The 71,428-nt window shown below is 33.3% G+C and overlaps 7 protein-coding genes across 8 annotated transcripts; 5 read left to right on the top strand and 2 right to left on the bottom strand.

The window, feature by feature from the left end:
- The first annotated feature begins 11,044 nt into the window (after positions 1-11,044).
- Positions 11,045-12,571, top strand: LOC117917067 (glucan endo-1,3-beta-glucosidase-like). Its single transcript, XM_034833293.1, has 3 exons — positions 11,045-12,097; positions 12,187-12,439; positions 12,543-12,571. Exons 1-3 carry the CDS (start codon positions 11,045-11,047, stop codon positions 12,569-12,571), a joined length of 1,335 nt encoding a protein of 444 aa, XP_034689184.1.
- Positions 12,572-23,763: 11,192 nt separating this feature from the next.
- On the top strand, positions 23,764-25,290 carry LOC117917068 (glucan endo-1,3-beta-glucosidase-like). The gene is made up of 3 exons (XM_034833294.1): positions 23,764-24,816; positions 24,906-25,158; positions 25,262-25,290. The coding sequence occupies exons 1-3, from the start codon at positions 23,764-23,766 to the stop codon at positions 25,288-25,290; spliced, it is 1,335 nt and encodes a 444-aa protein (XP_034689185.1).
- A 4,066-nt stretch (positions 25,291-29,356) lies between these two features.
- On the top strand, positions 29,357-33,371 carry LOC117915816 (target of rapamycin complex subunit LST8-like). 2 transcript variants are annotated; one of them, XM_034831512.1, is made up of 11 exons: positions 29,357-29,480; positions 29,622-29,744; positions 30,223-30,324; positions 30,416-30,528; positions 30,701-30,770; positions 31,613-31,690; positions 32,156-32,272; positions 32,413-32,507; positions 32,648-32,727; positions 32,910-32,969; positions 33,072-33,371. In XM_034831512.1, exons 2-11 carry the CDS (start codon positions 29,637-29,639, stop codon positions 33,197-33,199), a joined length of 951 nt encoding a protein of 316 aa, XP_034687403.1. In that variant the 5' UTR covers positions 29,357-29,480; positions 29,622-29,636; the 3' UTR covers positions 33,200-33,371. The 2 variants fall into 2 exon arrangements, with proteins under 2 accessions (XP_034687403.1, XP_034687402.1); XM_034831511.1 differs by lacking the exon at positions 29,357-29,480 and having other exon boundaries at positions 29,487-29,744.
- A 6,293-nt stretch (positions 33,372-39,664) lies between these two features.
- On the top strand, positions 39,665-42,935 carry LOC117916245 (CAX-interacting protein 4-like). Its single transcript, XM_034832193.1, has 3 exons — positions 39,665-39,775; positions 40,536-41,548; positions 42,608-42,935. Exon 2 carries the CDS (start codon positions 40,544-40,546, stop codon positions 41,528-41,530), a length of 987 nt encoding a protein of 328 aa, XP_034688084.1. The 5' UTR covers positions 39,665-39,775; positions 40,536-40,543; the 3' UTR covers positions 41,531-41,548; positions 42,608-42,935.
- Positions 42,936-43,371: 436 nt separating this feature from the next.
- On the bottom strand, positions 43,372-46,586 carry LOC117916246 (mitochondrial import inner membrane translocase subunit Tim9). Its single transcript, XM_034832194.1, has 2 exons — positions 46,441-46,586; positions 43,372-43,809 (listed from the first exon to the last, which is right to left on the bottom strand). The coding sequence occupies exons 1-2, from the start codon at positions 46,533-46,535 to the stop codon at positions 43,623-43,625; spliced, it is 282 nt and encodes a 93-aa protein (XP_034688085.1). The 5' UTR covers positions 46,536-46,586; the 3' UTR covers positions 43,372-43,622.
- A 2,132-nt stretch (positions 46,587-48,718) lies between these two features.
- LOC117917159 (outer envelope pore protein 16, chloroplastic-like) lies at positions 48,719-52,874 on the top strand. Its single transcript, XM_034833413.1, has 6 exons — positions 48,719-48,858; positions 48,964-49,015; positions 50,135-50,166; positions 51,907-51,940; positions 52,086-52,153; positions 52,573-52,874. Exons 1-6 carry the CDS (start codon positions 48,745-48,747, stop codon positions 52,711-52,713), a joined length of 441 nt encoding a protein of 146 aa, XP_034689304.1. The 5' UTR covers positions 48,719-48,744; the 3' UTR covers positions 52,714-52,874.
- Positions 52,875-54,008: 1,134 nt separating this feature from the next.
- Positions 54,009-56,786, bottom strand: LOC117917069 (pentatricopeptide repeat-containing protein At1g07590, mitochondrial-like). The gene is made up of 3 exons (XM_034833296.1): positions 56,686-56,786; positions 56,389-56,575; positions 54,009-55,721 (listed from the first exon to the last, which is right to left on the bottom strand). The coding sequence occupies exons 1-3, from the start codon at positions 56,784-56,786 to the stop codon at positions 54,471-54,473; spliced, it is 1,539 nt and encodes a 512-aa protein (XP_034689187.1). The 3' UTR covers positions 54,009-54,470.
- Positions 56,787-71,428: the final 14,642 nt, after the last annotated feature.

A 71,428-nucleotide genomic window follows, 5' to 3' on the forward strand; every position in this document is an offset into this window, starting at 1 on the left:
ATTTTCACTTTGTTCAACGAGAACTAGAAATCATGCCCTTCATAGCAGAATTTTGGGCTGTTGAAACTCGACTTTTGTCCCATCTACGAGTCGAGTTGTTTACAAGGAGGCCAGCAAGAACAGGAATTTGAGATAGCCCAGGTGATTTTCAGTTGTAAAAATATGTTCGCCTTGTGTGTCATTACTTAAGAAATGAATGGTAGTGTCATGAGGATTCAATTTCCTATACAGCCTCTTGAACGATAGAAAACGTGGTGCATTCCTAAAAGAGAAGCCCCCGAAGCCTCGCTGCAGTTGAATTTAGACTTTGCATGCGCCACCGGAGTGGATTGCTCAAGTATATAAGAAGATGGGGCATGCTTCGAGCCTAACACCGTGAGTTCACATGTGGCCTTCACCATGAACGCTTACTATCAAAGCCATGGTCGCACCAAAGAGAGCTGCGATTTCAAGAACACCATAATAGTCACCCATAAGGACGCGAGTGAGTATTTCTATCTTATTTCTAACCTCAAAATTGAAAAACCATTGTGTGTTTTATATCCATGATGACCTGAAATTGTGACGTGTAGTGTGAATTCATGCAGGTTATGGACTTTGTTCTTACATTAGTGGAGAAGAAGAAGGTGGTGGGTCAACGGGTGGCGATTATGAATAATTATTATTGATTTCATGTCTCTCGTACATAGAATATTAATAAGTAGGTTGTTTATAACCTATGGGAGTCAAATTTCATTTAAATTTTCGAAGAACTGTGTACATTGTTAGATGTTGGCATCCAGTTATTTGAATGTCCTTCAAGGTGTGTTTCGTGCGCTGGAATGAGAAATGGGAATGGAAACTTTTATTTCCATTCTCATTCCTCATTTAGGAAACAACTTGGTAATTTTAATTCTTACGTATGTATTTAGGAATGTAAGGTTGTAATTATTTGTTTTTATTTTAATGTTAAAATATTTATTTTCATTTTTAAAAAACTCTCACAATATGTATAGTTTTCAAAAAATCTATTTTAGTGTGTGATTTAAAAATATATTCATCTTAAAATTTATACCATTGTTTATTATTGTTCTTGAGAAACAATTTTTAAAAATAATTTGAAACCCAAAAATATATATAATGACTATAAAAATTAATAAACATAAATAATGTTTTGAATTCTTTAATAAATGTTCTTATTTTTTAAGAATAATTTGAAATTCAAAAACTGATTAATTAGTTATAAATTAAATAAAAAATTTCAAAGATTAAATAAAAAGTTTTAGAATATCATGTCCTTAGTTGAGTACCTTTTCATTCGTTTGTACCTTAAAAAATTAAAATTTGTTTGTTTTGAAGTTCAATTCCAACTACGAAAGGAGTACTAACTCATCATAAAGACTCACAAGCATATATGTCTCTCATTCTCTAAAGATACTTGAGTATATGCTTGACATCCACCAAAAGCTCTAATGAGGAAATGGACTAATATCCACTCATTATTCCTATAACAAAACAAATATTTAGTCCAATATGTAGCATCACATACTTAAAACTATCCATTGTAGAGGCATAGGATATCACCTTAATGCAATCTCTCTCCACATATGTCTAAAGACATTGCTCTTGAGAAAGACAACCTTAAACCTAAATGGTAACAAACTCTTATTGGAGTTTTATATTATATACTTGACCAAATATTTATCAAAGTAGGTGATATGAGACAATTTTCATATTCTTACGGTCCTAAAGGACCTTAACCCCAAGAATATAATGCACCTTCCTCTAAATTTTCATCTAGAACTGAGTAAATTACCAAATTTTGACTAATGACAATATCCTTACATCATATCTAATGAGTAGATTGTCATCTACCGACTATTATTTTAATGGATATTTAGATGAATATGATTTATATTTTAGAATTCTAATAAGATAAATTTTATTTGAATGAATATATTAATTTTGTTTCGGTTACTTTATAATGTAAGTATCTAAATATCAGAAAAAGATAATAATTAATTCATTTTTTATTCAAATTTTATTTTTAAGTGTTATTTTTTCTTTATATATATATATATATATATATTTATAGAGAATAATTTATATGAAAATAGAATTAGTATGAAACAAAAATAGTAATTATGTGTGTTGGGTATCTATTTCAATCTTGAAAATTTATAAATTTATTTCAAAACTTATTTCTTATCCAAACTGATTCTTATGCTGATTTGTTTTCTGCATAAACATTCTTTAAAAATTTTACATCTATTATTCAAAAAGGAAAAAGGTAATATATATATATATAGAATTTAACCAACTATTATTTAAATGGATATTTAGATGAATATGATTTATATTTTAGAATTCTAATAAGATAAATTTTATTTGAATGAATATATTAATTTTGTTTCGGTTACTTTATAATGTAAGGATCTAAATTTCAGAAAAAGATAATAATTAATTCATTTTTATTCAAATTATATTTTTTAGTTCTTTATATATATATATATATATATATATATATATATATATATATAGTAAAAGTTTTGCAACGTATAAAATTAAAATTTTGAAATCTTGAATGTCTAAAAATTAAGTTTTTGCAATCGGATATCTCAAAAATTCAGGTAGTAAAATTCAAAAATTTTAAAACATCACTTCGTGTCAAGGTAATACCCCCCTTCCAACCAGACATAGTCTCCCTAAAACGCCAATTTTCTGGCAAAAACGGGTTTGAGGTCAAGGATTAAGACTAAAGACTCTAGTTTTAAAACATGATTTTACACCTCCAATTTTCTAAATAACCCGATTTTATTTATTTATTTATTATTATTATTTTTTTTTTATTTTTTTTTATTTTATTTATTTATTTATTTTTTTTTATGTTGATGAGAACATTATATAAAAAGGATCCATGTATATTACATATATTAACTAGTAAAGAAAACTTTAAAAATAATTCAAATAATTTTCATTTCCCTACTTTACCTTTTTACCCCTTTTTACCCCCTAAGGGTAAGAAAATACATAATAAATTTAAATGAAGGCAAAAATTTAACAGAAAATTCTTACCTTCTTATTGATTGCTGATGAATGTACAAGGCTGAAGATGAAGCTTCTTTCTTTTTACAGGCAACTTTTTCACACTATTGCACACACACTTTTTCCACACCCCCTCGGGCACACTTCTATCACTAATTTATAGGCAAAGTATTTACAAGTGACAGGTGAGAATCCAGGTGAGAATTAATTTCAAGTGGTTGGATGGTAGGAAAAATATTTACGGTGTTCAGAATTTTGGTATAAATACAAAGACTTTTAAGACATTTACTTTTGACTTTTGTTTATTCATCTTCATCCGTTCTTCTCTTCCTTCTTGTCTCTTTCTTCTCTTTTTATTACATGCATAATACGTGGCTTGTGGATGTTTTTACTGCTTCTGAACTTGTACTGCCACATTTAATTTTTGTAGTTGAAGACGCATTTACTGCTTCAAATGTCGTTATTGCTGACATCATCCTTCCATTGCATTTTGTAGATTATGATAACTTTCATCGTCCAGGTTGTCCCAAAATAATGCGTCATCACTGAGGTAGGAAGATGGTTCTGGTATATCTACACTGAGTTCGGTTATAAAATCCTGTTCTTCAGAAGTAATAAAAGGTTTTGGAACAATAATGTGTTCTAAAGGTTCTACTCTCCATATAGACATGGTTTTTGTTTCGCCAATGAGATGAAATAATTTATTCCGGGTTGGTCTAAGATCATAGATTTGAAATGCTCTAAAGCGAGTAAAAAATTCTGGAAATTCATCTGAACGGGTCATTTCCCATTCTGGTTCTTGTTGAGGGATAAGTGGTTCTTTATTATGTTTTATATATACATGGTGATAGGCTGGTACTACTGATCCATTGGGTTGAAATAAAGGTGGAATGGTTTCAAAAGAAATATCTATATATTTTTCGGTTTTAAAAAGATAGGTTAAAATATCTTTCAATTTTTCTGGGAAATATTCAGGGATTTGAGATATATGGTTCATAAAAACATTCTTTAAAATTCCCTGACCCATAAGTTGCGGTACTAAATCAAAATTTTCTTTATTTACAATAGACATATTTACATAACCTAAATATATAACAAAGAAAAATTCAGGGTCGTGATATGCCATATACCCTGTTTTTATCCCGACATTTTTGGTTCTAAAATGTTTATACAAAAGTTCTTGATTTTTAAATACTTTGTTATATTGATTTTGTAGGAAAAAGGTTTTGACAAAAGAGTAGTTATCAACTCCAATTATGTTTTTAACAACAAGCCTTTCATATTGTTCAGTCAGAAGAGCTGATTTCTTAATTAAACTAATTACTTCAGGTTGACTGTTTGAACAGCTAGTTTGATTGGTTGACACTCTACTGGTTTTTAAATCTTCTATCAGTTTTTCTTGATTTTCTTGGATTTTGAGGTTTTGGAATTTTTGGGTTTCTAAAGCAATCAGTTGGTTTTGGAGGTTTTGTAAATGTTGGGCTAAAGCTGACACTGTTTTTCCATAAGCGTATTCTAAATTTTGGTTCGAAAAACTCTATGGTTTTAGAGACCAAAAATTATCTATAATAACCTTATGTTCTTCAAAAAGGTTTTGAGAAAATAAAGAGTTAAACCTTAGATTTGGATTCAACACTTCGTTCAGACATATGGTTCCGTATTGAAAGGTTCTAGCTTTTGTGGGTTTTCTTTGAGCCATGTTCCTGTAATCATGAAATCAATCATTAGTATTATTAACATTATTAATTATTTGTCTACTTAACCAGTCTGCTAATATATTATCTTTTCCTTTAATATGTTCAAATTTAGGTTTAAAACCAATTAAAGAGTTTTGAAACTTTATCCATCTTTTGGTGGACAGTTTTGAAGAATTTTTGTTTTCAAAGAATTTTTTAATATTCTCACAATCGGTTCTTAAAGTAAATTGTTCTTGGTTAAAAAATAATTGAAATTTTTCTAAGACTAATATTATTGCTTCAATTTCTAAATCTGTAGAACTAAGGTTCTTTTGATAATCATTAAAAGTTCCACTACAATATCTACAAAGCTTTTCTTCTCCTATATTAGTTACTGCTAAAAGTATACCTCCCCATCCTGTTTGACTAGCATCAGCTTGGACTATTTTATATTCATTTTCTAAGGGTAAATGTAAGGTTGGGAGATGTTTCACAAGTTCTTTTATTTTCTGTATAAGTTTAATATCTTCTTGGTTAAAATATCTCTGCCCTGTGTTTTTTGTTTTACTATAAAGGGGTCCAGCTAATCTGCTAAGGTATTTGATATATGGCCTAGCATAATTTAATAATCCTAAAAAACTTTGAAGGGTTTTTAAATCTTCGAGTTTGTCTAGAAAATTATTTATTTTTTGCACTATATGTTCTTGTAATTTTATTTGTCCATCCTCTAATTCTAATCCTAAAAATTCTATTGAGTCTTAAATAATTTCAATTTCTTTTTACTTACTATTAATCCATGACTAATTAATTTTTCAAAAATCAATTCTAAATGGTTTATGTGTTCTTGAAGAGTATATGAAAAGACAAGAATATCATCAATATATACAAGAACAAAAGAATATTTTCCAAAAATATTATCCATCATTCGTTGAAATATTTGAGGAGCATTTTTTAGTCCAAATGGCATTACATTCCATTCATATAATCCACAAGGACATGAAAACGCTGTCCATGGTTTACTATCCTCTTCTAATCTAATTTGTCAAAATCCACTTTTACAGTCTAACTGAGAAAAATATTTACATCCTTGAATAGAATTAATTAAAGAATCTTTGTTTGGAATTTTATAGGCATCATCATATGTATTATCATTCAATCTTTTATAATTAATAACCATCCTAGCTTTTCCTCGTTTTTCTTCATTATGGTTCCTAACTAAAAAAGCTGAGGATCTATGGGGACTAAAACTTGGTTTTATGAGGTTATTTTGTAACAGTTCTTCTATTTGAATTTTGAATTCCTTTGTATCTATAAGATTGCATGCTATATCTGCCGTTTTTATTGTTAAATCTGGGTTTTTAATTGGTATTTTATAGGTTGTCTTATTTTTATTCCAATGTTTCTGTGGGTCTTCTCCTATAATTCCTATTTTTTCTGCTTCTAATATAAGGTTTTTAAATCTATTTGCATTTCTTAATTGTTCTGAGTAGTCATTAATTATGCTATCCTTTTGTGCCTCCACTTTGCTAATTTGATGAGATGTTATATTATGATTTTTATTTAATACATTTTCCATGTTTGTATAAACAATTGTTGTGGTTTTAGGATGAAAACTAACTTGGTTGTTTTGTATTGTTATCTCTCCTTGTAAAGAATGTACAAAATTTAAACCTAAAATAAAAGGATATAAACTTATAGTAGGTACAAGATAAGTTTGGGGCGATACTAAAGTTATGTTATTAATTATAATTGGTACGTTTGAAATATACTTGGTTAGTATTAGTTTTTGTTGATTGTATTGGATTAACTCTACTGGTTGAACTAATGTTTGCTGATCTTCTTGAGGTACTAAGGTTTCAAATAAAAGGTTTTTACTGGCTCCAGTATCTAACATTGCGTCTACCTTTAATTCTATAGTTTTTAATTTAATTGTTGTTGGAAAAATAATAGATTTAACTTTATTTGCCATATTTACTTGTTCTATTGTTTGTATGGTTATTTTTTCAGGATTCATTGGTTCTTTTACAGGACTTTTTGGTTCTTCTGTGTCCTTAGGTTTTGAACAACTATCTTCTTCTTCTTTTGAAAATTTTCCTTTGATTATTTTTTGTAAATCTTTCCATATATTATAAGGTTTTATTTTACTTTCTAAAGGTTGTACAAGGTTTCTAAATTTAAAAGGGTTTTCTTTGCTTGATTTTCCTCTTTTTCAATAATCATACAAATTTCTTCTTTTTCATTTTCACTATCTTCTATACTATATACACTCGAATTTTCACTTTCAAAGTCTAATTCACTAATAAGTTCTTTTTCTTCACTATCTAGCTGATACTCATTTATTAGGTTTATTTTTACTTGTGTTTTTCTATTTCGTTCATTTAATGGTTTTTTAAGTTCAGGACATTCAGGTCTTATATGGCCTTCCTGACCACACAAATAACATTTACACTGTCTTTTTCTCTGTGAGGTTCTTTTTCTTTTTATCCAATACTTTCCAGGTTTTTTATACCTTGTCTGATATGGTCGTTTTTTATAAAAGGTTCTTGACTTTCTTCTTAAAAATTTATTATATCTCTTAGGTTTTCTAAACTTATATTCTCTGCATCCTATATCTAGATTTTCTCCTATATGTAATTTTCTACAAAGTTGTTGATTTATATCTTGTTTCTTTATCTGACATCTTTCTCCTATGCTTACACATTCTCTTTCTAACCAATTTTTTACAAATTCTATTCTAGCACCTATATAAGGAGAGTTTTTATACTCGGAGGTTGTAAATTCATTCCATAGTCTAAGTCCTACGGGTCCTTGTATTTTTAATATATATTTATTTAAATATTCAGGGGTTCTGTCTACTCTAGCAAGGATTGCATATTTCCTAAATTTTTGTTCATATTCTCTTATATATGAAAGGTTACATAATTTCAATTGTTCTAACTTATGAAGGTATATTGCAGGTTCCTTTACATTTTCTTGTGTTGTTCCTAAAAAATAAAGTTTTATTAGATTTATAAATACAGATATGCTAAAATTATTTCTGACTTCTTGAAAATAACTGATGTTTTCTTGTTCCATGTTTCTAAAAAATTGTAGTACAGTTCCTCTAAGGGTACTTTTACAAAATTCATAAATTTCCTGTTGGTTTTCAAAGGATACTACCACTCCTGCTGAATTTAAAGATTGCTCCTAATTTTCTATGGTTTTTCTAAGATCTTGCGCACTATCTATATCTTATATTGTTCCATATTCGTATACTGGTTGTAAAGAACTAGAAGGTTCTGTTTTAGTTTTCCATTAAGGTCCTTTTGGCTTGCTATACGGCTTATTATATTTTACTATTTCACTTTTTACATTTACAGATTCTTTTTCTTCATTTATTGTATTTATTGATTCGTTTGAGATTATTTCTATGTTTTCATTAACTTTTGGTTGAATAGTAAATTGATTTATCATTTCTATATCTATAAGTTTTTTTATTAAATTGGTTTTATAGAGTTGTTCTATTATTTGGTCATCTGTATAGTTGTTACACATTATATTAACAAAGTTTTCCTGATCTACTTGATCGTCTAGTAATGTTGGATTACTAAATTCCTCTAACATTATATTTACTAACTCTGAGTTTTTGTATAGGTTTTCTACTGTCTCAATGTTTATTAAAATATCTTCTTGTATAACATTTACAGTTTCTATCTCACTATCTGACTCTACCTCTACATTTACAGTTTTATAATTTCCAAAGGTTATACTTCCACTTCCATCTTGGTTTTCATATAGGCTACTGGATGTTGAATATTTTATTATTGGTTTATTTATTTGAGGTAATTCCCACTCTCGTCCTAGTAAATAGTCTATATTTACAGGTTTTACTTCTATCATATTTACTGTCTTACTTCCAAAGGTTTTTACTATATCATCGAATTCCATCATACATTTTAAACTTAAAGCATTAGTAGTTTTTCCTATAAATCCTATAGCTATGCTAAGGTTTTTACTTCCTAATTCCATATCATAACCTTTAGTATTTACAGTTATTTTTATTTTTTCTGTGAATTCCTTAAGATCTATACAAAATTGAGGTATACAACCAATAACTGCGTAATTTTGGTTCATATTAACTTCTGCACTAGCTAAAAGAGCTCGTCCTACTGTATTGTTTCTAGTATCTAATAGGTTAATATTTATAAGTGCTCCAATTTCTTTACGATGAAGTCTTATTATTCCTATCAGAATTATTCCTAAGTGCATATATTTATCAGTTTTATTTTTTAATAATTTGTGTTTTGTTTCTGGAGATACTAAATCTAAATATACAATATTTCCTATTGAACTTATAGTGTGTTAATTTAAAAATCTAGTTATTTTATTATTTTGAACTAATTGTTTTTTGTAAGGTGTTACTTCTTTTACTGCCTTTTTTAATTTTTCTTCAATAAATTCTTTTACACTATCTCGAGGGTTTATTGCTTCTACTATTTCCATGGTTTTATTGCTAGATTTTTTGGTTCAAAAGGATTTATTTTTCTTTCTATTTTAATTATTGGTTTTTCTCCTAAATTAAGGTTTTCAAATTGTTTTAAAAGATTATTTAATTTTTGTTCCTATGATATTACTATATTTCTTTGTTCTAAAAGTTTATCTATTTTTTGGTTAATTTTTTCTAAAGTTTCTTTTAAATTTTGTTGTTCTAATTTTATTTGTTCTATTTCCTTTCTAACAAATTTTTCTTCTCTAGCTAATTGTTCTTTAATATAATCTAAGTTATTTCTTAACAAGTTATGGTTCTTAAAGTCTTCCAGCTTCTTTTCTAATTCCTAAGACTGTGTTTAGTTTTTCTACAGATTTTATTTGTCTTTTCTGGATTTCTTTTAAAATATCTATATTATTTTGGTTTTCTTTCTGAATTTGTTCTTGTAGTACTTCGTTTGTTATTTTTAATTGTGTCTCTACTAAAAATTTTAACTGCTTTACCTCTTGGGTTTGTAGATGAGGGTTCATTATCTTTAATATGTTTTAATTAGATGAGCTAGCATATAAATTATCAATATAATATTTTACAATTTCTCTTCTAATTATGGTTTCTGTAGTAAAAAGTTCGTCAAAAGTTTCTTGTATAGCTACTTCGTATTCATTCAAATATTTAAGAGAAGTTAAGTTTTTAATATCTATGGTTAAATCTTTTACAATAGTTCTTAAATTATGTAATTTATCACAACAGTTATTTTAATGGATATTTAGATGAATATGATTTATATTTTAGAATTCTAATAATATAAATTTTATTTGAACGAATATATTAATTTTGTTTAAGTTGCTTTATAATGTAAGTATCTAAATTTCAGAAAAAGATAATAATTAATTCATTTTTTTATTCAAATTATATTTTTTAGTTCTATATATATATAGAGAGAGAGAGAGAGAATAATTTATTTGAAAATAGAATTAGTATGAAACAAAAATAGTAAGTATGTGTGTTGGGTATTTATTTCAAAAAGGAAAATGGTAAATTATATATATAGAATTTAGCCGACTAATTCAATTTTTCTTGATGATATTTTTATTAATATATGAGAAATTCGTTTCTCTGTTAAATTGTTAAAGGACAAGTAGATTTATTTTGAATTCAAGAATTAGTAGAAAATTTTAAAAGTCAATTTAATTTATTTTGAAATAAAAAGATAAAAGTCAAACAAATATAATAATAATCTTATTTAACAAGAGGCACATAATAAATTAAAAATAAAAAATTCTAAAATATCTTAAATCTTAAAACAACTTGATATGCATTTAATTAGTAAAAAAGAAAAAAATACAAAGAAAGCAGTTCTAATGATTTTCTAATGATTTTCTCTCCAACTTTTCCTTCTCGTGAAATTATATTACATGATCATATTTAAGTGACAAAAATTGGTTTTCATATTTCTCCTTTAAATTCCTTTTTAATACTCCCTTATCTCCAAATATATGCACCATAATATTAATTAAGTTATTACAAAAATTCCAAATTTTTATAAAACATTTTTAGAAAATTCTATAATAGGAAGGTGAAATCCGAGTCTCTTTTTGGACTGTTGTTCATCAAATTTATAAAATCAAATTATAAATTAAGTTTGTTACCAAGAGGACAAAAGCAAAAAAGGAAATTATTATCGTCCGAATTTAATGGTGGAAACCCTTATATAGAAATTCATGGAAACCAGGAATTGGACCGCAACAAAGAGATGGAGGATCTGCTTCTCTTACCAAAAAAGAATTACAAGTAAGTTATTGCATGCATGTGTGTATATATAGAGCCACGACATAGCCCTAACGTGTGTAGCTCTGAGAACCCTCCTCTTGCAACCATGGCGGCAAAACTACCGTCTCTTCTCCTCCTCCTCGTTCTCTTCCACAACTTGTCTGCCGTGTATTCAATTGGAGTCAACTACGGCACTGTCGCAGACAACCTGGCATCACCATCTGAAGTGGCGGCCTTTATCAAAGATAAAACCATCTTTGACAGAGTGAAGATCTTCGACACCAACCCCGATATCATCAACGCGTTCGCCAACACTGGCATTGGCTTGACTGTCACCGTCGTCAATTTGGATATCCCCAAACTCGTTCACCCCAACGAGGCTACTAACTGGGTCGCCACCAACATCGTCCCATTCTACCAAAAAACCAAAATCAACTACATCTGTGTTGGTAACGAGATCACCATGTCCGGCATTAGTGACCTCATCGTAAACCTCGTTCCGGCGATGAAGGCGATCCACGCGGCTCTACAAGCCGCTGGCATCAATGACATTAAGGTCACAACTCCTCACCCTTTCAGTATAATGGCCAGCTCCAGCCCACCCAGCTCTGGTAAATTTGCGATGGAATTCGAACAGAGCTTATTGATCCCGATGCTCCAATTTCACCGGGAAACCAACTCTCCGTTCACGGTGAACCCCTACCCCTACTTTGCATACTCTGGGGATCTCAGGAACTTCTTGTTGTTCGGTGAAAACGAGGGCGCACACGACCAGGCAACTGGGCTTACCTACACTAACATGTTCGATGCTATGGTCGACTCTGTTTACTCCGCCATGAAGAGCGCGGGTTTCGGCGACGTCAGCCTTGTTGTGGGCGAAACCGGGTGGTCGTCGGTGGGTGACCCCGGCAGAGGTATTGGGATGGAGGAAGCCAAACTTTATAACGCAAACCTCATCAAGCACATTACCTCCGGCAAAGGGACGCCACTGATGCCTGGAAAACCCTTGGAAACCTACATTTTCGCTTTGTTCAACGAGAACCAGAAACCGGGCCCTTCAGAGCAGAATTTTGGGCTGTTGAAACCCGACTTCAGTCCCGTCTACGAGTCGGGTTGTTTACGAGGAGGCCAGCAAGAGCAGGAATTTGAGACAGCCCAGGTGATTTTCAGTTGTAAAAATCCGTTCGCCTTGTGTATCATTACTTAATAAATGAATGGATTTTCATGAGGATTCAATTTGCTATGCAGCCTCTTGAAGGGGAGAAAACATGGTGCGTTCCTAAACGCGGCGCCCCCATTGCCTCGCTGCAGTTGAATTTAGACTTTGCATGCGCCACCGGTGTGGATTGCACAGCGATACAAAAGGGAGGGGATTGCTCCATCCCCTACAGCGTGTGGTCACATGCAAGCTACGCCATGAACAGTTACTATCAAAGCCATGGTCGCACCATGGAGAGCTGCGATTTCAAGAACACCGGAAGAGTCACCACTATCAACCCCAGTGAGTATTTCTCTCTTCTTTCCAACCTCAAAATTGAAAACTTTAGTGTGTTTTGTGCCCACAATGACCTGAAATTGTGGTTTTCAACTTGGATTAATTGCAGGTTATGCACAGTGTATCTACCTTTCTTGAGAGGAAGAATTGGCGGCACTTAGGGTGGTGGCTACAAATAATTATCATGGTTGTCGGTTTCATGTCTCCCGTGTCGTGTAGAGTATTAATAAGTGGGTTGTGTATAGCCAATACTATTCAATAATTACCTAAATGCGGGGAGAATTGTGGATGATTTTAGATGTCCATCAATTGCAGTGCATGAAGTTATTTGAATGTCCTTCGATTCATCTATGATAAGGAATATACCTTACTTATTTCACTTGCGATTTATTTTCTTTTCCAATTTCTTCATTTCTTGAATATCTCATGGTAACGGTGCATAGTATCTCTACTTCCTAATTAGTATAAATTTTTTCTAATAAAAAATATTATATAAAATAGTTTTTAAGTTATACATTATTACAATATTAGATTTTCTTAAAAAATAAGAAAAGATAGACATAATGTTTTATAAAATAAAAGTTTTTTTAAAAACCTAAAATGTTTTTAATTTATTTTTAAATATATTTTAAAAATATTTTTCATGTCTAATGTTTTATTTTAAATATTTTACATGTTTGTATAATTATTTTTTAAAATAACCCTTAAAAAACAAATAAAAATAATAGAAAACAAGTAAAATATGTTTTCTAAAAACATCATATCTTATGTTCTTAAAAATTGAAAATACCATTTTTTTTGTTTTTGAGAACATAAAACAGTTTTTGGTTGTCAAAGTTGTTTTTTTTTTTTTTTTTCTAGAGAACAAAAAAATTATTCTCGAAAACAATTGCCAAGTATATGTTTCAAGAACACAATAGTTATATCAAGTTTTTATCGTTTATAATATTTTTTTATTATATAATAGAAGAATTTTCTCTCATCTAGGTATATTGGTTTAGTACCGTCAAAAACTAATTATGGGTTGTTTTATCTTTATCTTCTTAAACTGATATTATTTACACTAAAGTTTGTAATAGTTGCATTGACACAACACCTCATATGATCTTGATAGTAGACCAGTGACCAATTTACCGGCCAAGTTCAGGATGCCTGACATTGAGAGGTACACGTGCGTTAGTTGTCCTCACATTCATCTTCGACTCAACAATACCGTGATGAGGGCCCATGGGTTAGATTGTCAAAATACTTAAAAAAAACTCCATGGAAACCAAGAACTATGATTCGTTTTTTTTATATATTTTTACTGCATCCATCTATATACAGATATACATCCTATACACGGAGTCTAACCGATTCCTAAATTGTATACGGTAACATCAACAAATACATGGTAAGCCAATCTATTAATCTTTTCCTATATGTACAGCCAATATGATTCCTAAATTGTACATGGTAAGATTAACATTCCTATGTGTACAACCAATATGATTCCTAAATTGTATATGGTAACATTAACATCCCCCCTCAAATTGATGTTGGTAAGTCAACCAACAACAATTTGCCAACAAGAAATTGATGCCGCTGTCGAGTCAAAGCTTTGGTGAAGATATCAGCTACTTGGAGATCAGAAGAGATGTGAGGAAGAGATATCACCCGACTTTCCAAGGTGTCTCGAATAGAATGACAATCAACCTCAATGTGTTTGGTACGTTCATGAAAAATGGGATTGGTGACAATCTGAATAACACTAGTGTTATCAATATGAAGAGGTGTAGAAGTAGTCTGAGGAAACCCAAGCTCCTCAAGAAGACCGCGTAGCCATACAATTTTAGAACAAGCAGTAGACATGGCACGATACTCGGCCTCAATAGAGGATTTAGAAACACGATCTTGTTTCTTACATCTCCAAGAAATTAAGGCATCACCTAAAAACATACACCAACTCGCAGTAGATCGACGTGTATCTGGACACCTAGCCCTATCATCATCATTATAGGCAACAAGTCGAAGAGAGGAGCCGGTAGGAAAGAATAACCCACGAGTAGGTGAACGTCGAAGATAGCAGATAATGCATCGAACTGCAGTAAGATGGAGATGTTGAGGAGAAGTCATAAACTGATTGACCTGATGAACAACATAGGAGATATCAGGTCGAGTAGTGGTCAAGTAGATAAGACTCCCAACCAGACGCCGATAGAGAGTAGAATCATCCAAAAAGTCCTCTTCATATTTCCTATATTTGACATTTACCTCCATAGGAGTATCAACAAAAGAAGTGTCCAACAAACCAACCAAAGTGATAAGATCTTGAATATACTTATGCTGGTTCACGAAAATACCATTAGCCCGATGATGAACTTCCAATCCTAAGAAGTATGTGAGTTGTCCAAGATCTTTCATATGGAAAGTTGTATGTAACATCTGCTGAAGCTTAGTAATCAAACCACAGTTAGTGCCAATAATGATAGTATCATCCATGTAAACCAAGAAAAGGATTATACCCAACCCAAACGTGTAGAAGAAGAGGGAAGAATCATACTGACTTTGGGTAAAACTGAAAGAAAGAATTGTATTACGAAACTTCTCAAACCAAGCCCGGGGTGCTTGCTTGAGCTCATACAAAGAACGTTTTAGCTTACAAACATCATGAGGAGAAGAAGTAGTCATACCAAAAGGAAGCTTCATGTAAATCTCTTCTTGGAGATCACCATGAAGAAAAACATTCTTTACATCCATCTGATGTAGTTTCCATGATTGTGAAGCAACAATAGTTAAGATGGTTCGAACCGTGGTCATTTTGGCAACATGAGCAAATGTCTCCTCATAATCAACCCCATATTCCTGCTTGTTACCCAGAGCTACGAGGCGAGCTTTGTACCTGTCCAAAGAGCCATCAAAACGAAGTTTTACAGAGAAAACCCATTTACTCCCAATAGGTTTGACTGTAGAGGACAAGGAACAATACCCAAGTATGATTCTCCTCAAGTGCTTGAAGTTCTGTTTACATTGCATTTTGCCAACACTCATGTTCCATGGCCTGTTTGTAGCAAGAGGGAATAGAAATAGTGGATAAAGTAGCAACAAGAGAGACAGAAAAGAAGAATCCATACCAATCCGAAGGTCGAAAAAGATGAGTAGATCGACGAAGAGTGGTGGAAGCAGGAGCAACATCAGGCGTCGGGTCAAGATCGGAAGGAGGCATAAAGAAGGTGGAACCGACTCATGTCGACTATGTCTTTCATACAACAACTCAGGTTTGAACATTTCCACAATTGTTGGGGATTCAAAAAAACTAGGCAGAAGAGATACAGATGTAGATGGCAGCTCAACATGAGATGGAAAGAAACATTGATTTTCAAAGAAAATCACATTCCGAGAAACTCATATACGATGAGCATAGGGATCATAACAAACATAACCCTTGTGAGGGATAGCATAACCAAGAAAAACACATTTAACAGCTTGAACAGTAAGTTTATGTCATTCATGAGTAGGTAGATGCACAAAACAAACACAACCAAATGTACGAAGATCAAAACATAAAGGAGAATGACCAAACAACTTAGAGAAAAGAGAAACATGATTTAACATAGGAAAGGGTAAGCGATTGATTAAATGAACTGCAGTAGAAAGTGCTTCACACCAAAAACGAGGAGGAACCGATGAGTCAAGTAAAAGAGTTCTTACCACATCAAGAAGTTGGTGATTTTTTTCTCTCAGCTTGTTGTGGTGTCGAGTGACAAGAACGCTGAGAAATGATCCATTTTCTTTGAAGAATGTCTTGAAACTCATTAGACATGTATTCTCCGCCATAATCAGAGCGTGAGACCTTGATGCTGGCAAAGAATTGAGTCTCAATAAGTGCAAGAAAAAGCTTAAAGATTGAAAAAACTTCAGCCTTAACCTGGATGTAGTAAACCCAAGTAAAGCGATTAAAGTCATCAATGAAAGTAACAAAGTACTTGTAATGTGCAATCCCCCAAACATCATTATGTATAATATCAAAACATTGTGAGACACGAGATGCGGAATGAGAAAATGTAGAACTTTATTGTTGCCAAGTTTGCATGACGTACAATCGAAAGAAATATCAAGAGAAGAACATGTTTTATTTCCCAATAATCCAGAATTAAACAAAGTATGAAGTACATCAGAGTTTGGGTGGCCAAGACGTCTATGCCACATCTTATGTCCAGAACCAACAACATTACATGCAAAGGAAAGTAAAAGAAAACTAGGAATAATAGTGGATGGAGAAACATGAAGAGAAAAGAGTTGTCCCACTTTAGGCCCATTTGCAATCATCTTCCTAGACACTTGATCTTGCACAACCCAACCATAACGAAAGAAATTGACATTACAATTATTATCAACCAATTGACCAACATAAATAAGATTTGTGGAGAGGTTGGGAGACACAAAAACATCAGTTAAGAAAGAGGAAAGATCACCAATAGTACTGATAGACAGAGAACTGCCATCAGCAATGTTAATTTTCAGATTTCCATCATAATTTCTGACATTGGAAAGAGAAAAAATAGTATTCATCATATGGTTAAAAGCTCTAGAGTCAAAATACCATGGCTTGGAAGAAACCGTATGATTACCTGAGAACCCAAAAAAAAAAAAAATGATCATTTGTTGTACCATTTCAGGAGTGAGTGTGTTTGGGTTTGCTAAGACTGTAAGAGCAGGAATAGGAACAACCGACGAGGCAACAAGCAATGCAACAGAACTAGAGGCACCGGTGGAGGCATGATAAGTAGTACCCTGCTTCCTTTCAGGCCGAATGGGACAAGCAGAGATGATATGACCTTGTTTCTTGCAGTAGTTACAGAATTTCTTGGGAAAATCCTAAGCAATGAGACCAAAATCTTTACAACTAAAGCACTGGACAACACGCATGTCTCGACCTTTATTCCGCCCCTATGTTGCATAAGCCACAAAAATAGGTGCACTAACATTAGCCCGATGTTCTATGGTAGCTTGAGTTACAATACGCTACTCCTCACGTAGAAGTTCACTCAAGCAGGCATCCAGAGATGGTGCAGGATGATGATTCATCATATTAGACCGTGCAATTTCAAAGTCGGGTCGTAGCTTCATCAAGAATTGATCTCGCTTGCTGGTTGCATGCACTGCTTGGACAGCAAAGAGAGTTGCAACGGGAACATTAGCATAAACAATGTCGGAATAATCAGTCCAAATAGTTTGAAAACCAGAAAAATATTCCTCAATTGAGAGACTTCCTTGTGTGAAATTAGTTATCTCATACTCCAATTGAAAACGCCTAGCAGAGTTGCCTTGATTGTAAACCATGTGGAGATAATTCCACATAGCATCATCAGTTTTATAAGGCCTCAGATTGAGAACAAGGTGAGGTTCAACTAAGCTAAGGTTCCAGGTCATAACCCGAGCATCCTTAATTTCCCACTTAGACAAAGTCTCGACATCACGAGGTGCAGGATTACTCCCATCAATATGACCCCATAATTCTTTTCCTTTGACAAATAATTTAAATTGGAACTCCCAAGCACAATATTTTTTGCTAGTAAATCTAATAGGAAACTATTCCAACTTATCTGATGACATGATGCAACCGAGAAACGGCTAAGAACCAGGTCGTGTTGAACCCAATCAACGCTATTTTCGATGCCAAGCGTTTGATTGGTAGAAGATCACGAACCTTATTCAAAAGGTGTCGAAACCTTGCCCTAATACCATGTCAAAATATTAAAAAAAAACTCCACAGAAACCAAGAACTCTTATTCATTTTTTTATATTTTTACTGCATCCATCTATATACAGATATAAATCCCATACAGGAAGTCTAACTGAATCCTAAATTGTAAATAGTAACATCAACAAATACATGGTAAGCCAATCTGTCAATCTTTTCCTATATGTACAGCCAATATGATTCCTAAATTGTACATGGTAACATTAACATTCCTATATGTACAGGCAATATGATTCCTAAATTGTATATGGTGACATTAATATAGATGAGTCACAGATGATCACCATGTTCCCTTTATCTCTCAGTGGCATAACCCAATGTTGGTTCGCATTTTTGGATTCCTCGCGACATAGGACATGGGATGACCTAGCTCAGGAGTTTTTGTGACAATTTTCATTTAATACTGTTGTAAATGTGTCGAGGAAAGAACTAGAGGCTTTGAGATAGAGATCAGATGAGTCTATTTCTTCCTTCATCTCCTATTGGCGAGGAAATATAACAGAGATTGTTGATAGATCATTAGAGAGAGAAAAAATACAAATGATTTTGAGGAGTCTGCAACCCAGGATTGCTAGACATGTGGTTAGAGTACCTTTTACAAACTTTGGATATTTGGTTTCGGTGCTATATGATGTGGATGATAACATTTCGAGAGAATTATAGTCTGATTCTTTCCCTGTTGATGCTAAAGGGAAAGAAACCAATTTGAGGACAAAGGTCAGATGTGGGCACTATTATTTCTACTAGTCAGAGGCCTATTGGGCGTCATGAGTCATTTCACAGCCTGGTGGGGCTTACCCTTCTTATTCACCTCACTAGTATAAGCCACGGGCACCTTCTCAGCCACATGATCAGACTTACTTGTCTCCCACATTAGTACAATTGTGTTATGTAGTACAGGGCATAGAGAGGTCTCCAGTCTCATTTCATGCTCTAGTACAACCATGCTATGCAGCATAGGTCATAGAGACCTCCAACTTTATACCCTATACCTAAAGCTCCGCAGGCATCTGTTCATTTTGTTTTGAGGACACCAAGGCAGTTTTCACAGTTGGGTATGCAATTGAGCTAGGCTCTTCGGAAGCTCACAAATACTGGATTATTAACGCTTTTTGCTCCTAGGCCATTACCTTAACCTATTCCGCCACAGTTTAGGATGGATCTACACTGTACATATCACCAGGGGCTAGGGTGGCCATCGATGGGTGACTCTGGCAGAGGTATTGGGATGTAAAAGGCCAAACTTTATAACGCAAACCTCATCAAGCACATTGCCTCTAACAAAGGGACACCATTGATGCCTGTTGGAAACCTACATTTTCGTTTTGTTCAACGAGAACTAGAAATCATGCCCTTCATAGAAGAATTTTAGGCTGTTGAAACCCGAATTTAGTCCCATCTACGAGTCGAGTTGTTTACAAGGAGGCCAACAAGAGCAGGAATTTGAGATAGCCCAGGTGATTTTCAGTTGTAAAAATATGTTCGCCTTGTGTATCATTACTTAAGAAAGGAATGGTAGTTTCATGAGGATTCAATTTGCTATGCAGCCTCTTGAAGGATAGAAAACGTGGTGCATCCCTAAAAGAAAATCCCCCAAAGCCTCGCTGTAGTTGAATTTAGACTTTGCATGCACCACCGGAGTGGATTGCTCAAGTATATAAGAAGGTGGGGCATGCTTCGAGCCTAACACCGTGAGTTCACATGCGACCTTTGCCATGAACGCTTACTATAAAAGCCATGGTTGCACCAGAGAGAGCTGCGATTTCAAGAACACTAGAATAGTCACCCATAAGGACCCGAGTGAGTATTTCTATCTTCTTTCTAACCTCAAAATTGAAAACCATTCCGTGTTTTGTATCCATGGTGACCTGAAATTGTGATGTGTAGTGTGGATTAATGCAGGTTATGGACAATGTTCCTACATCAGTGGAGAAGAAGAAGGTGGTGGGTCAGCGGGTGACGACTATGAATAATTAATATTGATCTCATGTCTCCCGTACGTAGAATATTAATAAGTAGGTTGTTTATAACCTATGAGAGTCAATTTTCATTTAAATTTTTGAAGAACTGTGTATGTTGTTAGATGTTGGCATCCAGTTATTTGAATGTCCTTCAGGGTGTGTTTCGTGTGCTGGAATGGGAAATGGGAATGGAAACTTTTATTTCCATTCTCATTCCTCATTTAGGAAACAACATGGTAATTTTAATTCTTACGTATGTATTTAGGGATGTAAGGTTGTAATTATTTGTTTTTATTTTAATGTTAAAATATTTATTTTCATTTTTAAAAAACTCTCACAATATGCATAGTTTTCAAAAAGTCTATTTTAGTGTGTGATGTAAAAACATATTCGTCTTAAAATTGATACCATTGTTTATTATTGTTCTTGAGAAACAATTTTTAAAAATAATTTGAAACCCAAAAATATATATAATGACTATAAAAATTAATAGACATAAATAATGTTTTGAATTATTTAATAAATGTTCTTATTTTTTAAGAATAATTTGAAATTCAAAAACTGATTAATTAGTTATAAATTAAATAAAAAATTTCAAAGATTAAAATTAAAATTTGTACCTTTTCATTCATTTGTACCTTAAAAAATTAAAATTTGTTCGTTTTGAAGTCCAATTCCAAATACGAAGAAGTATTAACTCATCATAAAGACTCACAAGCATATAATCTCTCGTTCTCTAAAGGTACTTGAGTAAATGCTTGACATCCACCAAAAGCTCTAATGAGGAAATGGACTAATATCCACTCATTATTCCTATAACAAAACAAATATCTAGTCCAATATGTAGCATCACATACTTAAAACTATCCATTGTAGAGGCATAGGATATCACCTTAATGCAATCTCTCTCCACGAATGTCTAAAGACATTGCTTTTGAGAAAGACAACCTTAAACTTAAAGGGTAACAAACTCTTCTTGGAGTTTTATATTATGTACTTGACCAAATGTTTATCAATGTAGGTGATATGACGCAATTTTCATATTCTTACAATTCTAAAGGACCTTAACCCCGAGAATATATTGCACCTTCCTCTAAATTTTCATCTAGTACTGAGTAAATTACCAAATTTTGACTAATGACAATATCCTTACATCATATCTAATGAGTAGATTGTCATCTACCTACAAGATTTTAGAGCATTACCACATTTCTTTGTGTCTTCTTGTACACATAAGGCCCTTTGCTATGAAAATGTTTGGTTGTTGTATTTTATAAATGAAACACATTGTAATAGATAAGAGTAGTCTAATGGATTTGAGCATGGCAATTGTTGAAAAGGTTTTTCATAGTTGAAACAAAGTTTCGAATTATAACCTTTACCTATAATCTTAGTTACATAAAACTCAAGATTTTCATTTGCTTTTTTGTCCCTCATGTAGACCAACTTACACCTATGGGTTTTTATCACACCCCAAAAACCACTCTAAGGGCGTGACAGTCATTTCACACCTCAAACCTGAATACTCAAAATGAAAAGGACACAAACACTCATCTTGTAACTGGATAGTTTCCAATAACTAAATTCATGTTCAAAATTGTAAAATAAAGAAATTCTGTAATCCTCAATTCTCAACTTTAATTTAAACTGAAATTAAATTTTAACATCTAAATAATGTCCAAAATAAAGTTTGAAACCAAATCCTAATAAAGAAAATTCCCTAGCCTAGCCATCATTCTTCATTTGAATCGAGAGTCTTGAAAATTTGTTAACGAAGAGGAATGAACTCAAAGCCCAATTAAGGAAAATATTAATACAGTTTCATAGATAAAACATTTTCAACTATGATTGCAAATAAGAAATATAATGAATAATCATTTTCATAAAATCTTTTAGGTTCAAACATGCTAATACATTCAAAACAATTATTAAGATGTCAAATCATAAATTTTTATTCTTAAAATTAATTAAGATTATTGTTTTAATGGATATTTAGATGAATATGATTTATATTTTAGAATTCTAATAAAATAAATTTTATTTGAATGAATATATTAATTTTGTTTCAGTTACTTTATAATGTAAGGATCTAAATTTCAGAAAAAGATAATAATTAATTCATTTTTTATTCAAATTATGTTTTTTAGTGTTATTTTTTCCTTTATATATATATAGAGAGAGAGAGAGAGAGAGAGAATAATTTATTTGAAAATAGAATTAGTATGAAACAAAAATAGTATGTGTGTTGGGTATCTATTTCAATCTTGAAAATTTATAAATTTATTTCAAAACTTATTTCTTATCCAAACTGATTCTTATGCTGATTTGTTTTCTGCATAAACATTCTTTAAAAATTTTACATCTATTATTCAAAAAGGAAAAAGGTAATATATATATATATATATATATATATATATATATATATATATATATATATATATATATATATATATATATATAGATAGAGAGAGAGAGAGAGAGAGAGAATTTAACCAACTATTATTTTAATGGATATTTAGATGAATATGATTTATATTTTAGAATTCTAATAATATAAATTTTATTTGAACGAATATATTAATTTTGTTTAAGTTGCTTTATAATGTAAGTATCTAAATTTCAGAAAAAGATAATAATTAATTCATTTTTTTATTCAAATTATATTTTTTAGTTCTATATATATATAGAGAGAGAGAGAGAGAATAATTTATTTGAAAATAGAATTAGTATGAAACAAAAATAGTAAGTATGTGTGTTGGGTATTTATTTCAAAAAGGAAAATGGTAAAATATATATATAGAATTTAGCCGACTAATTCAATTTTTCTTGATGATATTTTTATTAATATATGAGAAATTCGTTTCTCTGTTAAATTGTTAAAGGACAAGTAGATTTATTTTGAATTCAAGAATTAGTAGAAAATTTTAAAAGTCAATTTAATTTATTTTGAAATAAAAAGATAAAAGTCAAACAAATATAATAATAATCTTATTTAACAAGAGGCACATAATAAATTAAAAATAAAAAATTCTAAAATATCTTAAATCTTAAAACAACTTGATATGCATTTAATTAGTAAAAAAGAAAAAAAATACAAAGAAAGCAGTTCTAATGATTTTCTAATGATTTTCTCTCCAACTTTTCCTTCTCGTGAAATTATATTACATGATCATATTTAAGTGACAAAAATTGGTTTTCATATTTCTCCTTTAAATTCCTTTTTAATACTCCCTTATCTCCAAATATATGCACCATAATATTAATTAAGTTATTACAAAAATTCCAAATTTTTATAAAACATTTTTAGAAAATTCTATAATAGGAAGGTGAAATCCGAGTCTCTTTTTGGACTGTTGTTCATCAAATTTATAAAATCAAATTATAAATTAAGTTTGTTACCAAGAGGACAAAAGCAAAAAAGGAAATTATTATCGTCCGAATTTAATGGTGGAAACCCTTATATAGAAATTCATGGAAACCAGGAATTGGACCGCAACAAAGAGATGGAGGATCTGCTTCTCTTACCAAAAAAGAATTACAAGTAAGTTATTGCATGCATGTGTGTATATATAGAGCCACGACATAGCCCTAACGTGTGTAGCTCTGAGAACCCTCCTCTTGCAACCATGGCGGCAAAACTACCGTCTCTTCTCCTCCTCCTCGTTCTCTTCCACAACTTGTCTGCCGTGTATTCAATTGGAGTCAACTACGGCACTGTCGCAGACAACCTGGCATCACCATCTGAAGTGGCGGCCTTTATCAAAGATAAAACCATCTTTGACAGAGTGAAGATCTTCGACACCAACCCCGATATCATCAACGCGTTCGCCAACACTGGCATTGGCTTGACTGTCACCGTCGTCAATTTGGATATCCCCAAACTCCTTCACCCCAACGAGGCTACTAACTGGGTCGCCACCAACATCGTCCCATTCTACCAAAAAACCAAAATCAACTACATCTGTGTTGGTAACGAGATCACCATGTCCGGCATTAGTGACCTCATCGTAAACCTCGTTCCGGCGATGAAGGCGATCCACGCGGCTCTACAAGCCGCTGGCATCAATGACATTAAGGTCACAACTCCTCACCCTTTCAGTATAATGGCCAGCTCCAGCCCACCCAGCTCTGGTAAATTTGCGATGGAATTCGAACAGAGCTTATTGATCCCGATGCTCCAATTTCACCGGGAAACCAACTCTCCGTTCACGGTGAACCCCTACCCCTACTTTGCATACTCTGGGGATCTCAGGAACTTCTTGTTGTTCGGTGAAAACGAGGGCGCACACGACCAGGCAACTGGGCTTACCTACACTAACATGTTCGATGCTATGGTCGACTCTGTTTACTCCGCCATGAAGAGCGCGGGTTTCGGCGACGTCAGCCTTGTTGTGGGCGAAACCGGGTGGTCGTCGGTGGGTGACCCCGGCAGAGGTATTGGGATGGAGGAAGCCAAACTTTATAACGCAAACCTCATCAAGCACATTACCTCCGGCAAAGGGACGCCACTGATGCCTGGAAAACCCTTGGAAACCTACATTTTCGCTTTGTTCAACGAGAACCAGAAACCGGGCCCTTCAGAGCAGAATTTTGGGCTGTTGAAACCCGACTTCAGTCCCGTCTACGAGTCGGGTTGTTTACGAGGAGGCCAGCAAGAGCAGGAATTTGAGACAGCCCAGGTGATTTTCAGTTGTAAAAATCCGTTCGCCTTGTGTATCATTACTTAATAAATGAATGGATTTTCATGAGGATTCAATTTGCTATGCAGCCTCTTGAAGGGGAGAAAACATGGTGCGTTCCTAAACGCGGCGCCCCCATTGCCTCGCTGCAGTTGAATTTAGACTTTGCATGCGCCACCGGTGTGGATTGCACAGCGATACAAAAGGGAGGGGATTGCTCCATCCCCTACAGCGTGTGGTCACATGCAAGCTACGCCATGAACAGTTACTATCAAAGCCATGGTCGCACCATGGAGAGCTGCGATTTCAAGAACACCGGAAGAGTCACCACTATCAACCCCAGTGAGTATTTCTCTCTTCTTTCCAACCTCAAAATTGAAAACTTTAGTGTGTTTTGTGCCCGCAATGACCTGAAATTGTGGTTTTCAACTTGGATTAATTGCAGGTTATGCACAGTGTATCTACCTTTCTTGAGAGGAAGAAATTGGCGGCACTTAGGGTGGTGGCTACAAATAATTATCATGGTTGTCGGTTTCATGTCTCCCGTGTCGTGTAGAGTATTAATAAGTGGGTTGTGTATAACCAATACTATTCAATAATTACCTAAATGCGGGGAGAATTGTGGATGATTTTAGATGTCCATCAACTGCAGTGCATGAAGTTATTTGAATGTCCTTCGATTCATCTATGATAAGGAATATACCTTACTTATTTCACTTGCGATTTATGTGCATAGTACCTCTACTTCCTAATTAGTATAAATTTTTTCTAATAAAACATATTATATAAAATAGTTTTTAAGTTATGCATTATTACAATATTAGATTTTCTTAAAAAATAAGAAAAGATAGACATTATATTTCTATAAATATTTTAGATCATAAGAGGAAAAATCATGAAATCGAATTTTAAGTGGATTAAGATGTGGGTAAAAATAGGAAAGATCTGTGTGGATCATGGTTTAAGGTACGGGTAAATATAAAGACTATGAAAACATTATTGATCTATTTGACAACTGTTTTTTAAAACAGTTTTTAAAAACTATTTTATAAAATAAAAGCTTTTTTAAAAACCTAAAATGTTTTTAATATTTTTAAATTTATTTTAAAAATAATTTTTATGTCTAATATTTTATTTTTAAATATTTTACATGTTTGTATAATTATTTTTTTAAATAACTCTTAAAAAAAATAAAAATTATAGAAAACAAGAAAAATATTTTTTTTTTGAAAACATCATATCTTTTATTCTTCAAAATTGAAAACACCATATTTTTTGCTTTTGAGAACATAAAACAGTTTTTGGTTGTCAAAATTGTTTTCCATTTTTTTTCTTTTTTTTTTTCTAGAGAACAAAAAATTATTGTCAAAACAATTACCAAATATATGTTTCAATAATACAATAGTTATATCAAGGTTTTATCTTTTATAATATTTTTTATTTTATAATAATAAAATTTTCTCTCATCAGGTATATTGGTTTAGTTTCGTCAAAACCTTTGTACCAGTTGTTTTATCTTTATCTTCTTAAACTGATATTATTTACATTAAAGTTTGCAATAGTTGCATTGACACAACACCTCATATGAGCTCTTTGACCACAATTACAAGAATACAATTCGATGTCCATTCGCAACTCTAATTTTCTTTCTAGAAGACCAAGCAGCTGGTGGGGAATCTTAATTACTAGATAGGTAATTAAGTTAAGATCATGATTGATGTTCATCATTTAAAAATTATTAAATAGATTTAATATCATTCTTTTAATTATTAAGATTTTATATTTTTTAAAATTAATTATATCTTAAATTATTTTTCCTATTCATGTTAATTAGGAATTGTTACAAAGAAATAGCTAGTGGATAACGAATAATAAGATATATAATTAATAAAAGAAACGATAACAGGAGAGATGAAATACATAATTAAATCGATAAGTATAAATTACTATGAGTATGATAAGGCGTATGTCAAGATCATTAAAAGATAGAAGATTGAGTTAATGAAATTTAATTTGTAGTGGAGATTCTGATAAATATTTCAATTTTTTAATTAATATTTTTATAAAAGAAATAACGCATGATTAAGAATTTGAGACATTTTGAAACAGCTTGGCCTAGAGATGGACAAAAATGGTTATTGTCCAACTCCGTACCACATTTGAATAAATTAATGTCATGAAACTTCAAGCTTTAAAGTGCCACATCAGAAATTTAATTGTAATATCTGAAAAAAAAAAAAAGATTCTCATCATTAGATGTTTCAAAATCAGGGTGTTCTTTGTCACACCTCCAACATCCTCATTATTAGATGTTTCAAAATCAGGGGTTTCTTTTAGAGGCCTGTTTGGTGACATTGATGTGAGGTAGGTATGACAATCATATGTATGTATAGGCATAAATAGGTTGACGGATTTAAAATTTTAAAATTAGTGAAAAGCCATGAAACGTTAGAAGACACAAAGTTTTTGTTTTTTCTTATTTTTTGCTTTTCATCTTTTTATCATTATTTCTCGTTTGAAGGACTCAATCTATTTATTTATTATTAGTAAGTATTATTAATAGTTATATTGATAATACTATTTTGAGTCTTATTATTATTATTGTATAAGATTATCATTATTTTTATTACTTGCCATAATAATTATTGCAAATAGTTATTTTGTTATTAAAAACAATACAGATAATGTTTATATATATAAAGTGAATAATAAGAACATTAGAAGAAAAGAAATAAGAAAAATTAAGGTGAAACCATAAGAAAAAAAATGGTAATTTTAGTTTTTTTTTTTATAGTAAATTGATTAAATATTCTTAAGAACAATTTATTAGAACTCATAGATTCTAGTAAATTATAAATTTTTTATATCTTTTTGATGAATCATATAAATTAGAAGTCTTTTCTTCTTTTTTAAATTAATGAGTCTTTTTTCAAAAAGACTTAGAATAAAAGTCGTCTCTTTTACAAATTTAAAATGTATTTACTTGGTTTAAGAAGGATTATAATTTATTTAGGCTTGATATTTTCTCCTTTATTCAACGTGGGACATCACACTTATAAATAGATGTTAATTGATGATTTATATGAAAAATATGACTAGGGATAATAATGAGAGGTTTTTTTTTAGTACATGCTATTAATAAGATGAATTTGAGATTAAAATAAATAGGTTAAGGATGAATTGGGTATTTTCTTTTAAACTTAAAGTGTGTTGGAGTATTGTCTTATCTTATCATACTCTAATTATATAAATAATTCAATTAAAAATAATTTAAATTAAGTTTTTATGTTCTTATTTTAACACATATAAAATAAAAATAAAAATTATTTGTGATAAAATAAGCTATAAAAAAAATATTATTTTAGTTGTTTATGAAATATACCTATTTTAAATGTAATTGTAAATTTTTAAAAATTAAAATTAAAATATTGACTTTAAATTCAATATTATGCATTAACTATTAAGACTATATATGAATTTTTATTAATAAAAAAATGAAATAAAAAACTGAATGCATAGCATTCAATTCAATTTAAGGACAAGAATAATGGTATGTTATTATTTAATAAATATTGATTTATTTCCTTTTTTTAATATTGAATATTATTTTAAAGGGCAAATATTAGAGACGACAAATTTTGATATGATTTCTCAATACAATACCAATTCAACATGTTTTTCACAAGTTTGGATTAAGTATAAACAAGTTTAAGTCAAATTTATGTCAACCTACATAACTCGTTAATGAATAGATAATTTTTTAGTCAACATACATAACATAAATTTTACTTGAATGACTCATTTAATAATTCGATTTTTAACCTAGTTTTATTTTAAAATTATTTAACCCGTATTTAACTTATTTCAAATTTATTTTTAAAGAAATAAGTTAATTGATTTATAAATATGCTTGAGATATGATTAAATAGGAAGATTTAATTATTAAATGGATTAAATATGTTACTTATATTTAATAATTAGATAGTATTTAGATTTGTGTTTTTAACATGATTTATTGGGTCGAATTCAATTATATAATTAATCATATAGTAAAATACTTAACATTTGACAGGATATAACAACCCACCAACATAAATTGTAATCCATTAAAAACACTAACATACCATCGTTCTTTTATCATTTTTTCTTTTCTTTTTTATTTTTCTTTACTTTGACACTTCATAACAGAATATGAAAAATTGTAGCTTTTGCATGGAATTTTAAAATATTTGACTATATATTAAATCCTTCATCAAAGCGTAAACATGAAAAGCTAGAAACTCATCACAACAACTTACAATAAAAGATAAGAAATTTGGATTATTTTTTGTTCAGAAAATATTTTTTAGTTTTTTAGTTCTTTATTTTTTTATTTTCATGTTCTACGAGTAATTTTTATTTCTTTTTTTTTAATAAAATAAAATAAATTTTGTAAAATAATGCTTCAGATTGAGTTTCAAACATAATAAATAAAAAATAAAAAATACAAATTGGGGAAAATGAAAGGAAGTAAAGAAAAGAGGAGTTTCCTTCTAACGCCTTGATTCAAGTTGGGTTCAAGGAGTTCACCCGTTTGGGTCGTCAGCTAAACCCTAACCCCCGTTTGCCTACCCAGAAAATGCGAGAGTGCACCAAAAGTCAGAAAAAAAATAAAATATATTTAGGTCAAGAGACGTACTTTTTATTTTCAGCCATTCCTCATTCATTTTATTTTATTTTCTTTTCTTCTGTATTCAATGATCTTTTTGTGGCACCTGGAAGGATTTAATCACTCAGTTCTTTTGATGGAATGAGTATCTTCTCAGAATTAGGTGGCTGAAATGGCCCAACCATCAGTGATCCTCGCTACGGCCAGCTACGATCACACAATCAGGTTCTGGGAAGCCGAGAGTGGTCGGTGCTATAGGACTATTCAGTACCCAGAATCTGTGAGTCTTTTGTTTTTTGTTTTTTCGCTTCTATAATTATAATTTGGTGGTGTGTTGTTTGGTTCTGGGCATTTTGGTTTTTAATGGTCATGGAAAATTGTATTGGTTTGAGCTTCAAGGTATTGAAAAAAATTACTGGACATGTATGAAATCAGGAATAGTCAAAAGGGTTCTATAGAAAAATTGTTCAATAATTCTGACATTCGGTTTTAATCAAATTCAATAATCATCCTACTGGGTGGAAAATTATTTAGAATGTTCTTAGGCAACAGTGTTCAAACTGGATGGTTGGAACTCAAACAGGGGCAACAGGCCCTGTGGCCTAGTGGTATGATTCTCCTGGATATTAGTGGAGATCAAGGTTTGATTTTGGGGAAGGGAAAGGAGGGGAGGGGAAAGGAAGAAGCCTAGCTATTAGGGAGTCTGGGCCTTCAGGTAATTACATTCATGAAGTCTTATTGTGATCTTGAAAATGCAGAATGTCAATCGACTTGATATAACCCCAAATAAGAAGTACTTGGCTGCAGCTGGAAATCCCCACATTCGACTATTTGACATAAACTCCAGTGGCCACCAACCTGTATGTCTACCATTTCTTTTCTTACCTATTTTGTTTGTAAAGTAAATGTATTCAATTTCCCTTGGTAATCATCACTTTGTTTCAATGATAGATCATGAGCTATGATTCACATACCAACAATGTCACAGCAGTGGGGTTTCAATGTGATGGAAATTGGATGTATTCTGGTTCTGAAGACGGCACGGTAAAGATTTGGGATTTGAGGTAAGCAAGTAAGTTAGTAAGCAAAAATATTAGTCACTATGTAAGGTATTCCTTCCTAAATACTTGCAAGTTCTTTCTGGTTTATTTTCATTTAAAAAATTATTCACATGTGCCTTGTTATTTGCCCCTCATATATTTCTATGATCTTATTCTCACTTTAAGCTAATTTTAGGGCTCCAGGGTGTCAACGGGAATATGAAAGCCGTGCAGCTGTTAACACCGTTGTCCTGCATCCAAATCAGGTGATATTATATGACATTTTCCAATATCATTTAGCTTTCTTATAAATCAGTGATTGGTTTGTGGATGTTTGGAGATTAGATAATTAGCTAACTTTATTTTTGTCTGCTTATACCTAAATAAGAACAGACAGTAAGTGAGAGTTAGAAGCTTATAGAGCAGAGGGGGATTACGAATGAGAGGGTGATTAAGAAACAAATCTTAGGGTCTCTAAGGCCTATATGTACCTTGCTGGTATTGCTATGTGATATGAACATGGATGCCTTCAAATTTGTCTACTTGTGCTCTATAGCATGAGAATTGTTGGTAATTACTTTGATACTTTGACCTTGAATTTCATTCTTATAAAAAGTAATTTATACCAAGGGAAGATAAAATATTCTAATACTTTAATTTAATAAACTAACAGAAATAAGATATAAACTGCTGATAATAGCCTTACAAATTTTTCATTTGTAATTGTGTTAATGGGATTTGGTTAAAGAAGTAGAATGGCAATCCCATCTTATCTTTGGAGTCATAGGACCTAAAGAGAAGATGCAATGATCTTTTGCTAAATTCCCTATATGCTTTGGATTGCCCTTTAGGCACCCTTTTCTCTTTATATATTTTTTCTGTGTTTATCTATCAAAAAAAAAAAAAAAATTGATCTTTTGCTAAATTTTGTCCATGTAGATTACTATAGTTTAATTTCTTTGATGGCTAGAACATAGCCATAAGCTCATGTTTCCCTTTTTTTGTTTTCATTTTCTGGCCAAAATCAAATTACATACTATAATGTCTCATTTTGATAATTTATCTGTTGAAGTTATTCATTATCCAACTTTTTGCATGTGTTGTGCAGACAGAACTAATATCTGGAGACCAAAATGGAAATATTCGAGTTTGGGATTTGATAGCAAATTCATGCAGCTGTGAATTGGTATTTGTTGAGTTAATTCTGAATATTATTACATGTGTAGAACTTCAGTTTCGTATTGGTCTTATGAAATTTCATTGAAGAATCAAATTCTTATGGACACTTCTATTAAATTTTAGTTATTGAAGATTATGTGGAGAAAATCCACCAAATAAATAGATAAAAACAGACCTATATAACATCTTAGCAAGCTCTGATATCTCATTCAGTAGAAAACAGTATAAAAGTTCCTGAAACTGTTGTGGTTCTATGTGAGATTTTCACAATGAAGGAACAAACTTTTCTAGTACACTACATTCTTCCATTTTCATTAAACCTTATTTTATTACTTTGTGTCATTCTTCTAATGGGTCAGCACATGAATATGTACTTTGTTTTTTCATTACTAACGTCTCTAAGGACCACCAAGTAACTATGCAAAGGAAATAATTTTTCATTCTTTATTTAAGTTTTACAGTTTAAATTCAGGTACCAGAAGAAGATACAGCTGTGCGCTCTCTAACTGTAATGTGGGATGGGAGCTTGGTTGTGGCTGCAAATAATCGTGGAACATGCTATGTCTGGCGCTTGCTGCGAGGGACCCAGGTCTTGCTCTTATAAAGGATGTTTTTCTCTTATGATTGTTTTGAATTCTCTATAACTGATCGACTCCTTGTTTAGTTTGATGATATATAATTTTGTTCTTGATGATTTTCATATAACAGAACACCCTTTTCCTGCTGCAGACTATGACCAATTTTGAGCCGCTTCATAAACTTCAAGCACACAGTGGCTACATTCTTAAGTGTTTGCTCTCACCTGAGCTCTGTGACCCTCAACGGTATGGTCACTACCCCCCACCCCCACCCCCTTTTTTTCCCCTGGAGAAGAAAGTTCTCTTCTCTGATTAATTCCAATTTGTACTCTGGGCTTTGTAACTGAACCACTGAATTTGATCTAATGTTATATATTTTGTTCTAGATATCTGGCTACAGCATCATCTGATCATACTGTTAAGATATGGAATGTGGATGGTTTCACCTTAGAGAAAACTCTAATTGGTAATTTAAATCAACATCCTTTTAAAGCCTCATCCTCATTTTCCATTTATTTATTTCTTTGATTCTTTCTTTTCCCCTGCGGTGGTGAGCGAGGTTGGCTTTAGACTTATCTCTGAAAGATCAGAGTGGTTTCTTTCAATTGCTCTGACTTATAATTCCTTAATGTCATTTATATTAACCAGGACACCAACGGTGGGTTTGGGACTGTGTCTTTTCTGCTAATGGTGAATATCTAATCACAGGTACTGATCACTTATTCAATACATCTGTTGCCAATTGAATATAAGATAATTAACCACCCTGCCGCCTCATTCGTTTCATCTATTTGCCATTGTCCTTTGCAGCTTCCTCGGATACAACGGCCAGACTTTGGACACTGTCAACTGCAGAAGCCATCCGAGTGTTCAATGGGCACCACAAAGCAACAGTGTGTTGTGCCCTCAACGATGGCCCTGAATATTTGTCTTCTTGAACCCGTATCTCATATACAAACGTTGAATAGTGTGGAAAGAGCTGTTTATTTCTTGCCTTGTATTATCATGGAAAGAAGGGGCAAAGCCTTGCCCTACTGCTTAATACTGCTTTGCAAACATAATGATTATTCAGTATTTTTGCATTTTTTGACATGAATTCTATACCTTTTAGTTGTTAAATCCTCCAAGCATGATACACCCACTGCACTTCACCACCCCCTCATCACCATTCTTCCCATACCCAAAGCTTTGTGAGGCTTCCCTCAGTGTCTCCCCTATTCTTTTCATGGCCGCATGTGCTCTTTTAAGTCTAGCAAGCATACCATCAGGGGGGGAGAATGAGACTAGAAATTCTGGGCGTTCATGGTTTTGAGATGGAGAAGACAGAATCAATAGTGAATTAGTGGGTGTGTTTTTTGGATTTGGATTTAGGCAGCTAATGTGTGATATGTAGTAGGACAAAATTTAATCTTTTACAATATGCCATGTGCTCAAATTAATTTAATTATAGACCTTAAAAAAATAATGCATTTATGATTAATTTAAATTTTGATTAATTAAAAGTTGTCCTATGGTAGAAATTTGTTAAAATAATGTCATGTATAGTCCCACAAAAGAAAAACCAACTTATCTTCCATTTAAATAAAGAAAATATATATTTTGATATTAAAATATGATTGTTGGGATAAATAAATCACAAGTTTGATAATTGAAAAAATAATTATCAATTCTTGTTAATAAATAAATTTGAGATTGCTAAATATATTTTTTAAAATTTTCTTAAATATTATTTTTAGGATAATATTAAAAAAAGGTTAAAATTATGAAATGGTTTTCAAAACTCCTTTAATAATAAAATTTATAAAGAATATGAAATATAAAAAAAAAAAAATGGTGCTTCTAACCGTAGTAAATTGAGTTACTTTTGAAGCAACGTGAAAAGCTCTTAAGGAGATTCAAAATTATTTCAAAAGCCAGATTTCAATAAATTTTTAATTTCTTCAAAGTATTTTTAAATTATCAAGACCTTCAAAGCCTTAAAATCGAAATCTATTACAAAAAATCTCTTTTATTTGATATCAAGTTACTCAAAACCTAGACAGCATTGTTTAAGTCAACCTTCGGCCCAAGTCATACTAAAACTCAAATCATATCATGGCTAAAATCAAGTTAAGACCTAAGTAACTCCAAGATATAAGTCCAAGGCCTAAGTCTCTATATCCATGAAGGTCCAAATCAAGCCAAGATGCAAACACACCTAAGTCCAAATTAAGTCAAGGTCAATAAAGATAAGATTTAAGTTAAGACAAAGTTCAAATTAAAATCTAAATTAAATACAAACTCCTTTAAAATAAACTTTCTCTTACCATCAATGACAACTACAAAAGAATGTACAAAATAGATATTATACCTACACATTTCTTCAAATTAATAAATATTCCATTTGATCAAGTATAATCTTTCTTAAAAAAAGATCTGTATATAATCTTTTTAACAATTAAGTATTATAATTTTGTTATTCGATAAAATTAAAATATTAATAATTTACATTCCATCCTTATCACACCCGTTAATAAGATTTGATATATGTTAATAAAAATAAATAAATGAGAGGATGAAATATTTTGTGTTTTTAATCATTTATAACATAATTTTAGTTAATTTTGTCATCTCATTATTAAATTGTAATCTAATAACTTTTTTAGTTCAATAACTCGTGATAATTTGAAGAAAATAAAATCTAGTTTTCCATAATTAATATTTGAAATGTCAACTTTTTATTTTAAATTATCTATTATAACTCTGGAATAATTTTTTTTCCTCTAAATACTTGTATATTGGGATTTATATTTTATACTAAAAAACTTATTACAATATATAAGTTTACTTAAATTGAGCTAAAATAGAAAAATGATGATATACTTTTTAAAACAATAAAAATAAAATTATTAAGATTTTAGTTTTTAAAAGATATAATGATTTATTTAATTAAAAATTGATTTTTACACCAAAATAAAAGAAATTATTTCAATTCTTAACAACCTTGATCTTTGAACTAAGAAACTTTTATATAAAACTTTTAATTTATTTTATTTTTAAAATTTTTTTTTAGAAAATTTAAAATTTAAGGTAGTAATTTTTTTTTTTAATATCTCAAAATTTTAAATAATTTTATATGCATAAATTTTCTGATTTTAAAAATAGAAAATGGAAAGTATGCCCAATTTAGTGATTTTAAAAATTAAAAAAAAAAAATAGAAAGTCGCCATCTTTGACATCTTACAGTCATATGCCACACTCACTGCACTTTGCCACTCCTTCATCACCTTTTTTTCGTCATACACAAAACTTTGTGATGCTTCCATCAAAATTTCCTCTGATATTTTCTCGGCAATATGTCATATCACCTGATGGGAACTGCCACTATTTTGTGGCTGATACCTTGGTATTCCAAGTTCAGTATCTGGGGCATCGTTAGCTTGAGATTCATCCATCATTCTTCTGCAACAGAAGTACATGGAGATGAAGGTGGAGCCTATCAGGTCTACGACAAGGAAAACACCCAAACTTTAACAAATAATTTTATTTATATTTGAAATTATATTAAATATTTTCTCTTTCTTTCTCATTTGTTAATTTTACTTACTCCGTTAATTTAAAATAAGATTAGTATTTGATGAATTTCAAAAGTGATTGGAATTACTTATGAAAATAAAATAAAACAAAATTTTATTTTTTTCCTTTTTTTTGTATTCTTTTTTAATAAATGAGAAATGAAATGCAAATCAACATTTTTTTAATAAAATATATAATTTATATATTAAAAAAAAATTAACTTTTTAGTATAAGGATATGTAACACATGATGGATGATGGTATATTCAGATGGAAGATAATACAATTTTGTGCCACGGTCGTATCATAACTCATGCCACTATTCCACGTCCAATCCCATGATGCAGGATGCACGTCATGGTTCATGTGATGAACGTAGGACAAGGATACATTTAGACCAAAGGGGATGAACCATCCCACACGTGTGCCAATGAGAACATGTAGAGAAAAAACCTTATTGTTTTTTTTTTTTAAAAAAAAAGTTAAGATATTTGAAATTGTAAAGTAGGACAAGGATACATTTAGACCAAAGGGGATGAACCAACGCACACGTGTGCCAATGAGAACATGTAGAGAAAAAACCTTATTGTTTTTTTTTAAAAAAAAGTTAAGATATTTGAAATTGTTTTTAGAAATAGTTTCTTTATTTTTAAAACTAGAATATAATTTTATAACTCAGGAAATATGTTTCATAAATTTTTGACAAAATATAGTATTTTGAGAATCTTTTTTCAAAATAAGTTACTTTCTACAACAAATTTAAGATATTTTAATTATTTTTTAAAGTATTTTAAATAATAATTAAAAATATGAAGAATATTTTAAGAATTTTTACATTATACATCAATATACTATAACTTAATGAAAAATAAATCAAGAAAACTATTTTATATATTTAAATTCTCAAACAGAATTTTGTTTCTAAAAACAATGAAAAATTATTTTAAAAAACATTACTATATAACAATCATTAAAAAATAACATTTTCTTTTAATTATTTCTTTTTTATAACTAAAGATGGCTATCCCTTGGATAGGAAGATGAGAACCATAGCTTCAGTTGCATAAATATCACGGTAGGTGTTGTATTTAGGAAAATTTGCTTTCCAATAAAAATATAAATAACATTTAGAAATTACGTAACACACATGAAAAGGCCAACAATGATACCAAATGCAAAGTATATACAATCCCATGCCCTCACAAACCCAAAAATTAAAAAATTAAAACAGGAAACCCTAGTCAAGATTTGGTACAGTATCTTTAACACGAAGACGGCATATGGGGCAGACCCTTTTCTTCATCAACCATAAGCCTACACATGCTTTATGGAAGACATGGCTGCATTCAGGAAGAACCCTACATATCTCTCCATCTTTAATGTCTTCCAAGCATATCACACATTCATCGTTGCCCTTCATTCCACCTTCCTCAGCCCTACTTTTATCAAACACAAAGCTTGGCGCTACTTCCATCAACTTCTCCTCTACAGATCTTTGCCTAATATCATCATGTGTTCTCGGACTAAAATCATGAGAAGGGGGGCGATGATCATGATCAAGATTTGTAGCTCCGATTTCGATATCCGGCTCTGGAGTGTGATGATCATCTCTCCTTCTGAAGAAACGTTTGAGACAACCGCAGAGGGTGAGGACAACCAAAAAGATGAACAGTGGGGCAGTGAATATAGAAAAGAAGCCAATGAGTACTGAAGCAATAACATCAGCATTAGGAAGAGGAGGGAGAGGGGTAGGGGGAAGGGGTGGGGTGGGGGTGGGGGTGGGGGTGATGGTAGTTGTGGGAGAGGATGAGAAGCTAGGGGGAGGTCCATGGATTTTGAGATATAGATTAAAAGATAAGGGCTGATGGTATGGAATACAAATCGCTTATATTTTCCTAATCATTGGAGTGTACACCAAGCTGCATTTCCATTATCCTAATTAGATAAGGAATGAGCAAGAGAATTTGAGATGCCCATCTTGTGTTGTGTCCTTTTACCACCCTACTTACTATTTTTATGTTGTAAGAACAACTTTAAAAAATAAAAAATTCTATTCTAAAATGATAATAATATTAAAGAGTTTTAAGCAAATATAATGCATTTAGTAAATAAAAAATAAAAAAATCTATAACTTGAAAATTATTATGAGAATAGATTTACTTTGTGCATTTATTTTGAATAAATATTTTTGCAAAATCATATGTTAAAACAAAATTAAACAAGTAATTTCCCGGTATAATATTAATAATTTGGAGAAAAAAGCAAGAAAATTAAAATCCTTTTTAAATCATAAATGGCATTCTTTGAATGTTGTCTTCTCAAACACACCTCATAAAAAAAAGGATGAGTTTTTGGGTGCAAAGAAAAATTCTTTTGTGGATTACGTATTGAAACTAGTTGATCATAACTCTGATTTCTTGTGTAACTATTATTATACCAAGTATAGCAAGATAGACATACATGTGGTTGGAAGTTTGAATTCTATTTCCATCCTCAGGTCTGAGAGAAGTTGGGTTTTTAATGACTTAAAATTCCAAAGGAAAATGTATTTTTATTTCTTTTGTTCTTGAAAAATTAAGAAAATTTTCTTTTTTGGAATATTGTTTCTCAACTGATATTAAATATAGTAATCCTCTGTAATTCAGTTTAATCTTATGGACATAAGCATAATTTTCTGAGATAAAGAGAAAAAAATAAAAGAAAAACATAAATTGAATTTTGAAATAACGAGGAGATAAAAATAAAAATAAAAAAGGAAGAAAAGTATTAAAAAAATCCAGTATTATATACTAACAAAATTTCAAACATCTAATTAGATACAAAAGAACACATACAATGACTTATGGACTGATGATTGTATTTAAATGAAAACTAGAGCCAATCCAGAAATTCATAATCCAAGCCTGATCAATATCTGTCAAGAGGAGAGAGTCAAACAGGCAGCCTTCGGACAAAGACGGCAGTGAAGGCACGGCAGATAGGGCAGGAATTGCTCTGCATCAGCCATGAGACTACGCATTCTTCATGGAAGACATGGTGGCATTCGGGAAGAGCCCTACATACGTCTCCATCTTTGAAGTCTTCCAAGCAGATGACACATCCAGTATTAATACTGCTGGACTTTTCTCCACTTTCACAGCCTTTAATGCCCTTAGTTTGATCATACACAAAACCATCTGATGCTTCCATCACCAGCTCCTTTATTCCTTGCATAAACTCGCGTAATCTTTCAGAGTGATGGGAACGGAGCTGAAAAAGATCATCACGATAGTGATCAGTATCTGGAGCATCTGCAGCAGTTTCATGATCATTGTATCCAATTCTGAATATTCTGGTGATGCAAGCACAGATGAGGACCAGGAAGACGATGAGTGGGATAGCGGACATGTTCAAGATGCGAAAAACCATCGTATGATCGGTGGAAAGAAAAGGAGGGAAAGGGTGAGGGAGAGATGGGAGTGATGGAAAGGGTTGAGAAGCCGGGACATCCATGGGTCTCTGTATCCGATGGACATGGATCAATGAATATATATATATATATATATATATAGTCTAAAGAGTTCCTATATTATGAGACTTGCATTCCTCTCATAATCCTAACTGTACTATGAATCAAATTATGGGAACTTTCCAAAAATACCACAGTTTTTATTATTTTAGGATATGGAATCCATGTTTTATTATTTTATTCCTAATATAAAATTATGAAAATTAAATTTATTAGTAATACTTTTTAAATATATAAAAATAAATAAATAAATAATAAAAACAATTTATGAATTTTTTATTTTTTTTGGTCACGTTATCGCTGTCGACCTTTATAATCCGGAGAGGCTTCCATTCCAAACGTCCGTCTTCTGGAATTCTCTGATTCTCTCCTCCTCCCCTCTCTCTCTCTCTCTCTGAAGAAACCAAGACCTTATCCAATCCCTCTTTCTGAAATTTTCGGCGCAACAGCAGGTAACCCCTTTGATGCTTTTACTAATCTATCTGTTGAATGCTCTCTCAGTGATATATGTAAGGGCGATTAACATATGTCTCTCTCACAAATCTTGAAAATTTTCCCCAATTTTTTATTTCATGGGAGATTCATGAGGACTGTCATTTCGATCCATTGTTTTTTACTGTCGGTGGGGATGCTAGAAATTTCGGAGGTTTTTATTTTTTGAATCCCTGAAATTTCGTCCTAGTTCGCGTTTTATTTGATTGATTTTTTGTACGATTAAAGCCCCATTCTGTTTGTTTTTCGCACTTTCTCAAAACAAATCCCTATGGTTTTTCAGCAATTGGCTTTTAATGAAGATCTAATTGAAAACCCTAATCAAAATGCTAAAAACTTGTAAGTCTTTCCTAAAATTTTCTCTTTATTGATTGTTTGTTCTTGCTCCGAGATCAGTAAAGTTCTTATCAGTTCCCCAATAAGCCCTAAGGTTTGCTACCAATGTTGTTTTGAATTAGAGTTCTAATTCAGAACACCAGAAATTTCTAAAATTTCCCAAATCTTTTTCATGTTTTCCTTAAAAAAAAGTTTCTGTGGATGTTGTTTGAATTTCTCTCTATCAGTAGTTTGATATCTCTCTGAGTTAATCAAAGCCCTAAGATACGCTAATCCCTATCAATTTCGTTTGAGATTAGAATTTAATTCAAAACCCTAATTTGATTTTTTTTTTCTTGTCAGCCTTAATATAAAACCTTATTTTGCTTTTATCTTTCTTGCCAGGATAAAAGATGCCGGCGACAGCAGGTAGGGTTCGTATGCCCGCCAATAATCGGGTGCACAGCAGTGCTGCCCTTCAAACTCATGGAATTTGGCAGAGTGCAATTGGTTATGATCCGTATGCCCCCAATAAGGATGATGCTAAGAATTCCTCCCAACCCAAGTCATCGAATTCCGAACCAGAGGCTGAGAATGCTTATGCTAGTTTCCAAGGTCTCCTTGCCCTTGCCCGCATAACTGGATCTAATGCAGATGAGACTCGTGGGGCATGCAAGAAATGTGGCCGGGTCGGGCACCTCACTTTCCAGTGCCGCAACTTTTTGAGCATTAAGGATGATAAAGAAAAAGACCCAGATGCGATTCAGGCCTCGGTTTTGTCTGGTTTGGATAAGTTGAAGGGGAACATGGGCAAGAAAGTGAATGGTAAGGGTGCAGTTGAGGATGAGAGTGAAAGTGAGGAAGAGGATGAGAGTGAGAGTTCTGACTCTGATGCTGATTCTGAGATTGAGAGGATTATTGCTGAGAGATATGAAAAGAAGGGTAGTAGCAAAAAGAGGTCATCCAGAAAGGAGGTGTCAGATGATGATGGATCAGATTCTAGGGAGAGGAAGAAGAGAGGTAGGTCAAAGAGAAGGAGTGGGAAGAGGGTAAGTGGTGATTTGGATGATGATGATGATGAAAGTCGTAGGAAGAGGAGGAAGGAGAAGAGGAAGAAGAGGAATGATTCATCTGATGAGGAGAAATCGTCAGATGAGGATAAGGAGGAGCGTAGACTAAGGAGAAGGAAAAGTAGAAAGGAGAAGAGGAGGAGGAGAAGTCATCGCTATTCTGATGATTCGGATTCATCAGGGGATTCTGATAGGCATAAGCGGAAGAGCAGAAGGGCTGCATCATTGTCTGATTCTGATATCAGTGGCTCTGATGATTCGCGGGTTGGCAGGGGCACAAAGCGGTCTGAAAAGAGGAATAGGAAACGGCATCACAAACATGATGATTAATGCCCCTGATTGTGACTGGTAATGCATCATATGATTTTTCTTGAATCATTCTTGTTGTATGCGGCAAAGTCTTTTCAGGAATATGGTCTGGGCATGGGTTTTATGCTTTAAAAATGTAGGAGATGAAAAAAAAAAAGGGTTCTTCATGTCCTCTGACAAAACTATGCACTTTCCTGTTCATTTGATCGCACTCAGTTGCAAGTAACTGTTGCTGTGTGTTCTTATTTCATGACTGTTGGACATTTCTTTCTAGTTTGTATTTCAAATTCTCTGATACTAATTCACCAATTGTAGTCTATCTTAACCTAGACTGCCTTGGCACTTGTATGCTGTCTTAGGTGCCCATGCTCTGGTCATGATGTCTTGAAGAGATATCCCTGAGTTACCTCTTTACAACAATTGTTGGACTGCTGAATTTACCATCCTTCTATTCCCTGTTGGGTTTGCCATTAAGTGCTACCTGCCTGAAAGAATGGCCATATTTTTTGTTTTTGTTTTTATTTTTATTTTATTTTGTTTACTTTGTTATATATTTATTTTTTGAGTCCCAACAGTCCACCACTGAGTATGATTTTTTTAAGAACAACGCAGGAGAGGGCAAAAGCTGTTGGCAGAGAAACATATTCCAGCACCTACTCCTCATAAGTATTCTTAAGAATTTGAACCAACAGGTGCTGATTGTGCAGTCAGCATCCTGATGTTTGTTTCCCCATGAAGAGTCTGAAGGGTGGGAAAAAGGGGAATTTGAACCAACAGGGCTTTTTACGAGTGGAAGAATGGCATCTATTCATTGGTTGGGACAATTCTGGTTTATCCAGTTTGTTAACCAAAATGATGGCTTATTCACATTCCTTCAATGTAGCACATTGATCAACAGCCATGTAGCACATATCTTTTGGTGGTTCAAAATAGTAGACTTACTGTTTTATGCCGTAAAATCTCAGAATGATTTATTGCACAGTTTATTGTAAAGAAAGTATGCATGTAAATGTGTCCTTTTCATTTTGGCTTTGAAAAAAATAAAAAAAAATTGATTGGTTAATAATGTCTGATGGTTGAACAATGTTTCTTTTGCAGAAAGTTGCTGTTGCTGATTGTGAGGTATATGGTTATGGTGATTCTGCAGTAATTATTCCAACCAGCAATTAAAAGTGGTCAGGCTAAGCTTTTATCCACAGTAGATTCTGAGATGAGGTGCTTGTGCCCCTGAAGTGAAAAACAAAAAACTTGTTTAATTTTTCTGTCATTGTATCTTCAAGTGGCCTGTTATTCCACACACCTGTTCTGATTGTGGTTGTTATCCTTGGATGTCATTTTCTATTATCAAGAACTGGTTTGATTGAGAGTGTATTCCCTACATGGATGGATAGATCCGAGTCAATTATCCATTTTCCATTATGCCTTATTTGCAGGTTGTCACAGAAATTTGAAATTTATGGTGGCATTTTAGTTCTGTTAAACAATGTTTATGCATCTACCTTTTACTGATATGTTGAAAAGCTCCACTGGTTGGAACATTCCAAGAATTCCTGCTGTGGCAAAAGATTTCTTGTGAAGCTGAAGTGGAGCATAGAAAAAGGATGGTTGGTTAAAGGTTATTTCTTTGAATTGATTTCCATGGAAAGGAGGGTGTGGTTCCAGTGTGCTTGAGTTCCAAAAACACTAACTGGTGTACGTTCCGGCAGTAAAGATCTACCTATTTATCTGCATTCTTTCAGTAAACATAGTATTCAGATTTGCATTATACAATCAGGGTTAGTGATAGAATGGCCACTCAAAAATATCTTAGCATTGTGGCTCCACCTTATAGGGGTATAAGGTGCAAGGTTAAAATGCTCGAATATCCAAAATCTGCATGAATCAAAATTCAGTTACTGAAAGTCATTCATCAATCTTCCGGAAAGCTACAGGGGTATAATTTGCTTGAGGTTATTACTAACGAGGAAATTCCTGTAGTTGCACCCATTGTACTGCACTGGGGGAAGAAACGTATGTAAACTAAGAACAGAAACATTTCCATTTTTGTAACAACCACTAAATCCTCCTGGGGCAAGTTTGAACATGTTTTGCACCCATGGTTGCTTAAGGGCTGTTAATCTGGTGTTGCTGTCCCTTGGTTGAGCTCTGCAAATCTCATACCCACACGCATCGAATGCTTCAAGAACTTCTCAGCACATCGCCGGACACAGGTCTCTTCTTGCTTGTCAAGGGATTTGCGCCTGAAGCTCTCCACACAGTCACTAAAACATCTCTCCACCAGTGAATTATACATTCTAAGACTGCAAGTTGAACGAGGAAAATAACATATTAGAAGATTTATCCTGAAAATACAGTACTATTCAGAAACAATTTTGATTATCAGAACCAAAGCAACAATTTTTTATATTCATTTATAGGCAAAATTGAATTAATTAACGAGGCACCTAGCAAAATACAAGGGATGCATTCCCTGACACAGGTATTGGACAAGATCTGCAAAAAAATCCCAAAAAGAAAGAGGGAAAGAAAATTACAGCTGGGTTAACTTGAGATCACGACATCTACAAAATGTGACAAGAATAAATTGACTTCCACCGGGAAACAAGAAAGATAGCAAGATTTTTTTAAGCAAAAAATATATATAAAAAAAAAAAAGATTAAAAAACAGCAAGATTTTAAGGCATGTTTAGGTCACCAACAAGGATTATTCTACCCCCTCAAAGATTCTACTGTTTTCTTTCTTTCCAAATTCTCTGGCATAAACAAAGACAAGTCATTTTCTGAACTTCCTTGCCTCTGTTCTAAGAAACCACACTGGCATCCATATAAAAAGACTAACTGAACAGGGAAGAATCCAAAAAACACAGAACCACGCAAAGATTAGCATCAGAAACAACCAGAGCAACAATTGCAATGGTAGGGATTGTACAAATGACTTGACCACTTGGGAGGTATTTCTTTACAACAAAGCACCATACAAACTGGCTATGCACTCCCTAGATCGTCTTTAGTCCCTGTCACAACCCCACCACAAAAAAGTGTCTCATTTCCATTTTACAATGGTTTTAAGAAAATACTCCTGGATTCATAAACAAGACAGAATGCAAAACAAAGTTGAAGCTACATTGAAGTGTATATGTTACTACTGCCTATCAAAAAAAAATGTTGCTACCTCTTCAAAGAAAACATTTCAGAAATCCACCATAGACACTGCTATTTTTTTTCTTACATATTTAACACAAGTTTTGTTCCCAATACGTCCAAATGCAACACATATATTGCACTGGTTTTAAGGAGAACATTCTTCTGGCTTCACATCACCAATGTCACAGAAAGTAAAAGTTCTTGCTTAGACACTGCTATTTTTTTTTTTCTTACATATTAAACACAAGTTTTGTTCCCAAAACGTCCAAATGCAACACACATATGTTACACTGGTTTTAAGGAGAACATTTTTCTGGCTTCACATCACCGATGTCACAAAAAGTAAAAGTTCTTGCAACCAAATATGGCATAAAGCCATGATGCGAAGCCACATGACAAGGACCAAGCAACAAATTTCATGCCATGTTTTACACCCATTATTTATGGGCTTTTTAATTTAAAAAAGGAGATCATCCTTGCATCTTGTTACCATTTTACAATGGCTTTAAGAAAATTCTTCAGGATTCACAGTTTATAACTCATGCAGCTTATATTATAAAAGTTCTTGCACCAAAAATAGCCAACATAGAAACCACAAAACAAGAACCAACAAAAAAGACAGTATGCAAAACAATGATAAACCACTTTGAAGAATAGGTGTTGTACCACTTGAAATAAACATTTTAGAGCCCATCATAGTCACTGCTACTGGTTTTTTTCCTTCTATTTTGTCTTCAAAATAGTTTTCAACAGGAGTGTTGTTCCCAAAACGTCCAATTGCAACACATGTTGCACTGGTTTTAAGGAGAACATTATTCTGGCTTCACATTATCAATGTCACAAAAAAGGTTAACCTTGCAACCAACATGGCATAAAGCCATTATGTGAAGTGGTAACATAAAGACTAAGCAACAAGCACTAAGGTTGTCTTTGGCTCCCAAAAAGTACCAAGAAAGTGAAAAAAGTGCTAAGAAAAATTATTTTCTTATGTTTGGTTATACCATGAAAAATATCAAAGAAAATCAAATATAATAGATATTAATTAGAAACTTAAACATTTTCAAATTATTTCATCTTTATATTAAAGAATTAAAAAAAAAAAGTGAAATAAGTTTGAAATAATATATAAAAGTAATTTATCAACTTTAAATCTATTATCTATTTTCCTTGACTTTTTCTTTCCTTCTACTTTTCCTTTCTATTTCTTTTCTTACTCAAATTTTCCAAGAACTAAACATAGCCTCAGAAAAACAAATGCCTCAGGCCAGTAACACGTATGTATTGCAATCAATCTTACACAATGTACCAGTGTAAGGATTATGGAACCATCAGAATCTCTTCTCTATGAAGCTAAGTAATGCCGAGCTGATGGACAATGGATCCATTATTCAATCAGCAACGCCGCATGAAATAGAAACGTGTAGGCTACAAGGGAGCCCTAACCTATATATCACAGTACAGTGTAGAACTATCGAAAAATATGATTTCTATCTTCAATTAAGGAAAAAGAAAATTCAAACAAGGGTTCATCTGAAACAATTTATCTCGTAGACATTCTCGATATTGCCCATTGGATTCACATATCAACACTCGAAATTGCACAATAGATTCAATATCTACATACAAAATACCCCGAAATAAACCAAAATAATTCAAAATTTCAGATAAAACTCTCATATTTGCTTCAGGAGAAATGGCCAGAATAGACTTCTTGGCATCGCCAAATCCACAATTTCTAACACGAATCTCGAGTATTGCCAAAACACATATAAAAGGAAAGGACGAACCTGTCGCGGATCTGAAGCTGGTCGATCATGACAGACATTCGAAGCTTATCTTCCTCAGGAAGAGAGTCCAGATCTCCTAGCATGCTCTTGTCCATGATTGACTGATCTCGAATTAGGGTTAGGGTTTAGGGTTTCTGTCACAATTCACACCGCAGATATTTATAGGTATGAAGTTTCACCGAGCAAACCCTAGATGTATCACTATGAAGTCAACCAAAAACGGTGTCGTTTTGATTGTAAATCCTTTTACCTTTTTTGGGTGAAAAATAATATGTGAAATTGTTCTTTTCAATATATATATATATACATATTATTTTTTATTTCTCTTGTAATATTTTCCTTTTTTTTTCCTTTGAATTACTGCCCATTGAATATTAAGAATTTAAAATTGTATTTAAAAATTATTCTTAAAATTTTTTTTTTTTTATTTTTTAACATAGAAAATAGTTATAATGTTGGAGAATTTTTCATAGAAAATAATTCTCGAATAATATTTTATGAAAATAAGTTGTTTTCTAAAATAAATTTTAAGAATTTTCAAATTTTTGTAATATTTTGAACAATAATTAAAAATCTACATGATATTTAAAAAAAAAGTGCATTATATATAAATACTTAATACTTTTCTTGAGAATAAATTCCCATTTTTTCATTTTTATTTGAGTTTTCAAACAAAATTTTATATCTAAAAAATAATTAAAATTTATTTTTAAAATTTGTTTTTTTTTAAAGTAGTTTTATAGAATCATTTTAAAAATATTTGCAAATAAGTCTTAAAATTATGAAAAGATATGAGAATGAGATGCTTCATACAAGCCTCCTACTAATTTAATGATAATAATGTTAATTAAATCATGCGCACAAACTATCAGAAAATAAAGTAAAAAAGACATCATTTTTAACATAGTTTAGTAATTAAAGTAATCCCTACGATCATAAAGTGCATTAACACTTAACAATTCATTAATCAAAACTAATAAAAAGAGTTATAATAATAAAACTCTTAAAAAAAACCTTTTAATCACAACTACACACTAAAAAAACAAAACCCTAAATATAAAAAGGTTAAATATATAAAAAAGATAAATTTATCAATTAAATCAAAATAAAGATTTCTCTAGAAGACATTCTTCTTTCAACCCCATGAGCTAATTGGACAGCTCTACCTCAACATTCCCAGCAAAGTATGATAAAGTTAAATCAAACTTCACAATCCAACAAATAATAATAATAATAATAATGTGATCGAGGTGTAATAAATCAAAACCCACTGATTTTGAAGTTTTCCGATGTCTGCTTTATGTACATATGGAAATGGGATTAAAAAAAAATATAAGCAAAATGGCAAAAGATGGGGCAAAATGAAATAATCTGAGTTGTATTATACATAATATGTAAAGCTGTCAACTTTCCAAGGCATTTTCTGGATATTGTCTCTATCTTGTTTATGGAATTGTAAAATCTCTGATTATGAGTCTCCATTTTTCTGCAATTTTGGGAGGATTCAGGCTTTGTCAAAATGGGTGTCTTTCTTCATGGCTGCCTGTATCTAAGGGCAACCCTTCTCTCTTAAGTGCCACCTTTTTTCCTTTGGGAAGATGTTCATGTATAGCCTCTCTTCAATGAAGCCCAATGAAGCTATGTATGATCCCCCAATGTATAGGACATTTTTATGGTTTCACACTTTGAGGTGATAGATTAGATTGGAGAAAATTTCATGTAGAGTAGCAAAACCAAGTTGTGTAGTTAATCTGAATGAGGATTTCTTGAATGTGTTCTAGAAACTGCTATTCTTTCATGTTTCTTCTGCTATTTCTTTAAGGTAATCAGTAGGTAAAAGGCCCAACCTCCCGAGAGGAGGCCTTGGCCTGGTTACAATCAATGCCCATATGGAAAAAGGAAAAAAAATGAGTTTTGAAAGCAATTTATTTTGTTCAAATCAATTCTTTGAATTTAGCATTATCTTCTGTCACTCTCGAATGGATTCTCTTCTCATTTTTCTGTCCTATTCGTAAATCCTGCTTATTGTTTTTAGTATAATTCTACAGGAACATTAACTTCTAGATTACTTGAAAATGCTTCTCACCGACAGGGTAACACGTACCCGCTTGAAAAGCGAAGTGGGATGATGGGAAGTGAGCCTTGTAGACTGAGCCAAGTGTACGTCTATCATCATCTCTGATTATATTATTGAGACAGATGGCATCTCACATGGGGAATCAAACACAGACCAATCACTTAATCGAAACCGAGTGGACTTATAAGTAGTGAGCACTGAAGAAGAAGCAGAGGAAGAAGAAGAAGATGCCTTACCAGAGAATTTCAGGGTCTCTATCAACTCCAAGGGTGGCTGTAATGATCGACATGGGCCACCCATTTCTCAACCTCACCGTAGACGGTTTTTTGAAGATCGGAACTGTAACTTCACTTCATTTTCGTCATTTTTTTCCCTGTATTCTCTCAAAATTCAATTATGGAATCATTTCTACTTGTCTCTGTAATCTTTCCTTTCCTCTCTCTCAGGTGGCAGCTGCCAGAGCCGCAGCCGAGGAAGCTTACTACGTCGTCAAAAGAGGGAGTATTTCTACTCTTGATTTGATTTGCTTATCATAAACATAAGATTGAAATTGCTAGCCCATGATGTCAATTTTATTGATTTTCCCTTGATTTTAACTTTTTCTTTCGTTTTCCCCTTTGTTTTTCGCAACTATCAAACATTCATTTCCAATTGTGTTGATTTGATGCAACAAGTGAAAAGTACACATAAATTCTATTCATATTGATGGGAAATAGCATATCTTGTAAATGGAGAAGCTTAATCACTTCAATTCGACGCTAGGATGCAACATGCAAGCAGTTGTAAATGTGAAAACCCTTTTGGTTTGATTTTTAAGAAGTCAAAAACTCTTTTCTAAAATGGTTATTTGGCTAATTTTGTTTAAAGAGGTTATGGTTTATAAAAGTGTTTAATGTAGAAGTAAGGAAAATGGTACTTCGGAAATTCTATTTTAGCTTATGCATGCAAGAAATTAATTTATATTTAATAAAACTTTTATAATACCAATATTGTTATTTAAAAATTATGACTTTGACTTTAACTTCAACTTCTAGCTAAAGTAAAAGACAAGAAGCTATCTCAGATAAGACCAAAGTCTTGTTTGCATTGGTATGGGTGGGAAACGGGTGGTTAGGTCCCTTCTATGGTGGGAAATAAACCACAAAGACTAAAAAAATATAAAATCCCGTATTAAGTTTGTAATATCAAATAGGAAGAGTCATAGTATCAAAACAGTAAAATAGTTTCTCAAATAATGTGCACACTAGCGGAGCCAGCTAAGGACCAGGAGGGACACATGCCCCCCCTCAAAAAAAAAAAATTGCAATAGGGGTTTTGAATCTTGATCTTATACTTAAAAAGGAAAGATTGCTTTCCACTACACTATATACCATCGTCCCTCCCTTTTATGCCTCCCGTGATATAATTCCTCTATTTGTGGATGTGCATGTGTGCATGTCACTGAAAATGGGCCTTATGTTGCCTCAAGGTACAGCACTTCCTTAATTCCCATTCATTTTGACATGATTCAGTTTGACTATTTCTCCATTTTCTAGGAATGCTTCATTTTAATATCACTTATTAATGATAAAGCTTTTTTCTCCTTAGTTATATGCTAATGTAACTTAACTTTTTCAGGGAGTATTTCACGTCACACTGTTGAACACTCGGTAAGATCTATCAGTTCATTTAACCTAGTTGTTTTCTCTCAGCTGTTACTGCCCTTCTAACTTTACATTTTGCTATGTGGGATATGATAGTTAGTCTGTCCAGTTTAATTGTTTGCTGGGTCAAGAGGCTCCTTCTTGGACTTTCTTCTGGGAAGTGACAACCTCTACTTTTCAAGCTTCATTCTAAATTCCTAATCCATGGGAACTTAACTGACTAGTTGCTATGATGTTGGTAACATGGTCAATGCCCTTGGTCCTGGAAAAATGAGAAGGCCAGAGACCATATGCTCACCTAATCTAAGTGCTACAAATGGCATCACCAATCTGTTAGTTTATATCCAAATATTTTAATCATTGAGATGCTAATAAACATTTTTAGATTAGGTTTTTGTCTTCTCTGCTGTCCCCCTTCTATGTTTAAACATTTTAGTTTTCCACCTTATGAAAGTTCTATGACAATCAAGAAATTAATGTACAAATGACACTTAATGCATGAGCATACCCTTTGAAGAATATTTTTTCCAAGAGAAGAACCAACATTGCTGCCCAATCAAATCACCCATTAACCAATGGATACTTAGCAATTATCTTCTAGCTTAATTTTATTGTTGTACTCCTCGACCTGAAACTATTTATATTCAGTGTTCTCATTGCCAATGATATGATATCAAGGGCAATCCTCTTCTTTATCTGTGCACTCAAATACCATCACAAACTTGCCATCTCAGCTAACATGATTTTAGAACACACACACAAACACTTGCTTATGTGCGGTGCACAAGAAAGGGGTAGTAATAGTAAAAAACGGATGGTGGTTCAGAAAATTGCTTATTTTGAACTTTGAAGTGTGTCTTTGAAACTCAAAAGGCATCCAATCAAGATTGTTTGCATGGAAAATCCATTAAGGCATCATCTATAACAGGCTCAACCCACTCTGCATTACATTTTACTGTTGGGAAATAGTTAGAACTTTTAGTTCCTTTAATGACATTTTTTTGGAAAATCTCCCTCAGCGTAATGGTGTTGCTCAAATAATATCTCATATTTCACCCTTGAATTTTGATAGAAAAAGTACTTAATGAAACAGGCGATCCTGGGAAAACATAGCTTTACCAACATCACCTAAATTTCTCATTATTCACTAAAGTGCATCCCTCCTATATGTCTTCTCTGATTTTGAACTTTTGATAAACCTTGTGCTATTTCTTCATCCCCTGGTGTACATGATAGGCTAGAGTCAACCTAACTTCCAGAGATCTGTCATTGTGTTTTCCCATGTATTCCAAATTCTCCAGGCAGGTATGTTTGGCTGGGGAATCACAGAAGACACATTGCTTAGCTCTAGGCATAGTTGCCCTACCAAGAAATTTTTGAAGCACCCACAAGAGGATTTCCTAGGTTGAGACCAAGCTACCCTAGTTCAACTCCCAAAGAAGTGGCTTCAAGGGCTCCCAGTTAATATGAGTGATCCAAGTACTTCTGTCCTTTGTTGGTACCCATTCTCTTCATCCTAGCGAGCAATTCAGTGGTAACTTCTAATTTCTTAATATTTCTTGGAGCCTGTTCTATTACGAAGTGTTCAATTTCAAACTTGACAGCTAGAACACAGTAAGAATGCCAGCATGCTGACTTTTAGAGGTTTTACAAGATTATATCTTATAGAGGACTCTGTCCATAGAATGAATTGTTCTAAAATATGACCATCTCTGACTTGACTAATGAAAATTACCACTACCGCAGTTGAAGAAGATGTGCAAAGAGGCTGCATATTGGGGTAAGTATAAGCAGTTTTGCATACTGTAACTTATTGAAAAAAACCTGTTTTGTACGAGGCATGAAAGCTATCTTTTTCCAGTAAGCTTCAGTTTTCTTTGCAAAATGAGGAACTGCTCTGAGAACTCCTTTTGTCACATCAACAGGAACCGTAGCTGGAGTATATGTGGGAATGGAGTATGGGGCGGAGAGGATTCGTGGCACCAGAGACTGGGTAATTTTGCACTATATTGCCAAATGTTTTCTGTATTCTATATATATATATATGAAACAATGTGGCTCCCTATTTTCATTGATCACAAAACATGCCTCATTCATCTCAAATTCTGCACATGGTTCAAACTTTATCTTTCAATATCCTTTTTAGGTTATTTTCCCTATGAAAGGAGCTCCACATCAATTTAGTTTCTTGTCTGTATATATTTCTATCATCATGTCTTGGCCTCACTAGCAGTCGCTAAGAAATCATCAAAACTTCTAGAAGTGAATTTTCATTTCATTTGGTTTGACTGACTGACGTTTCAAAGCATCAAAGCAGTTGCCATTCTGAATACTTATTCATATGAAAGGGCTGATCAGTTTAAATTTTCCAACTGACGATGCGCCCACCTATTCCCTTTGGATATATTGCAGAAGAATGCCATGCTTGGTGGTGCATTGACCGGTGCCATAATATCCTCTGCCTGCGAAAAAAGTAGAGACAAGATTGTTGTGGGTGCCATCACAGGAGGTGCCATTGCTACTGCAGCCGAGTTCCTTAACTATCTTACTTGAATCAAATGGACTAAATCTACCTATCATTTCTCTTTATATGGTAACAACTATATAGTATGTTTGGTTTGTAATATGTCAGGTTATAATAACTGGATCTTGTTATGAAGACTATTCCTGCTCTTTGATACAATACGAAGTCTATCTACCTTGTCTTTTCAGTTTCTTTGCTGCAGAATATTTCTCTATTTGTGAGCCATTGGACGATTTACAGAATGAAGTACAATTCAAATTCTTTGCATATTTATTTTTACTAGTGTCTGATAGATAATTGCAGGAGCACCACTATCTTCCCCAATGGAAACCTATTTTTCCTCTTTTTCCTTTGGGGAATGCAATAAAAGTGGAGGTACCAGAGCTAGGTATTAGAAAACCAACCTCCTCTCCAAACAGGATTTATTCTGTAGAAGTGCGACTTAAATGCACTACCAAAATAGCTTTTTGATACTTTAAATTTAGCACATCTAGATAGCATTATCTTAATCAAAGCTGTCAAGACAATTAATTTTGACAAGCAAACAGATTCTGATGCCCTGATCCACACTTTTTCCTACTTATGGATCAGCCCTTTATTGAAAATACACAAGAAATCTAGAGCGTTGCCCTCTATTAGAAGTACATAAAAAAATAATCTATCTAGATTATTGGATGAGAGTACAAACAATGGAATAGCAATACAAGGCACAAAGCAACAGATAGAAAGCAATAAGACTCACACGCTTATATAATGCCCTGGTTGATTGAACTATATTATAGTCACCTCTTCCTTCCTGTAACCAGACCATAAACAAAACAGACGAAAATAGAGTACTACATGCAATGAAACTGGTCAACACTAACACCCATAATACTGGAGTTTCCAAAGAAAAATACCACAACCAATTTCCCAACAGTAATCTTCAGAGTTAGTTTCACAGTACTTTTATAAAACACTCTTAATATAAAAAACACTTTTGGATAAAAATCAGGTGTTCGCTGTCATTTAGAAAACATTTTTAAAATACTTCTAAAGACACGCTTCAATTAAAAACACTTCAACTGAAAACACTTGCAAACCAACCCTTATTTTGCAAATATATGATATAAATGCCAGAACACAAACCTTTTGGGAGCAGAAGCTAATCAAAACTGACAAGCCAGCAGCAACTGGAGTAACTACATTCATTCTACTGCTATCTAAAACTCCACTAATCTGTGTCTATGAAGAACCTCCAGATTCTTGCCATAAAAAAAAAAAAGGAAAAAAGAAAAAAATAACCTAACTACACAGGCAAGCCCATGTACACAAAGTGAAAAAATTCATGGAAAGGCAATTTTCATTTTCATTTTTATTCAACAAGTAGTGAAAGATAATGGGGCCTGCTCTACAGATTACAATTTCGACCAACCAGTTAGGGTACATGAATAAATGATTTTATGTTATTCAAAAACAGCCGAAACAATGCTATTAAAAAAATTTCTATAACCAGTTAGAATTTTTGTGCTGCCTTTGTAATCAATTAATACTTTTCTTGGTGGTGGAACAGAATACAGAAGAAAAAGTGACGCTACATGCTGTAAGCATCTCCATATAATCTGAGCTCTAGAGGCAAGTGAAAAGAACCATTTCAGTGTGCCTGAAGTTGCCACATTTCTCTTAATCTGTAAATCTGCAGGATGCTCCTCCAAAATTCATCCCTCTCTTCCAATTTCTTATCTTTACACCAACATTTTGCCTTGAAATTAATATCTGCTTACTAATCCAGTACAATTGATTTGAATCAAGTCTGAAACTGCTCAGCAAGTTTCATCAGGCTATAGGTCTCAGCATCTGGCCTAGCACCTCCCAGAATCATCCTTCTCAAAAGATTAGGATCATAGACCTTGGCCTTCACATAAGCCTTAATCAAGGTGTTATAAACAAAAGTGTACCTGGTATAGTTTGCTGTCTTCAATTCTTCAAACAACTTCTCAGCATTCTCAACATCACCATTCTCAGAAAAAATCTCAACAATGGAAAGAGTAGTCTCTAACCACGGGATTGATTTCCTGGTCCTTGTGCTAGTTGTCAAACCCTTGCCCAACTCTAGAGTCTTCAAGGCCTCCTCCAATAACCCTGCTTTCAAGCAACCCAAAGCCAGATTTCGATAAGTTATGGCATTTGCTTTGCATCCATTCATCTCCATTTCCCTAAACAGCCCAGAAGCTTTATCAATAAACCCATGTTTGGAATAGACAGATATCATTGAATTGAATTGCTCTGTTGATTTCAACTCTTTTTTTGACTTTATTTCTAACCAAAGCTCTTCAGCTCGATTTAGTTGTCCAATTCTTCCAAATGCTTCAATTGCCAGCATATAACTCTTACATCTAACATGGGGAAGTTCTTGCACAATGCCCCAAGTACGCTCTAAATCAGTAGGCTTCCCCAAATACCCATACAGTATAATTAGAACATCTAGTGTTGACCAGTTATTTCCAGTTATGGACTTCTCCACTGCTTCAACATATGCCTCAACCACAGTGTGCAACTTTGCAACAGCATGTGCAGTAGCTAATAAGCAGTAAGATACCTCATTCGGCTCAACTTGTTGTTGCTTCATTTCACCAAACACTTTGACCAGCCCTTCAATATTGTGTTCATTAGCTTCTATTTTCATGAGAATGTTATAAGTAGAGACATGCCGGGCAACCTTATCAGCTTTCATTTGGGTGAGGATCCTTGGGATGATTTTCCTTCGACGAGGGGATGAATGGAGGATAATAAGACGGTTGAAGACCAAGTATGAAATGGGATGACCCAACTCCCTCATTTTCTTCATGTAAGCAAGCGAAAGCCTTATCACTCCTTTATCCAAGCATGCAATTACAAGATTGTTGAACAGCAACTCATTCTGGAATTCATGAGGTACACGGGAGAAAAGCTTCTCACCTTGTGAAATCCCATGAAGCTTGGTTGTAAATTCCAATAGATACGAATAGTCTAGTTCTTTTGGCCTGTAGGGCCTCTCCCTGACCACCCATTCCATTACCTGTCATAGGCAAAATATTAATCATTACCTGTCATAGGCAAAATATTATTCAAGCACAGTTAACACATGTTCCTGCTTCTTCAAAGAGGCAATTCAAGCAAAGACAGGACTTTAGAACATTACCCAAAATGCAGATGATGCTAACTACTATGTCCTTCGCAATTTAGGCCATGTGCAAAATGACACAGAAGATGTTATGTGTGTTCTTTATTTAATACTCTTTAATGGCAATATTCTTGATTTTTAATTTGTATTCCATTTATGCTCCATTGTGGTAGCTGAGAAAAGCAGAAAAAGAGATAAAGAAAATTTCAAATATTGAATTTGGAACCTAAGAAAAACTGAGCTAGGATTAATTCAACCATTGGGCTACTTGAACAAACTTTTCATTCTTGGGAAACTTAAAAAAAATAATAAAAAATAAAAATCATAAATCTTCAATATTTCACCTGCTCCCTTTTTTCCTCAGATTTCCCAGCTATCAAAAGGTCAAGATTAACCATGCCTCTTGAGTGGGATGTAGCATCCAGTTTAAGATAATTATGCAATTTCCATTGTTCATTCCACATTGAAATAAATATTTGCCATCCTTTAGAACAAAGAAAATTGCCAAAGATCAATCACCAAACTCAGTTGAAAAGCTGAAACAACACACAGACATAGTTACCTCAAGGGCACGTTTGTTGAATTTAAGCTTCCTCAGACGATTAATGGCATGAAAGATGTGGCCTCTGTGAATGGGGCAACCCTCACCCATCCAGCTTTGGAAGGCAAGCCCAACTGGTTCTCCTCTTGGAAGTTTCTCAATCTTCCAAGATAAGGACTTGGATTCTTCCTCTTGATTTGGCTTTGAACTTTCTCAAAAGAAGAGCAGCTGTTTCCGTGCCAAAAGAGTTGAAAGAATAAGCAATTTGATTAACAGGTGAAGAGAACACAACTGTTCGACGTATTGCTCGAAAGAAACTGTGTCTCCACAGCAGCACTCCTGCTTGCATGCCTAATTTCCTTCACTATCAGAGGCCCTCCATGTAGGTTGTAAACTCGAATCATGGGTCCACCTGTCATGGACAGTCCAAATTCAATTGAATTTGTGGTATAATCTACCAGTTACAATTTCAGGATTTTCATAACAGACCCCCAAAAAATCATTTGTATGAGCAGTAAGGAAGGTAGTCAATGTATTTGTCAGTGGAAAAGGGTTTTCCAGGCACTTCTCCAAAATGCTTCTTCCAATGGACTGACAAGGTGAATTGAGAAGATAAACTATTAAAAATATGTTCCTAGAATGTAATATTATTCCTGAAACATTGCTGTGATGAGAACTTGATGTTTAAATGGTCTCATGTTGTTGACGAGCATCTCATATTGTTGATTTGATGGAAGAAACTTGTTGAAGTTTCAAAATGGTTGGAAAAGATATATTGCAGGCTAGTTAATAAGCCCCTTTTGGGTGCCTTAACATTTGCAAATAAGGCATTTAACATCTAGGTTACATCCGCACCGAATATTAGAAGCTCCTCCCTGACTCTTGATAGTTTGGGTTTATTTGGATTGAGGTGAGTAAACTGTGACTCCTTTGTCTTGGTCCTCATTTTTGTGTTTTTTTTATTTCTATTTTTATTTTTATTATTTTCTCTCTTCACTTGTTCTGTGCATAACTTTGAATATCCCCTGTATACTGGGTTACACTCCCTTTGGTGTTGTTTAGTGAAAGCTGAGAGCTGACCAGAAATTAAAGATGATATATAGCACAAAGGCTGTTAATGGAGCTAAGCTGAAATGGCAAGAAAGAAAATTAATCATAAGATTAGACATTCTGCAAATTTAGCAACAGAAAACAGCCTAAAGAGTTCAGAACGGTTGAGAGTGATTGATTTTACTTTTCTAGCGATTCCTATTCCTATAATATCAGGACTATCTACAGAACAAGAAAAAAAAGGGAGGAAAAAAAGAACTGAATTTCTCAGCCAAGGGGTCACTGGTTCTCATTATCTTTTAGAGGATAAAAGTATGAACAGCAGAATTAAAGAAATGTTCAAATTATATATTCAATAGATTTTTAAAGCATAAAGAAAATTTCTACCACCTGCTATTACTTAGTGTCATATGTATTTATACGAAATGGTTCTCGTTACCTTTGGTTTTGAATGAATTCAGGAATTTGCATAGCTAATAAATGAAAGAAATTTCATTGAACCTCTCAAAGATATAATCATATTCATGTAATAAACTACTTCAAGAGTTTTTTAAGTCACAAAACTCCTACTTAAATGGGAAATTATAAGAACTAAGAAAGAATAATGCAATCCAGTGGATACAAAATTCTTCAGCCATTGCAAGGATTTCAATGCGTTTTTCAGGCGTGCCTTGGAGCGCGCCTCACGGCGAGGCGTGGCAAAAACGCCTAGAGGCGTTGAAGAAAAAGCAAAACTCCAGAAAGGCGTACGCCTCTGTGGGTCTTTGTGACTCAGGTAGCCATGTTAGAAATAAAAAATAAAAAATTGAAGAAGATATCAACATTTTAACCCTAAAATCCCATAGAAAGTGAGTGAGAACTGAGAATAGAGAAGAAAATGAAGAAAAACCCTAACCCTAGATCTGTGAAACACTTACCTCACGATCGTGGCTTCTCACTCCGACCACACCCTCTCACTCCGTCGACTACCCCATCTGCTTCGTCTCAGCAGTCTCTGTCTTCGCCGTCCCGCTTCTCCATACTCCTTTCTACTTTCTCTTTTTTTCTTATCTTTTGTTTTTTTCTTGGGCAAAACCAAGATATTGTTGTCTGGTTTTTAACTTTTTACATCTTTGTTTTTTTGTTTTATTTTGCATGTACATCCAATTTCTTCTCTTTTTTTTTTAATGAAGATTTGTAAAATTACATAAATAATTAAGTTTTTATATTTATCTTAATAATTAGATATGACAATATACTTAATTTTTAAAAAAATTATTATTAAAATTATATTCTTTTATATTTTTAAAAAAATACGACTGGTAAGTTATTATATGATCGTGAATGTGACTAAAATTAAATTTATATAGGATTTAAGATCAAACTAGTCATTTGATACAAAGTTCTCTAAACTAGATTTTATATGATCACCTACTTACCAGTGTTATGACATTAAATGGATTATATTATGTTTAAATTACCCTAATTTAAACTCCAATTTTCAAATATTAATTTCCAACAAATCACATCAATGTTTTTGGAGTATTAATATTAAAAAAGACAAGTATTTTTATTATTACATTTCAGTGAAATCATAGCTTCAAACTTGTGAGATTCTACTTAATCAAGAATTTTGAGTTTTTTTTTTAAAAAAAAATGAGCTTTGATCAATTAAAATATAGATTATAATTAAGCATATGGTTGTGAAATGTAACCCTTTTTTCATTTTTTTTTAAATTAATTTGAAATCAACGTTTAAAAATATGACTTCTATGAGACTTCAAAACCATATCTTAAAATGCAATTTCTTAAGATACAATTCCTAAATTTATATTTAAACCCTGATTTCAAGACGCATGAACTTTTAGGGGAAAAAAAACAAAAGAACATTTTAAACATTTGTTTCATAGCCCTCAATCAGTATGCTTTGTTTGCAGAGGAGATGAGAGCCTCTTGTGAAAATTTTTATAAAGTCTTATCCAAAAAAGAAAAGATCCAAATATCTTCAAATTGATAAATGATAGTTTTTTCCATTCATTATTTTCATTCGTTCATGTACAAAGTATATATAGAGGGTAATCACCATTCTAAGAATGAGAAGGAATGATACAAGGAAAGAATGATATAAGGAAATAGCAACTAATATCCTAATATTTCAACTTTCCTAATATCTCAATATTCCTAATATCTTAATATCTCAACTTTCCTAATATTTAAACATTCCTAATATCTCAACACTAAATAATATAAGGAAATAATGATATACGGAAAGCATTCCTAATATCTCAACACTCCTCCTCAAGTTGGTGCATAGATGTTACACATACCCAACTTGTCTAAAAATTTTGAGAACACTTGACTTGAGACAACTTTGGTGAGGATATCGGTCAATTGATCTTCTGATCGAATCTTAGGCAATTCCACAATCTTATCATCCAACTTTTCCTTAATGAAGAATCTATCCACCTCGACATGCTTTGTACGATCATGTTGTACTGGATTATGAGCAATGTCACATACGGCTTTATTGTCACAAACAATCGGATTGGTTGCCTAAATAGGTAACCTAAATCCTGTAAGAGAAGTCTTAGCCATAATGTCTCACAAAGTCTTAGAGTCGTACCTCTAAATTCAGCTTCTGCACTTGAACGAGCGACGACATTCTGCTTCTTACTTTTCCATGTCACAAGATTAACACCTACAAAGGTAAAGTAACCAGATGTAGATCGCCTATCATCCACTGCACCGACCCAATCAGCATCAGTATATACTTCTATACTCTGATGATTAACATTTTTAGCGAACAAAATTCCCTTCCCAGGAGCATTCTTCAATACCTCAAAATACGCATAACTGCATTCATATGTTGCTCTCCAGGATTATGCATGTATTGACTCACTACACTCAATGCATAAGCAAGATCTGGTCTTGTATGAGCTAAGTAGATTAATCTCCCCACAAGTCTCTGGTATCTTCCCTTATCGGTTGATACTTGATTAGGCTCAACACACAATTTCAGACCTTCTTCTATTGGTGTATTAATAGGTTGACATCCCGACATTCCAGTCTCCTGTAAAAAATCTAAGGCATACTTTCTTTGAGACAGAAAAATTCTTTCACTTGATCGAGAAACTTCAATCCCAAGAAAGTATTTCAGAGGACCTAGATCTTTCATTTCGAATTCTCTAGATAGATAATTTTGCAGAGCTTTTCTTTCTTCAGGATCATTTCCTATAACTACTATGTCATCCACATTTACGATGAGTGCGATAATCTTACCATGTTGCTTTTTCAAGAATAAAGTGTGATCTGAATTACTTTGACAATAACCAAAAGCTCTCATTGACTTTGTGAACCTTCCAAACCATGCTCTCGGGGATTGCTTCAACCCATACAATGACTTCTTCAATTTGCACACCTTCTGACATTGTTTTTTTGACACCATGCATCCTGGTGGAAGATCCATATATACTTCTTCAGATAACTCGTCATGCAGAAAGGCATTTTCATATCGAACTGTTGTAATGGCCAATCTAGGTTTGCAGCTAAAGACAGTAATACTCGAACTGTGTTGATCTTAGCTACAAGTGCAAATGTCTCTGTGTAATCAATTCCATAAGTTTGAGTGTACCTTTTTGCTATAAGTCTTGCTTTAAATCGTTTAATACTATCATCTGTCTTGTACTTCACAGTATAGATCCAACGACACCCAACTGGCTTCTTTCCTGGTGGACATTCTACGAGTTCCATGTTTCATTCTTTTGCAATGATTTCATCTCTTCATTCATAGCTGCTTTCCACCTTGGATCAGCTAAGGCTTCCTGCACACTGTTAGGAATAGCTACAGTAGATAATTGATTTACAAATGACTTATTTGATTCAAACAAATGATGGTTAGACACATAGTTTCTCATGGGATATTTGACTTTGGTAGACAATTCAGGTTCATATGTGGGTTTAGGAATACCTCTATTATGACGATGTGGTAACCGTTTCATGAATGGATCAGGTTCCAAATTAAGAACATCTTCAACAGACGACGATTGGTTTGGTATTTCAGTGAAGACATCTTCAAACCCAAATTGTTGACCACTCATATCCAACTCTCCCGCTTCTTGGTTCACTAGTTCAGATTGTCCAAATTCATTTTCCTCAGAGATATGATAATCATAATCGAGAGTCTAAATTTCCTTATGGTACTCCCCCTGAAGTTCAAACTCAGATGAAAAATACATCGAATCTTCATGAAACACCACATCCATTGTAATATACATTTGTCGAGTTGGAGGATGGTAACATCGATATCCCTTTTTGTGCAATGCATATCCAACAAACACACATTGCAATGCATGGGAAGTTAACTTGGTGCGTTGGTGTTTGTGTAGATGCACAAATGCCACACAACAAAAAACACGAGGAGGTAGATTTGGGACAGTTGGGGCAACTACGGCATTAGTAAGAGCTTGGAGAGGTGTTTGGAAGTTAATTGAGCTGGAAGGTACCCGATTGATCAAGTATGCGGTAGATGTGATTGGTTCTCCCTAATAAGATATTGGTGTTTTTGCTGCTATCAAGGAAACACGAACAACCTCTAACAAGTGCCGATTTTTCTGTTCAGCGACTTCATTTTGATGTGGTGTATTGAAACAAGTAGTCTGATGAATGATGTCATGTCCTTCCAAATACTTTTGAAGATCAAAACTTTGATATTCTCCACCATTATCACTACGCAGAACCCGAATCTTTGCATTGTACTGAGTTTCAATCATTTTATGAAAATTTTGAAACAACAAGTTCACTTCATCTTTGGTCTTCATCAAGCATAACCATGTCATTCTAGTACAATCATCAATAAAAGTAACAAACCAACGTGAGCCACTCAAAGTTGGGACTTTGGATGGGCCCCAAACATCAGAATGTATAACCATAAAAGGAAACGGACTTTTGTTCAAAATTAACAGAAACGAAACACGATGGCTTTTAGCCAATTCACAAATATCACAACGGAAACCAGAAATATCACTCTTTGCAAACAAACTAGGAAACAATTTTTTTAAATAACCAAAGGAAGCATGTCCCAGACGTCGATGCCACAACCAAATTTCAGACTTTTTCTTCTCCCCCTCAGATCCATCTGTCATCAAGGCTTGTTGCAACTTATTTGAATCCTTTGACTGTAAGTCCAAGTAATAGAGTTTTCCCCGCTTAATACCACAATCAATCGTCTGTCTTATTTGGATGTCCTTAATCACACAAAATTCAGGCCAAAAAATGACAATACAAGATAAGGCTGCGGTGATTTGAGAAACTGACAAAAGATTGTAATCTAAAGATGGAACAACTAAAATAGAATCCAAATTCAAAGTATCAGTAAGAGTTAAGGATCCTTCCCCAATGACTGGGGTTGTGTTACCATTGGTTGTGGAAATAATTTTTGTGAGGAAGGTCTAAGGGGTGAAACCTGTCTAGAATCAAAAGTCATATGATCTGTAGCACCAGAATCAATTATCCATGCACTATTAATAACAGGTGTAAAAGTATTTAAAAACTTACCACCATGATCTGTAGCGGCTACCAATGCAAAGGCTTTCTCAGCAACATTAGCCTTTGTTTTTATTTCGGCAACAGTTGCAATCGAGGTTTTCTTGGAATCCTTCTTCCGTTGATCACGATTATTATCATTAATGACAAAGTGTTGATAGCCTAAACATGATCTAAAGGTCCATGGTTCAAACCCTCAGTTCCTCATTGTTTTCCTAGTCATACCAAGAGTCGTTGCTTTGAAATTGTGGGATATCCAGATTGGTGGGATCAATCTTATTGCAGTGAGTGCATTTGAAGGTTGACTTATCAATATTAGGGCTTATCTTAGGATGGATGATCGCTGTCGGACTACCATAGCGACAAAATATCCAAGATTTCAGTTCCATGGCTCTGATACCATCTTCAAATTGATAAATGGTAGTTTTTTCCATTCATTATTTTCATTCGTTCATGTACAGAGTATATATAGAGGGTAATCACCATTCTAAGAATGAGAATGAATGATATAAGGAAATAACAACCAATATCCTAATATCTCAACTTTCCTAATATCTCAATATTCCTTATATCTCAATATCTCAACTTTCCTAATATTTAAACATTCCTAATATCTCAACACTAAATAATATAAGGAAAGAATGATATACGGAAAGCATTCCTAATATCTCAACAAAACAGACCCCATGTTCTCTTTGCTCTATAATGCATGGCGCCCCACCTTGAAATGCTAACCAAAACAAGGGTTCAGAAGCACCCACAAAGTCAAATATCGAAACCTCACAGAGGTAGCACAGATAAGATGAGAGTGTGACTGAAAGGAGCTATTCGTATAAAATACAATTCAAACCCTCCTTCCATACATCATACATGCACCAGACTCACAAACACATTATAATATTACAAAGTCACTTAGAAGCTAGCCATCAGCTCCTTAGCCTCTTGACTTAACCATGGAGGAAAATGCCTCATGTGTAGGCCTTACACCCACGAGAGCCTAGGCTGAAAGCAAGGAAAACTTGGAGGTTTGGTGGTTCAAACTCTAGAGGTTAAGTGAGGAGGTCGCGAGCGAGCTAGACACGCACCGTGCGCGCACCGTGGGCGAGCCAGACGCGCACCGCGTGTGCACCAGATGGGCATCACGCGCACACCTGACTTAGGTGGTGCAGATGAAGGCTGAGGGACTTTTGCAATTTTAATTTATAATTATTTATTATTCCATTATGTTTCCTCAGGCATTTTGATGTCTCTTCTAAAAACAATGAAAACGACTCGTATTGCTCTTTAAGAAGGGTAGGTGACTCAAAGGAGGGAGCACCAAGGGAAGCCTTGACCGTACCAAGGGAGCACCATGGCACGGACTTGGGCGTGCCTAAGACATACAGACGCGACTCGAGCACTCATGCATGGGCTCCACGACATGTGTGGTGTGCACCCCGTGGCCGCAACGGCACGGGGCCTAGTGCGGCCTACCTCCTCCCTGCGCAGGCACGAGGGCGCCTAAGCCTTGTGCGGTGAACCAGTTGATGAAGCCATAGGTACAATGCCATGGTCTGATGGGGCACCAAAACAATAGCCGACTTGCACCATGATGCTTACGCACAGCACAGGGGCGCAATGCCCTGTGCACCAAGATGAATCAACCATGGGCTCAATGTCATGACTTGTTGCTAGGAAGCTGGACCTGAGAGGGGAAGCAAGCAACAAGCCCAAGCCATGGGCACCTAAACATGGCACGGGCTCACACATTACTGTGGGGAAGGCACATTGATGCACCAGACACCTGGTCAGCTGGTTGGTGCATGCTGCTTAGATCAGAGGGTCTTGATCAAAGACATGTTGATAGGCACCCGATCACAAGAGGCACCTTGCGGGGAAGGAGGCAACTTGTTAGGGGGACTCTCCAACAGCTTGGTGAGCAAGGCTTGAGGAGATGGTAGTGCAGCTAACTAGTAGCAGCTAGCTTAGACAGCAAGTGATCAAGTCAAGCAACCATTTGACTTGTAGTTGGTTGAGGGCTGATGGTTGGTGCAAGTGGGTGGTCCATGTGCAAGCCACTATTTGGGTGGTGGGTGGTTATGCAGGGCAGTTATGGGCGGTTCTGGCCAGTTGCATAACCACCAAGTTGGCTCCAATATTTGAATTTGGAAATTCAAATATGTAACTGCAACTTGAGTCTTTTAAAAGGGCTCTTGCAGCCTTGAAAGAGAGAGAGAGTTTGGGATAGGATTCCTTCTCGTAATGCTTGGATGTGAGCATTGTACTTTGGTTCAGATGAACAATTTTGTCTTGTAGAGTAAATTAATACAAGTTGGGAAAGGTTTCCTGTAAACGTTTGTCCCTATTGATTTACTGTTGTGCTTTTACTCTGTTTTTCTAAACGCTGGGAAGGAAGGTTGGCTAAGGAAAGGTCCTTAGCACCACGCACTCGTGAAAAATTTAGTATGAACTTCAGGGGTGTGACACTAGCCATGAAACCGCAAACCCCCATGGCTGCCTTATTTTTAACCGACCTTACATCCACAACAACTAATCACAGTGACTCAACCAGGAATCCACTTCCATTTTTTTTCATCTTTCTCTTATTTATATAGACCATAGATACTTGAGGCACCGTTCCCATCTTCTTATTTATTCGCCTTAGCAGTTGCATGGATCGCAGTTGCAGCTATTTCCGCACTTGCAGCCTTTCCCTCCTTCCAGGCTCATCTCCGATCCCTCAGAGTACCTGCCAAAAAATCGTAGTAAAAGAACCATTAATTCGTTGATTTCCAAGAAAATATGCAAAAACAGAAGAATGTTTAATTTTTGTATTTGTAGGTACATCTTCGCTGGTGCAACCCCGGTGATGATGATGGTTGCAGCTGTGGTAGCTTTCTCTGAGGACCCCAAGTCAGGGTACATGCCGCATCTGCAAATATACAAGGAAAAGGAGAAAGAAATAAGCAAATGATTCAAATTGAGAAGCACTCAGATCAGTGTTCTAGACAAAACGGGAGATTCAAATCGCTGAAGAAAAGGATTGAGTGATGAAAAATGATATTTTAAAAACCTCATACCACAGTTCGTGTTTAGGCCCCGTTTGGTTGCTGAGAATAGTGGGGCCAGAAAATTAACAAGAAAACCCACTTACAGGGCCCCGTTTCGTTTTTAACGAGAAAACCACTTACAAGTGCTGCATGCATAATACACTTTCCCAGCAACCAAAAGCAAAGAGGATGCAAATTCAAGAGAGGGAAAAGAAATCAAGAATGATGAAACTTCCTTATTTTTTAACATTCGAAAATATTTATTTTTTAAGTATTAAAAATAATATAAATATTTTTTAAAATCAATACAAAATAATTATTAAAAATACATTTAAATATCTTTAACATTTTTAATACTTAAATAAAAATTTTTAAATATTAAAAATAATAAAAATACTTTTTAAAATTATTATCAAACACTATAACAATTAGTTTTCTAAAAAACACTTTTAGCTTTTCTAACACTTAAATAATATAAATTTTTAAATATTAAAAATAATAAAAATACTTTCTAAAATTATCATCAAATTTTTTATTATAAGTTTAAAAAATATATTTACTTTTTTTAATATTTAAAATTTTTATCATTTAAATATAAAAATATATTATAAACTTTTTCTAGAATAATCCTTAAAAGCGTTTTTCTAGGATATGAACCGTACACGTGGATGCATATGATGGTAGTTGCGTGGATATAGCCATGCAGTTAAAGTGCATACTGGATAGTACTTCCCCACGTAATACCTGATCAATCTCTTCTTTATCCCTCACCGTCACTGGTCACACTGGTCATTAATTTCTCAAATTTATATCATTTTATTTTTAAAATTGTTTTTCTACCTTATAGAAATGTGTAAAAATGCATTGGCATAGTAGGAAATTAAAGATTTGTACTTAGAAACTCAAATATTATATGATACCAATACAGCAAATATATTAATTTTGAAGAAAATAATCATTTGAATCATCTTTTATAAAAATAATCATAGGAGAGATAATGGAGGTAAACAGAACTGGGGCTTCTTGTGAAGAAGCCCTAAAGATTATAACGGGCTGAGTCTGGGCCGACCGGCCCAATTTTTGAACTATTGGGCTGTCGGTGGGTTGATTGCTAATACATTTAATAAATATCTTGGACAGTTGATTCTAGATGACGGGCAACTCGATCTTAACACAACCGTTTTCAATGCTCAATCAATTTAATTCGATTTAAATTAATTAAGTATATATTAGATGAACTTTTTATATTCTGTGTAAAATAAATTTTTAATATTCCAAAAAACCTAATTTACCATTTATTATTCGTATCATCTTAATAAAAAATAATTATATGATAATAAATATTTAAAAAAATATTGTTTCTCATATGTATTCATTTTTAAATATATTTTATAAATAATTTTTATGTCTAATATTTTATTTTTAATTATTTTATATGTTTATATAATTATTTTTTAAAACAACTCTAAAAAACAATTGAAAATAACGAAATGATTTCCTATTTTTTTTGTTATGGATAACAAAAAACCTGTTCTAAAAAACAATTACCAAATAAAATATTATTCTTTCCAATTTAGTACAAAGGTGTATATAAGATGTTTATATATTTAGGAATCAAAAGTGAAGTTTCTTGACAGGTGTTTCAAAATTTTTTTAGGCCTATGTATGATTTTTTTCTATTGGATAATATTTTGTTAGGAATGTGAGTTTCTTATGAAATAAGGAAATAATATAGTTTATTTATTTTTTATTATTTTTTATGCAATGGAGACCTTACTGCATAATACATAATTCTAATTGCTAATAAGATTTTACCTTTTGTATATAAAATGTTTTGCATCTTATAAATTTTTGAAAATAATTAACTTGTTAACAATATCTATTAGTAAAAAAAAACATTTATATTTACTCAGGGTTAATTAAAATATTAAATAATTTTGAACTATATTGATAAAAACGTATATTAAAATCATTTTATTTTAAACTAAAAGGGACACGTGGAGGGACAGCCCCACATTATCTACGTCACGTTAAGTCTAACTTATCCAACTTAGTTATAGATGGAGAGGAATGGGGAGGGGGTGGGGAAGAGTAAATAATAATAATATGTTAATACAAACCAACCACATCCTCTCCTAGATTCCTCCAAAGTTTGAAGGTATATCCGCTATGCGAAAAGCTTCCTCAATCCCGCTTTAATTTTTAGGTCCTTGTGGGTATCTTGGGAGTAAAATGTCTAGGTAGATACCCCTAGGCCCTAACAATGAAGTGCTTATGAAGCAACATCATCCCCTCAATCATAGTTGTCCAAAAAGTCAACCACCATGAATGGATTGCTACACACCATCAGTGGGTCAACCTAACAATTGTCTTCAAATTGATAAATTGTAGTTTTTTTCATTCATTCTTTCATTCGTTCATGTACAGAGTATATATAGAGGGTAATCACCATTCTAAAAATGGAAAAGAATGATACAAGGAAATAATGATATAAGGAAATAACAACTAATATCCTAATATCTCAACTTTCCTAATATCTCAATATTCCTAATATCTTAATATTCCTAGTATCTCAATATTCCTAATATCTCAATATTCATAATATCTCAACTTTCCTAATATCTAAACATTCCTAATATCTCAACACTAAATGATATAAGGAAATAATGATATAAGGAAAGCATTCCTAATATCTCAACAAATTGTTATTGCTAGCAGGATATGTTACGGATTAAATATTGAAATAAAGAGAGGTCATAATGGCCTGGCCTAAGGGAAGTTACAAGGTTCATCCTATAAAGGGGTACAGGAATGAGGATTAAAGGTACAAGCAAACTCTTCCAAGAAATCCATTTCAAACAAAACCTCAACGCTAACTTAAGCATAAAAAAGTCTTCCTAAAACCATTCAAACATACCTTTTTTGGTAAGTTCAAATGAAGGAGACACTAGGATAACTGCTCGAAGGCTCGATCGTGATCCAACACTAATAGTTACCATGAGCCTTTGTTGTAGTATATGGTTCATATTGAGCGAAAGACATATATAAAAAAAAATAAACAAATATCGAAATGGAGTAACAATATTTACCATTTAATATTATATTTTTATTATTAAGGGTGAATGATAGATTGAAAATGTGCGGTTCAGGGGTATTTTTGAAATTTCAATACCTGAGGATTAGTATAAATACCTTTTTATGTAACCTTAATTGAAATATAATGAAAGTTTTATTTCCTATTCCTGTAAATGTGGGCAATCTATCAAACCACGTTAAATTTATATATATATTTTTTTTTCTCTAAGAATTGTTGAACAAAAATCAACAACCTTTATATTTACTAAGAATTATCCTTCAACTCTTCACATAATAGCTTTCTCAAGCACAAATTGTAATGAATAAGACCTGCCTTCACAAAAAGTGGATTTTACAATTGCGACGTTCAAGCACAAATGTTCTCAATCAAAAGACGCAACCTTATATTCAATGCACTTTGGAGGATTTAAAATGAGTAGATGAGTAATAAATATGACTTACAAGTTGTTATATACTCATAAATACAACTAAAGTTGAGTTTGGGTTCAAACTCACTATTAAACACAATGTTCATATAATTGGAGGTTCGTGTTGTCACCTTCTTTATAGGGAGTCTTTATAAGCTAAAGTAGTTGTGAATGTTAAAGTACTCGTTTTTAGGTTGTTTGTTAGGGATTTGTTAGTTTTTCCTATTGATAAGGGATGTGCTTTTAGGTTTATCTATTCTTTAGTTATAAACCAAGTTTCTAGGACTGTTAGATGTGGATTACTTCCAGCTCTCTTTGAGTTATCTTGTAAGGCTATTTATAAGCCAGTAAAATTCTAATTCAATTGTGAGATTTCTTAACATTTGGTATCAGAGCAAAAAGAGCAGAAACCAGCAATCACCGAGCCTGATAAAAACCAGCAGAAACCTGATACCAAATGTTAAGAATGGCAAATGTTAGTAACTTTGTGCAACCAGCAATTCCAAAACTTGATGCACACTATGATCATTGGTGTATGCTTATGGAGAATTTTTTGCGCTCGAAGGAATATTGGAACCTGATAGAACAAGGGATCCCTACAGCGGAAGCAGGGGTAGAACTCACCGAAGGGCAAAAAAAGGTGATTGAAGATGCAAAACTAAAGGATTTGAAGGTTAAAAATTATCTCTTCCAAGCCATTGATCGATCAGTCCTAGAAACCATTCTGAACAAAGATACAGCAAAGAGCATTTGAGACTCTTTGAAGCAGAAGTACCAGGAGACGGCACGGGTGCAACGCGCACAACGACAAGCTCTTCGAAAGGAATTTGAGATGCTCAACATGAAGGTAGGAGAATCTGTGAACGAGTACTTTGCTCGAACCCTTACTATAGCCAACAAAATGAGGGTTCATGGTGAGAAAATGGAGGATGTTGTGGTCATTGAAAAGATTCTAAGATCTATGACTCCTAAATTCGACCATGTTGTGTGTTCTATCGAGGAGTCTAATGATCTAGACACCTTATCCATTGATGTGCTACAAAGCAGTCTTTTGGTGCATGAACAACGCATGAATGGCCATCTTGTGGAAGAACAAGCATTGAAGGTTACCTATGAAGATCACTCAAGAGGAAGAGGACGAGGTCGTGGTGGATTTAGAGGAAGAGGAAGAGGTAGAAGTAGACAAAGCTTTGACAAGTCTACCATTGAGTGCTATAATTGCCATAAGCTTGGACATTTTCAATATGAATGTCCAAACAAGGAGACATAGACAAAGGCACAGTATGTAGAAGCTAGTGGAGAAATATTATAAATGGCACATGCAGATGGCAAGGAAGCTAGCAGAGAGGAGTTATGGTTTCTTGACTCAGGTTGCAGCAACCATATGTGTGGCAAGAAGGAGCTTTTCTCTAGGCTTGATGAGAGTTTCAGCACTTCTGTAAAGCTTGGAGACAATTCAAGCATGGCAGTAATAGGAAAAGGAAATATACGAATGTTTGTGAATGGAATTGTGCAGCTCATCACCGAGGTGTTTTATGTTCCGGAATTGCAGAATAATTTGCTAAGTGTGGGACAGCTACAAGAGAAGGGGCTTGCAATTCTCATACAACATGGGAAATGTAAGATTTATCATCCAGATAGAGGATTAATCATGGAGATTGCAATGTCCTCAAATAGAATGTTTATTTTGCCTGCCCAGAAATTGCTAAAAGAAGAAATCTGCCTTTCTTCTCTTACAGAGGATCAAGCTCGGCTTTGGCACCTTAGATACGGACATTTAAGCTTCAACGGCTTGAAGACTCTTCAGCAGAAAAGACTGGTGAATGGACTGCCACAATTTCAAGCTCCTTTAAAAGTGTGTGAAGACTGCTTGGTAGGAAAACAACGAAGAAATCCATTTCCAAAAGAAAGCACATGGAGGGCTTCTCAGATTCTTTAACTGGTGCATGCAGACATCTG

Source organism: Vitis riparia, chromosome 6 (assembly GCF_004353265.1).
Source record: "Vitis riparia cultivar Riparia Gloire de Montpellier isolate 1030 chromosome 6, EGFV_Vit.rip_1.0, whole genome shotgun sequence".
NCBI lineage: Eukaryota > Viridiplantae > Streptophyta > Magnoliopsida > Vitales > Vitaceae > Vitis > Vitis riparia.

What these genes read in the sequence shown, in the direction of transcription:
- LOC117916245 (XM_034832193.1), top strand. Translation starts at nt 40,544, where the DNA reads ATGCCGGCGACAGCAGGTAGGGTTCGTATGCCCGCCAATAATCGGGTG.
- LOC117915816 (XM_034831512.1), top strand. Translation starts at nt 29,637, where the DNA reads ATGGCCCAACCATCAGTGATCCTCGCTACGGCCAGCTACGATCACACA. An exon ending in CTATTCAGTACCCAGAATCT is followed by an intron (nt 29,745 to 30,222) that starts GTGAGTCTTTTG and finishes TTGAAAATGCAG; the next exon opens with AATGTCAATCGACTTGATAT. An exon ending in TTGTCCTGCATCCAAATCAG is followed by an intron (nt 30,771 to 31,612) that starts GTGATATTATAT and finishes TGTGTTGTGCAG; the next exon opens with ACAGAACTAATATCTGGAGA.
- LOC117917068 (XM_034833294.1), top strand. Translation starts at nt 23,764, where the DNA reads ATGGCGGCAAAACTACCGTCTCTTCTCCTCCTCCTCGTTCTCTTCCAC. An exon ending in AGGAATTTGAGACAGCCCAG is followed by an intron (nt 24,817 to 24,905) that starts GTGATTTTCAGT and finishes TTTGCTATGCAG; the next exon opens with CCTCTTGAAGGGGAGAAAAC. An exon ending in AGTCACCACTATCAACCCCA is followed by an intron (nt 25,159 to 25,261) that starts GTGAGTATTTCT and finishes GATTAATTGCAG; the next exon opens with GTTATGCACAGTGTATCTAC.
- LOC117916246 (XM_034832194.1), bottom strand. Translation starts at nt 46,535, where the DNA reads ATGGACAAGAGCATGCTAGGAGATCTGGACTCTCTTCCTGAGGAAGAT. An exon ending in CAGCTTCAGATCCGCGACAG is followed by an intron (nt 43,810 to 46,440) that starts GTTCGTCCTTTC and finishes TTCAACTTGCAG; the next exon opens with TCTTAGAATGTATAATTCAC.
- LOC117917069 (XM_034833296.1), bottom strand. Translation starts at nt 56,786, where the DNA reads ATGACAGGTGGACCCATGATTCGAGTTTACAACCTACATGGAGGGCCT. An exon ending in AGTGCTGCTGTGGAGACACA is followed by an intron (nt 56,576 to 56,685) that starts GTTTCTTTCGAG and finishes CTTTTGAGAAAG; the next exon opens with TTCAAAGCCAAATCAAGAGG. An exon ending in TCAACAAACGTGCCCTTGAG is followed by an intron (nt 55,722 to 56,388) that starts GTAACTATGTCT and finishes TGCCTATGACAG; the next exon opens with GTAATGGAATGGGTGGTCAG.
- LOC117917067 (XM_034833293.1), top strand. Translation starts at nt 11,045, where the DNA reads ATGGCGGCAAAACTACCGTCTCTTCTCCTCCTCCTCGTTCTCTTCCAC. An exon ending in AGGAATTTGAGACAGCCCAG is followed by an intron (nt 12,098 to 12,186) that starts GTGATTTTCAGT and finishes TTTGCTATGCAG; the next exon opens with CCTCTTGAAGGGGAGAAAAC. An exon ending in AGTCACCACTATCAACCCCA is followed by an intron (nt 12,440 to 12,542) that starts GTGAGTATTTCT and finishes GATTAATTGCAG; the next exon opens with GTTATGCACAGTGTATCTAC.
- LOC117917159 (XM_034833413.1), top strand. Translation starts at nt 48,745, where the DNA reads ATGCCTTACCAGAGAATTTCAGGGTCTCTATCAACTCCAAGGGTGGCT. An exon ending in GTTTTTTGAAGATCGGAACT is followed by an intron (nt 48,859 to 48,963) that starts GTAACTTCACTT and finishes CCTCTCTCTCAG; the next exon opens with GTGGCAGCTGCCAGAGCCGC. An exon ending in TTCGTGGCACCAGAGACTGG is followed by an intron (nt 52,154 to 52,572) that starts GTAATTTTGCAC and finishes GATATATTGCAG; the next exon opens with AAGAATGCCATGCTTGGTGG.